Raw genomic sequence first — 72089 nt, 5'->3', positions numbered from 1 at the left:
AGATGACCATTGAATGATGCATAGTGGAGAGGTGTGATACCCTTATTTTCAGCCGTATTAGCTTGTGCTCCTTGATCAATGAGATACTTCACGACATCAAGATGACCATTGGATGATGCCCTGTGGAGAGGTGTGATACCCTTACCATCAGCCATATCAGATTTTGCTCCTTGATTAATGAGATATTTCACGACATCAAGATGTCCCTTGCCTGATGCACTGTGGAGAGGTGTGTTACCATTATTATCAGCCGTATTAGCTTGCGCTCCTTGATCAATGAGATACTTCACGATATCAAGATGACCATTCAATGATGCCCTGTGAAGAGGTGTGCCACCCGCATTATCAGCCGTATTAGCTTGTGCTCCTTGATCAATGAGATATTTCACGACATCAAGATGACCATTTAATGATGCCTCCTCGAGAGGTATGATACCCTTATTATCAGCCATATCAAATTGTGCTTCTAGATCAATGAGAGACCTCACCATATCAAGATGACCATTGCATAATACCAAGTGCAGAGGCGTGACGTGACCCCGCATAATCAGCCTTATTAGCTTGTGCTCCTGGATCAATGAGATATTTCACTATATCAAGATAGGATAGTGCCGCGTGTAGAGGTGTGGAACCTTTTTGTATAGTTTTAATACCAATAATAGCTCAATTCTTCAAGATATATTCAAATAAATCTTTAAATACTTTAGCCGCTGCGGCGTGAAGAGGTGTCCTGCCTTCCCCATTCCCCTCGTTCACATCATCTCCCATCTCTACTAGTTCTTTGACTAATTGGACATTGCCATTTTCTGCTGCAATCAAAAGAGGTGTATCTGGATCACCAGACCTACTTATGTTCTAATCTAAATCCTACAGTATGATGCGGATTTGTTTATTGTGTGTTTTCTCTTCTGGAGAAAATGTTCGATGTTCCTCGCTGAATTTTAAATCCTGCTTCAAATGGATGAAAATATCAAATTGCACCCTTCATTGTATCGTTTCGTTGCACTGTTCAAGAGAAATACGCGACACCAAAATATGCACAGTACAGTCAGTGATAACCCGTGGCATACTTGCGACTCAATTTCTAAGCCTACGTCCATTTGTATGAGTATGCACTTCACGCGATTTATCGTTGCTGATCTCTCGTTGTTGATCTCTGCATGAATTTTGTTCTGTAATTGTCTTTTTATAATCGGTTGGTGGTCCCCCACGTAGAAATCTTCTGGCACTAGCTTTTCATCGCTTATCCGGATATTGGGACGTGCTGAAACGCTAAACACTTTATAACAGACGAAACTTGCAATAAGTTGGCGGAATCGCGGGTAGATTTGCGGTTCGGGGATTCCCCTAAAATCATACCGTTTTCTGATAAGAATCATATGAAATCAACGACGCTAGTATCACTGCATTCTTTGTTCACGTAAACATAAAGAAGGACTGGTACTTCTCTTAGAATTATTTAAACGGAAGAGCGATATTTGTTGGTCTAGTTATATTTTATGGGGACTTTATTAATAGCGCAAGAAAATTATCACTAAACCTGACTACCCTTAAGTTCACATCACTCAAAAGGAACAATATGTATTGATATGGATGATTGCCTTTTCATATTTATTGATTTTATTCATCACTCAGGTATGTTTTGTGTTTCGGAAAGCTGGCTGAGAACGATGTTTACCTTGATAATGTCATAATGAATTTCGTGTTCCAACCGCTTGCTTTCTGTACTATTTATAGTACATTATTTCCTTAGCATTTCATTACTAATGGGAATACTACTGCTTTGACGATGATAATTGGTAACCTGTCAGCTTGGCGAACAATATAAACAGAAATAAAGTATAAAGTAATAAACAATAAGGAGTAAGAATATCATCAGTCTTAAAACTTCTTGTCTCATAATTTTTTTTTCAATTTCAAAACAGTCTGCTCTGAATTGACATTTGCTACACATGCTAGAAGTGCAGTACCCCAGCACATGATAATTCGGCTGTAATCAATGATGATGCCGATACAGACCCAGTCATACCGAGTTTTTTTTTTTTTTACTGCTAAGAAAGCACGAATGCATGCGAGCAAGCAACCAGGGGACAAACGGCTTAAGGTCCTCTCCGAGGGACCTAGTAATGAGGATAAATGCCTTACCAAAGGCATTTGGGAATTAAACCCGGGTCACCGGAATCCGAAACCCTCGCTCTACCGACTGAGCTATCGCACCATCGTTCATGCCAACTATCATGTTAGTTGATTTGTTTTACCTAAAAGCCTACATCACTCTCTAAGTACCTATCCCTTCTGCTATCAGAAAAAAAACCTTACATAATTACGCTAAAAAACAACCTTTATTCAGTGTCTCCAGGAATTTGTAATTAATTATGTGAACTTTAACCGTCCACAATTTAGAAAATATGTCTTGTTCATCGTTGTACCATGAAGCTATTGGTTTAACTGCCGGTACCATATACATCATGTAGCTAGTGTACGTATGCAGTGCGTATAAAAAACGGGACAGTTTAGACAAGTCTATCAAAATTGTTACAAATTATGATGTCTATATTTTGATGTTAATAGATGCTCTGACGTCTTATCTTTCAAATGCTTTTTAAAGAAATGAGTTCCGTTTATGCTTGAGCGAAAACAAGACGTCTTTGCAAGGGGTTAAAAAAGGCTTGCATGCCAGAAAATCATTGATTATCAGACTTCTTGCAAGTTTTTATTCAATTTGCTGCTATATATCTTTATTTCTACATCAATTATGTTCATACTTCGTGGGAGTAGGGGTGGAAGTGACCGTTTTAAGGAGCATTTAAAGTTTGGTCCTCTCAATTCTCGCTCCCTACGCAATAAGTCTACAACTTTCCAAGATTTTGTGTTAGATCATAACCCCGATCATAACCTAGATTTTGTCTGTATATGTGAGACATGGCCCTCACCCGATGATGATGCAGTAATAGCTGATCTTCGCCCAAGTTCTTATAGATTCGAACATTGTCCTAGAGCCTCCGGGCGCGGTGGCGGAGTGGCCTTCCTCTACAAGGATAATCTACAAGTCACCATTTAACCTACGTATAGGTACGACAGTTTTGAATGTATGTGTGGCACCATCTCCAGCGACTCCGGTTGCATCGACGTCGCGGTAATCTACAGGCCACCGAGCGGTCAGAGCTTTTCCAGATTTTTGAAAGAATTTTCAGACTTTCTTGATGGCAGCATGTATAGAACTACTCCATTGATTATTACTGGCGATTTAAACATACATCTCGACAATGCTTCTTCATCTTACACGCAGAGGTTTGACACTCTTCTCAGTAGTCACACCATGTCTCAGCTTGTCAGTTCTCCAACCCACGATAAAGGTCACCTACTTTATGTTGTAATAGTGCGGGACTCAGATGACCGATCTCTGTGTTCTAAACCGAAAATTGTTCCGGGCATCTCAGATCACTCTGCAGTTGTTTGGAGGATTGGTTTCAGCAAGCCCAGTCGGACTCGATCAACATTTATCTCCCGCAACATCCGAGACATAGATAGAGTAACTTTTGCCCAGAGTGTGGCTGATAGCAGCATTATCCTTTCTTCTACAGACAACGTCGATACCGCTGTTCTTCGCTACAACAGTGAGCTTGAGAAGCTTCTCAACATCCACGCTCTACCAACGTCTAGCACTGTCCGTGGTACAGCTCAGACATCACTTTACAGAAGCGTATTCGACGAAGCCTGGAAACGAAGTGGCGGAAAAGTGGACTACTGATTGACAGGGATCCTTTCTGATTTCAGCGCGACCTTGTTAACTCTCTTGTCAAGAGGTCGAAGCGATATTACCTCGTAGGTCTTGTTGAGGAGTGCAAAGATGACTCAAAACAACTCTTCTCTTTGGCTCACAGACTCCTCAATCGTCGTCAATCCTCACCTCTACCAAATAATACAGATAGCCACGAATTTGCCTGTAAATTCTCACATTTCTTAAAAACTAAAGTTCAAGGGATTTGCAACAGTCTAACTCCTGACCTCACACGTCTACATTCTTCCACCTCTTCTACTTTGGACATCTTACGCCCTACCTCTCCTGATGAGATTCTGTCTTTATTTCGAAAATCTCCTCCCAAGTCATGTCAATTGGACCCTATACCTGCTAAGTCACTAAAGGATTGTTCATCCACGTTCGCTCCTATTCTTTCTTACCTTGTTAACTTAGAGCAGTCGCATGTCCCGTCCTCTCTGAAATGCGCTCATGTTACACCACTGTTAAAGAAACCCTCTCTTGATCCCGATTCTCTCCAAAATTACCGACCGGTTTCTAACTTACCCTTCCTCTTCAAAGTCCTTGAAAGGGTTGCTTTCTCTCGTCTTACTGAATACTTTCACGACAATAATCTGTTCGACCCATTTCAATCTGCCTACAGACCACACCACAGTGTGGAAAACCTTCTTGTGAGCACCTCAAATCATATCCTCCAAGAGATGGACAGAGGGCGTGTGACTGCTTTACTCTTACTCGATCTATCCTCCGCCTTTGACACAGTAAACCATACTATTATGCTGAATACTTTAAGTTCGTTTGGTGTCAGAGGTGAAGCATTCAAGTGGTTTGAATCCTATCTTTCTTCCCATTCACATATTGTATGTATAAATGGCTTTCAATCAGCTGATTCACCTCTGACCCATGGCGTATCGCAGGGCTCTGTGGGCGGACCGACCCTTTTCTCAATTTACATGATTGGATTGCGGCAAGTGATGCTCGGTCACGGAATTGACTACCATATTTACGCGGATGACATTCAACTTATTATTTCTTTTGATTCAACTCAGCAAGCAGCTGATAATGCTATTCGTCGTCTTCAATCATGTATGATTGATGTTCACGACCGGATGCAAACCCATTCATTGAAACTAAACTTAGATAAGTGCGAATTTCTTTTGTTTGGCTCTAAAGTGCAGCTCAACAAAATTGATGTCAATTCCTTTTCATTTTCTGGCCACACAATTCATTTGTCTCAAACTTGCCGTAATGTTGGAGTAACTTTTGATTCACATATGGCAATGTCTTCCCAAATTTCAAATACCTGCAAATCAGTTCGGTATCATCTTCGCAATCTAGGATTTATCCGGAAATATTTATCTAAGTCTGCGACCGAAAAGATAGTACATGCCTTGATTTCCTCCCGCCTTGATTTTTGTAATGCCCTTTTGTTTAATTTACCGCAGGCTCAGTTACATAAGCTTCAGAAGCTTCAGAATGCAGCCGCTCGCATTGTCACCTTATCAAGTAAACACTCACATATTACCCCCATCTTGTATTCGCTGCACTGGCTCCCTATCAAAAACCGGATTATTTTTAAGATTTTGTTGCTTGCCTTCCATAGTATTCGTGGATCAGCACCACAATACAGTCTTTCATTTACTAATCACTACAGACCAGGCAGATCTTTGCGCCCATCCACCTCTGGCTTCCTTGTCATTCCGAAAGTTTCAAGAACTTGGGGGAAAGATCATTTGCTTTTGCATGCCCCACTTTGTGGAATAGCCTTCCTGAAGACATAACATTTTTTACCTCTGTCGAAACTTTTAAAAATCTTCTAAAAACTTTGCTATTTAACTCTTAGCTCTTTATGCGCCTTGAGCACTCTACAGAGTGGATTTGGCGCTTTACAAGTCTCATTATTATTATTATTATTATTATACTTGGCAAATATTATCACTGGATATAATCTGTCTATGAGGATGACGAGGTCGAAGGTCGTCTAGGGGTTAAAAAGTCAAATGATATGTGGTCCTGTCCATCCTTTTTTGAAGTTTTTGTTCAACTTGATCTGATTTCTTTATTTCTGCATCAATCATGTTCATACTTGGCACGTATGATCCTTGGGTAAAATAATACATGTGTATCAAGATGATGGTGTCAAAGGTTGTCTATGGGTCAAAAGATTATATTGCATATTTTAATTATCACGAAATCAGGAGAGACTTATGGCTCACAAACCTCCTTGTTTCATTTAAATATGTTATCTTTTAGCATTGAATATTCTTTAAGTAAGAAAAAATGTCATCCTAAGCAATGATATATTGTGAATATCATAATCATATGATAATTTGATAGTTAATCATTTTTGTCTGGAATTATTTTTTGGTACACTTTATTTGTGATTCATGCCAAAAATGCTAACATATTATGTTTATTATGTTTTGGAAAATGTTTCATACGAATGTTATGGATGCAGAAGAAAACAATAAATCAAATCCAATATTCATTATTAATGGAAGAGCTTGTAATGTATTCATATCCTTTTATTATGTGCAACAAAGGGTATGGTGCATTTGAAACACATGAATCATATTGTATAGGGGACATTGATTCCTTGAACAAGTCAAATTGTGTGCTTGACAGGACAATATTAATTCTAACAGAGGAATTCATGTCCTTCAAAGGCATCAAAACCTTTGCAGCCCACAATAAAAGGATTTGATCAAATAACAAGCTATCTCATATTACGAATCCCCTTACTTGGTGTGACGAAGCAATTGTCACAGTTGAATAATATTATTTCTACATCATAGGTGTGTACATGAAAAGATTAAAGTAGGCATCTGAAATTCCTGATAGTATATACAGTAACCCATTTCACATGCCAGGAATAACGTTCATATGGCTACAAGTCTATAATGCCATGGCTCAAATAGGCCAGGGTCTTTTCTCCTACTGTAGGAGTCTTTGTCCTTGATACAACGTCAAGGGAGGGATAAAAATTCATTACCCCTGTCTGGAAAAACACAGTTTATCTAAGAAAGCACTAAACTGTGATAGGTCAGAAAGAGTTTCTCTGTACAAAACTTGATATTGTTGTTATATTGTTTGTTATAAACAAATGGGATAAATGTTTGACTTCACAATCTGAAAGATGTGACAGACCTACACTGGTTGACATTATTTTGTAAAGCTAAGCACTCAGCCATGAAAATATTTTTTCGTGGATTGTACTATTTATTTCTGTACAAAGGGCCCTCGCTTTATTCCCTAGATTATTCGCGCATATTGTGCCGAGTGTGCAGTATCGTATAAATATTATAAATCGTCAGATCAAAGTCCAGAGGGTTTGAAAACAAATGTATGAATTTATTTATGCGGAATAATCTAAGCCTTTGGATTGAATCAGGATATCTACGCATTTCAGAAAATATTTGGAAAGGACCCAGACTGGTGACCTCAAACTATTCATCCTGATCAACCAGCATTGATACTAGTCTGCAAGCACAGACTCAGATTTGACACTTTAACCAATAACAGATCTAGAGTAAAGACTAGACTCCAAACAAAAGACTCTTTCCCGTATTCTGAAGTCGGGTTTAATTCAAACTCAGGTTTAAAATTGGAGTCTAGTCTTTACTCTAGATCTGTTTATTGTGGTTGAAGTATGGGCCAAAAAGCCAAAAGTATCAAAATATTTATTAAGTTGTGTGTTTCTTATGTTTACTGCGCCCTTTCCTGATTCGTCGATGGTGAAGACAATTATCTATGTATACTTCCTAGGCAATTACGAATGGTTGGAGAGCCAAATGAGCTGAAGTATGATATCTCTACTGTAAGTGATTTTTGTAACAATTGGCTATCTATACTTAAACCACAACTTTAAACCTGAGTTAAAGTTAAACCCGACATTAGAATACGGGCCATTGTGTCAGCCAGCTACAGTACATAGTGAATCTAGTCTCACTACTTCAGACCCTGCATTATGCACTATGCAAATTGCGAAAACCCAGGGTCTGTGCCTGCAGACTACATTGATGTCAAGGAGGAACATGGCTATTCCATCCGTTTGAAAGTTTCACATCAGTCATTGTCACGTGGGAAGTGACTTTTTTTAATTTATTTACCTACTGCTGCTTGACACCAAATAAGGAATACGTAAAACTGATTATTACAGTTATAAAAAGATTTAATCATATCTCTTCAATCTTTCTGATGTTCTCTTTTGATGGTTTTACAATAATTTGTACATGAAAATATACACAGATAACAAAATACAACTTAACTTAACGGTAATCGTTGACTCTAGCCCCCATCATCTCATCTGGCCTGACATGCCCCACTCGGCCCTGGTGGTCGGTCCAGTTCCTGGCCTCCGCAGCTAGCGATGTCTCTTCCACTCGGCCTCGGCCTCCGCAGACTGTGTTGCCCCTCGATGAGTAGCCCTCAGATCAAAGATGTGGCTTCAACGGATTATTGGACGAGATCGAGCCCCCAATGATGACATGAATTTTGACCAATCATGTCGGTGGAGAACCGGAGGCAGCTGGGGTCGTTATCTCGTCACCGACGTAGTCCCTCAGTTTTAAATTGGACTGCCTATAATATAATATGTAGTCTATTCTAGCTTAGGTGGTTCTCCTTGAATTACTGAAACTAACCTCCTAATATACCCTACCGTTACTAGGAATAACTGTAAAGTTTCTATAACGTAATTCAAAGAATTTCAATAGCAGATGAGTGCATAAAGCAACACATTCTTAATAAAAAAAGACTTCCTGTGCATCTGTACATCTACATTCTTCAATGCTTAAACACAGTATTAACTATTTATATGAAGATGCTTAGCTAGTACGAAATATTTTTAACACTTGAACAAAATATGGCATCCACCTGATACTCTAGGGGGGGGGTATCAAACGTTTCCAACGCTTGCTTTTGAAACATTCAAAACATATGTACATATACAATTGTCTATAGGCCTACCATAACCTGGACCAAGTAAATATTTTAAACACATGTTTGAGCTCTAACTGAAACACATTTATAATTAAATTTCTTTCCTGACAGTCATGTGTTAGGAATATCCTTAGATCTGAACTTTGATAGAGTATAAAAGCTCTGGACGAGAATCAGAGTGGAAATTCCAAAATAACCACATTTATAGGGGAAAATGACATGGGGACTGGAAATTCTGAACCAGTAAATATAATACTGACGACATATTCGCATTTTTTCGTGGATTGTACAATTTATTTCTGTAAAAAGGGCCCTCGCTTTATTCCCTAGATTATTCGCGCATATTGTGCCGAGTGTGCAGTATCGTATAAATATTATAAATCGTCAGATCAAAGTCCAGAGGGTTTGAAAATAAATGTATGAATTTATTTATGCGGAATAGTCTAAGCCTTTGGATTGAATCAGGATATCTACGCATTTCAGAAAATGTTTGAAAAGGACCCAGACTGGTGACCTCTAAAAGCAAACTCTTCATCCTGATCAACCAGCATTGATGCTAGTCTACAAGCACAGACTCATATTTGACACTTTAACCAATAACAGGTCTAGAGTAAAGACTAGACTCCAAACAAAAGACTTGGTGTCAGCCAGCCACAGTACACAGTGAATCTCGTCTCACTACGTCAGACCCTGCATTATGCACAATGCAAATTACGAGACCAAAGGGTTTGTGCCTGCAGACTACATTGATGTCAAGGAGGAACATGGCTATTCCAACCGTTTGAAGGTTTCACGTCAGTCATGTGTTAGGATTATCATTAGATCAGAACTTTGATGGAGTAAAAACTGAAGCTCTGGACGAGAATCAGAGTGGAAATCCCCTCCAAAATAGCCACATTTGTAGAAAAAAGACATGGGGACTGGAAATCATGAACCAGTAAATAAATACTGACGACATATTCCTTTTGCGAGCAGCACAACAAGAGGAGTCAAATTTTGTCATAAAAGTACATGAGCTCAAAGAAAAAAACAAATCATAGGGGCTGAAAACTCTGAACCAGCATACCGGCCAATGTCATAGTGTCTTTATCAACTTATTTAACAGTTCCAATTATTCTATCGGACAATAATCTTCACATATTTATTCATTACCAAAAGGGACTTACGAATCCAAACACTCAATTTGATTTTTTTTTAATTTGTTCAAAATACAGTACATTACAAAAGAAGTTGAAAAGATAGTGAACTTTACATTAAACTGTCTGAATTAAAACCATGTCGACCGGTATAATTTATTTGTTCGTAATTCTGTAGATAAAAAAGATAACAAGTTCGTTCTAAACGGTGCGTGCACATGTTAAACTCCCTAAATTATATTTTGCAGTTTTTCCCTTGATTATGCTTTAAGGACGTTCCACAGTTATGTTTGTGCGCATTATGATCTGCGCATAGTTTACACTCTGCGCGCTGACGTCACAATGGATGAACAGGTGATTAATTAGCTGCGGGTATGTGCTGATTTTTCTCATCTTCTGCACTTTAACTGCAGATCCGATGCGTTATTTCATGAAGCTAAAAAATGGAATTATTCCATGAACCATTCAAAGAAAGATTCTCGACAATTTCAAAATACTTTACCCTGCAGTGCTGCCAAGAATCACGAATATTACCCCGAGTTTGAATAAATGGTAGAGTGGTTTTGATTTTTTCTTCACATAGATACAAAGCATTCGGCGCATTTTTGGTGTTTTAAAAAGCACATTTGCTCTTATAAAAATACTGATAGTTTAAAAACAAGCACATGAACCCCTATTTTTTAATGTTTGTTCCTCTTAGGTATACCTTCCTCTACAACTCTACAAATTTTGGTGAAAATGACATGGATTTTGAATAAAGTGCAGCATTTATTGTACTTTTGTAGTTTGTTACTGAAATTTCACATTTTTTAGATTGGGATTTTGTTATCTTTTACGCCATTTTTAAGAACTGACAGTGCTGTTAAACTTAAAATTGCAAACAAATAGCACTATAAATATATTGTCCATTCTAACGATACAATTATTAACTCTCTTGCGAAATTTGATGACTTTTTCATGTATTTTGACTGAGTAACATAGGTTTAAACTCATTGTAGCAATCTTGGGCGGTCTAAAAATGCCAAATTCTATTGAATGCGCAATTCTTAAGAACATCAATTTGGGTGAACTTTGAAGTTCTATAGCAAAAAATCAAGCACATGGACCTATGTTAATTTTTGCATATTTCGAATATTAAGGTTCTAAGGTATCTATGTGCAAAGTTTGGTGAAAATGACATGGATTTCACTTTAACTGTGGAACGTCCTTAAATGATAGCTATTTTCCCAAATATCAGGGAAATCACATCCTACAAGATTTGCTTTTTAGTGGACACTCTCATACCCTTTCCTTTTGCATTTTTTACACCAAATTTTTTGGTGCAATTTACTTTCAAAATGGTCATGTATTATGCAACTCAGGGGCTGGAGGGATTGACCCCCCCCCCCCTCTCACACACACACACACACACACACACACTTATTTCAATAATAAAGGAAAATGCCCATCCGATTGTTTTTCTTTCTTTTTTGTCGGTCCCCATTCCCTCCTGCACTCCTGTAACTGTTATGTACCAAAATTTACATGGATTGGTTTTTTTTGTACATGGTGATGGAAATGGAATAAATGTCTTGATTCAATATTATAAAGAGCTAACATTTTTCATTGGAGATTATTAGAGGGTTTTTTAATCCATAGACGAGCACGGTGTCCACCATGTAATTACTGTGCCCCTACTTCCTTTTGGTTTTCCGTTTTTTTTTTTTTTTTTTTTGCACCCGGTGAACTTTGCCCCTGAGATATTCTAGGTTGTAGGGAAGAGATATCATTAAAATACTCCATATTGATTCTCCGTGGCGTTTGCTTCGTTGACAATTGCTGCGCTAAATTTTCCATTAACAAAAAAATGACACATTTTATGCGTTTTTTTTTACTACTATGGTTTCCTCCTTGTAGTGAAAAGAGGCACTTCTCATTATAAGGCGGAATCCATTTAAAAGAAAATGGCAAAGTGATGACTATGCTTTCTTAATTCTGCACGAAATCCAGGTAAGACAAATTAAAACTCTTAAAAAAGCACAAATAAATCTCTGAATGAGTGATATTTTTATTATTTACTTCTCTCTGTGACAAAAACCAAAACAGGATGGGAAAATGATCAGAAATACAAGATAACTGAGAGAAAACATACGTCTGGCAAGCAATATCTAGATAAATAATAATGAAATCAGTTAATACAAAAGAAAGTAATAAAAATGTAATTTTGAATGATAGTCCCAATGAGTGTCTTACAAAAACATTTTTTTTCTACCTGACAAATGAGTGGTTGATAAAATGAAATATCTAGAGTGGTAAGTGTGACAAAGATGAATTGTGCACAAAAAAATTTAAGAACATTTAAAGATAAATTCCAGTTTTGGTAACGATCTAAAAATGACTTTTTACAGAATCTAATATAATGACCACCCAAGTGTCTGTTTGTATGAATAAAAAATATGTGCCAAAGGATTCTGGAAGAAATTGTGTAATTGCTCAGAAATAAGCAAAATAAGCGCGGATTCGGTCACTTCCGTCGGGTCTTTATTTTAGCAATAATAATACACTGTCCCACGTGTGCCTATCTGTGTTGGTGATCTTCAGTGTGAACATTTTTCAGCGTAGATTTCAAGATTTCACAAAGTTCAGTTTATGTTTTAGAGACTTTCTCATGAAATCAGTGTTTACTGCAAATACTGGAATTTCTCTTTAAACCTACATGTTCAGTTTAGTTTCTAATCTACAATTTTTCCTATGGGTTAGTTCACATTTGCAGAGAAGTGTATTAACTTTCGTAACAATTACTGAAATAACTTATATAGCAAAGGAAATTATAAATTTAAAGTTCTAAAGAAGATGCCAATATTCAACATTTGTAGTATGAATTAGTTGAAATTCCAAAAGCATTAAATGTCGTATATAGTTATCGGGAAATTGTTTTCGTTGGCAATTTTCCCTCTTTTCAAAGTGATGTTGAAAATAGGTTGTGTAATAATAACAGGATGAATAGCTATGATTTTTATGGGTACCTAGGTGGAGGGTACCTTAAATGATTTATATCTGTATGATCCGGAGTGATTCAGTAAAGCACAAATTTGTAGCATATTCAAGAAAAAATGTTACGGAAGTTAATGCGTTACGGAAGTTAATGTCTTTATGCTTTATGGTCCAACGTGGTCCTTATTTAGGAGCACTACCTTTGAAAACTGTATTTATTATGAAAGGTGTCTCTTAGAGGATTAATCCGGGATTAACACCAATTAGTCACCAATCAACTACTGACCAATCACTATCCTCCTGCTTTCATATTGGTTCATCTTTAATTACCTCTCCGTTCCTGCTTTCCTATTGGCTCAACCTTAATCACTTCCTCATAACCAACTTGGTTATAAGCTTAAGTCTTTCAAGTGGATCTTCATTCCTGATGACGACCAGAACACGCTGGTTGAAACGTCGATAACAGTTCTTTTCAGAGCTAACATATATTCAAGAAAGAATAACAAACAGTCCTTTTCAGGACTACATACATGGTGTTTACCGTAAACCTTTCAATATTCTCTCCACCATGGAAACCTTCAAAGATCAAGTTTATTTCTATCTGGTGAAAATATTGATACATTGTGTTTCACTTTTAATACAGAACTTAAAAAAATTGATACTTGGTTTAAAGCAAATAAATTGAAATTAAATGCAGAAAAAAACTTCCTGTATGTTATTTCAGCCAAAAAATAAAAATATCGATACTTCTTGTATAAAAATATATATCAACCAAGAAATTATATCGATTGTAAATTCTACAAATTTTTTAGGAGTTAAAATTGACAATAAATTGACATGGAAAGACCATGTATCTTATGTATTATGTCAAATATCTAAAGCTATTGGTGCAATGAATAGAATAAAGAAAATTGTTCCTTTTTATATCCTTCTTAAATTGTATAATAGCATGATCTTGCCATATCTTAACTACTGTAATGTAGTATGGGGTGGCTGTGCAAAGACCTATCTTAATAGAATTTTCATTCTTCAAAAACGAGCAATACGAATTATGTTTAATTTACATCCTTACTCACACACTGCTCCTGTCTTTAACAAATTCAGTATATTAACAATTTTTGATATACATAAACAACAGATTGGCATATTTATGTTTTCGTAATCCAAAAATATACTTCCAAAGTTTTTAGAAAATTGTTTTGTATATAATGAAAATGTATGTAAATATGCGACCCGTCAATCAAATCTTTCTATCTACCAACGCTAAATTATAATTTCTCAAGAACTACCATTTCTTATGCAGGTCCTAAGTTTTGGAACAAATTACCACAAGAAATCAAAATATGCCTAACTTTGAATATGTTTAAAAGAAAAACTAAAAAAAAATACCTAGTTGAAAATGAATCCCAGAATAAAATTACAAAATATTGCCTTGGGGGGGTGGGGTCCAGGATGTCTGGTTGTCTTTTGTTATTTCGTTTACACTTATATTTTTGAATTCTATGTGTGTCTATTTCTTTTTTTATTGTTTTGTGTTATATTTTGTATATATTGAAGAAACATCTTATGTAAATTTTTATTACCTTTGGTAATAACCTTGATAGGCCTTTGGCCTTTGTCAATTCCCACCACATTATGATTCCGAGCTGAATATGTTTCATTTTAATGTTTTTTTTTTATTGTATATATCTATTTGCATATGAATTTTTACTTGTGTTTTTAATCAGATGTGGAAATAAAATTGAATTGAATTGAATTGAATTGAATTGATAAGAAAGTGGGTTTTCAAACAAATCGAGTACATATTGAGTGAGGAAAAACTTACTGAATTAGGGCTTAGATATAGATCATTACAGTCCATCGAATCGATATTGCATTTAATGTGGATTATTGGTGGATCACTGGCAATTGATTCCTTGGGTCAGATCACCTCTCCAGCAGAAACCATTTCGCATGCGTTGATATGTACAAAGCATACGCAATAGGCCATAATACGTCTGAGCAACATCCGTATTTTCGGGGTTTTTTTTCTTTTGCCTGCTCCTCCTACACAAACGATATGCCTCTAGCACCAGGCGCGACCATGGAGTTTCGAATAGCACCCTAAACAAGGGGAGCAAGTCTTTTCCAGATTATGAAAATGCATCTCTTTACAAGTACTTGGCTTGTGAAAACCTACAAGTATTAGAAATGAGTATTTTTCAATATTTTAATCATCGTTTTTTACACCCTTATAACGTTACATAGGCCTATACGTAACGAACTTGCCCACTCTTTCCCTTTTTACGCGTGGTCGCGCCTGGTATCCACTCGTTAATGGAAGTGGGCTCCCCGGGCGGCCTCTCGGGCTCTGGGAGGAACCAAATGTGGCTCTGGAATGTCGTCCTAAATTGGATATATCGCTGTTACCATAGCAGCAATCCGAATTTTGCGCACGAAACGCAGATGGAATGTTTACGTTCCAGATGCGAAACGAAAAAAAAATCTCATTTCACACAATTTGCATTGCAGGACAAAGTTTTACCCGGAAGATTCTATGACTGGAGTTCCAACAGGCAACAAATTTATTCAAGCAGCTGTTCATTTCTGAAGAAGCACAAAAGAAATAGAACGGCAGTAAAGACCTTTTTGATGTCCGCCTTCGAAGCCGCCAGTCTCAGAAAAGAAATCCGAGGAGTGAAACTTTACGAATATCCATTTGTATCAATTTTCCATCTTTGATATCAATAAACAAACTGAAATTTAAATGCATGACAAGACATCAATAACGAAGCACTATTACCAGGATTACACTGAGATATTTGCCCAGATTATATCAATTTACCTTTAATTAATGAAAAAGGTAAGATTTTGACCTTTTACTGAAACCATATTTTAGCACTTTTCCGATCGTTTGCGGCAAATGAAAAATGTGGTCGATAGAATACTACTATTCATTATTGGATATGCCGGATGAGTGCCCGCGCATGCCCAGTTGAGTAAATTTGAGTCATATTTCAGGACATATTGCATAGTTTATTTTCGCATGCCTCCAAATTATGTACTACACATATAACCAGACCAGATGCGGCGAAAAAGTAATTATCATCACAATAGCGTATTTCCCTTTATATATGACCTATAGCTGACGAGTCAGGCAGGAATCATTTGTCTACACAATTGCAAGAAATGTTGAGCAAAGTGCAAGCCTGACATACTATCTGCCAGCGGTTTTTATCCTTGTTCAAAGGGATTTTATTTGCTCTTACTCCATCTCATTTGAAACCTCCTTGGTTTTACGACTATGATGACGGGCCCAAAAGTCTCTTCCAAAATCAGTATACCGTCGTAAATAAGCAGTGGCGGATCCAGGGGGCACAGGGGGCGCATGCCCCCCTAATATTAAAAAAATAAAAGAAAGAAAAGGCGCCGCTTAAAAAAATGAAAATAAAGGAAAGAAAAGAAAAGAAAAGGCACCACTTAAAAAAAAATTATACACTGATATAATATTAGCAACAGTAAAGGAAAGACTATCCCCCAGCAATTCACAATCATATCATCTTTCTTATCTTTTCTTTTAACTACCCTTTTCCCAACAACTTCACAATCATATCATCTTTCTTATCTTTTCTTTTAAATACCCTTTTCCCAACAACTTCGCCGGTTAAAAATAATCAGCAGTGCGCTGCCTGCATATAACTGGCGCCGATCAAGAATAATCAGCGCCACCTAAATCTAAATCGGCGCCGGACAAGAATAATCAGCGCCATTTGGTTATAAATCGGCGCCAGTCAAGAAAAATCGGCACTGCCAGATCTCTAAACCTGCGCCGATCAAGGATAATCAGCGCCACCTAAATCTAAATCGGGGCCGGACAAGAATAATCAGCGCCTGCCTGAGTTCTTAACCGGCGCCGATCAAGAATAATCAGCACCACCTAAATCTAAATCGGCGCCGGACAAGAATAATCAGCACCACCTGGTTAAAAATCGGCGCCAGTCAAGAATAATCGGCGTCTCCTGGTTCTAAATCGGCGCCAGTCGATTATGAATTGCCGCTGACTGAATCTTACGTGACGTCGGTAAAAATAATCAGCACTACTTGTTCTAAATCGGCGCCAGTCAAGACAAATCGGCGCTGCCTTTTTCTTAACCGGCGCCGATCAAGAATAACCAGCGCCACCTAAATTTAAATCGGCGCCGGTCAAGAATAATCAGTGTCCCCTATTGCCAACCAATAGGTCAAGAATGATCAGCGGCACCTGTTTATATATTTTATTGTTGAATGGTCATACTCATAACGAATTACAAAGCTTATCGCATGCCCTTTACAGAGTGGACTGGGGCGGGGCAGTTGCCCACAGATGTCATGTCTTTAACTTGTTATTTAAAAAATCCCAGAATCATACAAAAGTGTTGAGCAAATCCTTTAATTAGGTGATCTGTCAATCGACAGATCAACTATTAATTTCGTACGAATTTTCTTTATTTATTTCTTAAATTTTATTTTTCCACCCTTTTCTTGTTGCCGTAAAATCTCAAAATCTACATCTTCAATTTTCTTCAAAGTATCATCAGTTATGGGGACTTACCATGTCATCTGGATGAAACAAGTTCAAGGTCAAAACGTCATCATGACGTCATCTAGACGCCATTTTGTAAAATCACATAATCCATCATATCTTCATTATTAATTATCAAAAATTAACCATATTTACATCACATTAACTTCAGGTCAAGGGTCAACTGTCCATGTCATCAAAGGTCATGTAAATGTCACGACGTGCGCATACGCGCGCGTCAAAATTTTAAAATGCTCAAAATCACGTTTTGACCAAAGTAGAGTATGAATCAGGTCATTTTAAGCATTCTAAAAATTTGCGCGCGCGCACGGTTATGCGCGCGTTCTCGCGCGTAACTGCACTATGCAACATAGGATCGCCATTTTTTTCATATCAATGCACCGAAAATATAATTCTGAACAATTTGATACCTTGATCAACCTTCTACGACAAGTAATAACGGAATTAGCTTCCATCAAAGTTTACAGCACGTGCGCGCGCGCGCACTAACCATAGACAATATATGTGCAAAAACATGCCTATACAAAATTCATTATAGCTCTTCAGGAAGTCCGTTGACCCCCAATTTTTTTTTCATATTCGAATAGAGTATGGATGGGAGATATGATTTCATGTCACATTTGACCCAAAATTTTATCATGACGTCATCAAAATGGCGTCGGAACACAAAATTCCCATTTTGCTACTTATGACGTCATCATAATTATGCATATTTGACTCTAACTCCATAAATATTTGCCAATTTTTGCTCAGTTTTCAATATGTTGTAGCTGAGGACATACTCTTTCTAATTTGATGGCTTTATTTACATTTAAAGGAACGAATCATCCTGAAAAATTGCAAGTTATAGAGACATGTCATTTTCACTCATTTTGTGTGCAATCTCTATGGGAAATGAATTTTTCTCAAAACTGGATAATGAACTGGGTAATAAACGCTTTAAGAAGTTACCATCGGTTATGTATTGCAATGATTCAAAGTTAAATTCATCAAAGGATATAGTAGAACACTTTAATTCAAGTCACGCCTTCTAAAGCCATATATCCTACAGAAAAAATCAATCCGGTTAATTGCAAAGTCTCATATGCAAAGTGCTAGTAAACCCCTTTTCAAAAATATGAATATTTTACCTCTCCATGAACTTATTACTTTAAATACTCTAATCTCTATGTACTCAGTTAAAAATCACATTTTTCCATTGAAGTATTGTAATATGTTTTCACTCAATTCAAATGTTCATTCTTATGCTACTAGACAAAAAGATAATTTCCATGTTCCAAAAGTGAGACTTACTTCTTCTTTAAATTCACTAGCTTTAGTCGGTATAAAAAAATGGAATCAACTCCCAATTTCACTAAAAAATTGTTCAACTCTATCCTGTTTCAAAAAAATGCGTAGGGCGTACTTAATGGAAAATCTAAAAAATTACCAGGGTTTGTGTGTGTGTGTGTGTGTGTGTGTGTGTGTGAGGGTGTGTGTGTATGTGTGTATGTTTATACATTTATATATCTTAGTTTTCTGTTTCTGATTGTGAATTATGTCAATGCTATTGTTTTGGGGGCCATTTTCTACAAGCAGTTTGCTTTTTTATGGTCCTAGCCATATTTTTACCATTTGTTACATAACTATGTACACTGTTTGATTTGTATATACACATTTTTATGGTTGAATAAAATTGAATTGAATTGAATTGGATTTTACATTCCTCTATTTCGTGAGCCATATCTCCATTTCTTTTTGTCGGTTTTCTCTGAGCTTGGAGTATGTTGTAGCTGAGATTGTAAGCTATCGGGAGTGTGGTCTCCATTTTCCAATCAGATGCCGGGATCATGCCCGTATTTCTCTTGCAAAATTGGATTTGAGATCCTCTTAATTTGCTTATGTGTAAAGTCTATGGGAAATAGTGCTTATGTGTAAAGTCTATGGGAAATAGTGTAGCTCAGTTGATAAGGCATCAGACTTGCGTGCTTAGGGTCCAGGGTTCGAGCCCAGGGGTGAACATGATAATTTTTTTCTTTTTAACATATCACAAATGGTCCTTTATGACCATTACAATGTATATAAAATAAAACATTGGACAATAAAAGATATTAAAATCCCTGTTAATGTACAATGTTCCTGTTTAACATGTGTATGACCTACACTTTTTCACACAACTTTTTCATTTCCCTCTTTTTCAAGAGTATTCAACACGTTCTTTTCGTAAGAGAAATTCAGTTTTCATCATGATGATCATATAGATCTCAATAAACATGCTGATTGTCTTCCTGATCATGAAATCAGAGACAGATCACCTAATTCGTCCTCATGACGAATTAAAATTCTAGTTTTGATCTTATTTTCCAATGCTTTAATAAAAAAAGGTCAGACGGTTGCTAATACCAGGAGTGCATAATTACGCAACCAGACGAATATTCGTTACACCTTAAACCACTAAATATCATTTTCAATGTATAAATACAGTTTGTCAATACCTTTTTTTTTACGTTTAAATGTTGACGCCACAAAATTTGATTTATTTCATCTTCCATTAAGTTAAATATTATTCATCTGATCACTCAGGAAGAAGTTTAAAACAAAGATAACGATACCTATAAAACTGGAGAACTATTTCCAAAGCTCTGTCTTGAAGGATCTCTTTCTGAATTCAGGTCATAAGCATTATATCCAGTTTCATCAAAGTAATTAGATAAAAATTACCCATCATTACAAATTGCATTAGATTTAGTGAAAAGCATCACAATACATATATATATATATATATATATATAAATACCAAATTCTGTATATAGGCCTATACATCATGTACACGAAAATTGAATGATGATATATAAACCTGTATTGGTGATGTATTTCAAATGATTCATGATGTAGTATCATTGTATATATATAGTAAAAAAAAATTGTATCTCAATTAATATACAAAAGTAGCAAGGGGGAAGGGGGGGGGAAATTCCCGATCAGCTGTTGTGAAAACACATTTTTTGTCCTTAATATTTCATTAAAACTATGAAAAATGTGAGATGTGTACCAAATACTTTTATTACACTTGTAAAAAAAAATAATCGCACCATTGAGCAGCTCGGTCCGTTTACTCTATCGTTTTAATTTTTATTTTTTCAAAAATATGTTCGAGTCTTGCCCCCCCCCCCCCCCCCCCGGAAATATTATCTGCGTGTGGTCATGCAAAATGGCATTACTGGAAATCCTCCATTTTGAAAAGAGCATTTGACAGGGTCAGACTTAACCCCTTTTTCAATATTTTCTTTTATGGCGCCGGTGAAGTGCAAAAATATGTGCGCCGCTCGGCAGTACACCCCCCCCCCCCCCCTTTCGCCAAAAGCTGGATCCGCCTATGATAAGCGTTTGCGTTCTCCAGCGAAAGGTCGCCGGGGTTAGCGTAACAGAACGCTAACAGTAGGGCCAGTCACACCTTTTTCGCGCGACCACCGCTAGACGCATTGTTTTCACTAACAGAGCACTAAACTTTTCAAAGCACAACGGGTTTTACAGCCATTTCATGATCATCATAATAAGACTGTCATCATCCTCCTCCTCATCATCATTACCCTCTACCGGTATCGATAAACTCACAGAAGCTTAGCCGAATTCCTAATAATCTATCAATAAAAGGCCCAGCAGAAGCTAGTGGCGCAAATGTTAATAGAAATGACTAACAGTGATAAGGGCACCATAGTGAATAATTTCTCTCTTTTAAACTTGTCTCCCTATCTTATACCAGGTAATTTAAAATAGACCTCGACCGAATTAAAGTGGTATTCCGCGCCCACACAATAATATATGAATAAATGGAGTAAAATTAGATGGGCAAATTGCTGAAAATGTCATCAAAATCTGAAAAAAATTACAAAATTTTAATATTAAAAAATTTAACGCTGTATTTTGCAAATGATATTACTGAGCAGCATGTGGCCATGAATATACAATAAATGGAACGATGATGCCATATCCTTCTAGCTCTTTACCGTTTTTCTGATTATATTGTAAACCAAATTTTATATGATACAACAGACCCTCATTTAAATTTCATTTAATATTCCTGAAGACATGAATAAAAATTTCACCGAAAATAGGGCCTAATGCAATTTTTTTTGTATTCATTTCCAATTTTTATCAATTTGTCAGTGTTTTGTTTGTCTCACTTCAGGGGCCGCGGAAGCGAGGGGGCTGGGAGCTTCAGCCCCCCCACTTTTTTTTCCAAAACTGTGTACAAAAACGTAAAAGTGACCGTACGATTGTGATTTTTTGCATGGTCAGCTCCCCCCCCCCCAACTTTACTGTTCAAATCGTATTATTTTCTTCAGCCTTAGCGGGGGATGTTGATAGGTGCCAAGATAATGATCCTTTTCATCAATTTGTTTTTCTTCCAAGATATATAATTTTTTAAGTGTTTGAAGAGAGTTTTAAGAATAGAGCCAACATTAGAAAGAAGAACAATAGCTGATGAAATTTATCGCATGATGATCATCATTGGCAAATACTTTATTATCATGAACATGATGAGTGAAGTATGTGAAGAGCATTTTCAAACAAAAGAAACTGAGGAAAAGAGGGATTGCATTTTTTTGGTACAGAATCTCCATCGTAATATCATAATTTTCTGAATCTTTTAAAAGCTTATTCGATATATTTTACATTAAATTAGTAAATATATATTTACTACTTGCTGTCGTTTTATGTTTAAAATATAATAATAAAGAATTTTTTGAAGGCCTAACTCAAATCCCCAACACTCGCGCCTAACGGCGCTTTAACAGTGCTTTCTGTGCCATTCTACCCATTTTGTTAGTAGCTGATTTGTTAATGAATAGTGATATACAGATTGTGATGTCAAGCGTTGATCCCAGATATAAATAATGCATTACTTTGACATTAGTCATCGCGGCCGGTTGTAAAAGTTTGTTAGCGCAGTGTTGGCGAAATGTTACGCTATCAGCGTTTCTGTGCAGCCGATACTGGTTGACACTCTTGTAACGCAATCAGCCATGAAACCATTCGCCATATTTTCATGGATTGTTCTAGGATTCACGTACAAAGGGCTCTCGTTTTATTGTTCTCGCATATTATGGTGTGTGTGAGATATCGAATAAATGTTGATAATAGTCAGATCAAAGTCTGAGAGTTTGAAATTCGATGTATGCGTTTTGCTTGTGGAACAATATAAAATGTTTAAGCCTCTGATTTGGATCAGGAAATGAATCTACATATGCATTTTAAGAAATCTTTGAAAATGTCCCAGTTTCTTACTGAAACTTAAGATAGCAAACTCGTTATCATGACCAACCCGAATTGATGCTAGTCTGCAAGCACAGACTCTATTTTGACACTTCAATAACAGGTCTACAGTATAGCTTATATAATATAAAATACATAGTGAATCTAGTCTCACTACTTCAGACCCTGCATTATGCACTTTGCAAAATGCGAAAACCCAGGATCTGTGCCTGCAGACTACATTGATGTCAAGGAGGAACATGGCTATTCCATCTGTTTGAAGGTTTCACATCAGTCATGTGCTAGGACTATCCTTAGATCTGAACTTTGATGGAGTAAAAAAGCTCTGGACGAGAATCAGAGTGGAAATTCCCTCCAAAATAACCACATTTATAGACAAAAAAAAAACCAAGACACGGGGACTGGAAATTCTGAACCAGTAAACAGGTATGCTGATGACACATCCTTTTGCGAGCAGCGCAACTAGAAGAGTGTCAGACTGCATTTTGTCTTAAAACTGAATTAGTTCAAAGAAAAACAAAATCCTGGGGGCTAAAAACTCTGAACCAGAATACCGGCCAGTGTAATAGTGTCTTTATCAACTTAATAAACAGTTGCCATGATTCTATCGGTCAATAATCTTAACATATTTATTCATTACTAAAAGGGACTTATGTATCCAAACACTCAATTTGAATTTTTTAAAATTTGTTCAAAATACAGTACATTACAAAAGAAGTTGAAAAGATAGTGAACTTTACATTAAACTGTCTGAATTATAACCATGTCGGACCGGTATAATTTATTTGTTCGTAATACTTCATTCTGTAGATAAAAAAGATAACAAGTTTGTTCTAAATGGTGCGTGCACATGTTAAACTCCCTAAATTTTATCTTGCAGTTTTTCCCTTGATTATGCTTTAAATGATAGCTATTTTCCCAAATATCAGGGAAATCACGTCCTACAAGATTTTCTTTTTAGTGGACACTCTCATACCCTTTCCTTTTGCATTTTTTTTACACCAAATCTTTCGGTGCAATTTACTTTCAAAATGATCATGTATTATGCAACTCAGGGGCTGGAGGGATTGACCTCCCCCCCCCCCCCTCACACACACACATACACACACTTTTGTTCAATAATAAAGGAAAATTACCATCCGATTGTTTTTCTATCTTTTTTTGTCGGTCCCCATTCCCTCCTGCACTCCTGTAACTGTTATGTACCAAAATTTACATGGATTGTTTTTTTTGTACATGGTGATGGAAATGGAATAAATGTCTTGATTCAATATTATAAAGAGCTAACCTTCCTCATTGGAGATTATTAGAGTCCTGTTTTTTATCCATGGACGAGCACGGTGTCCACCATGTAATTACTGTGCCCCTACTTCCTTTTGGTTTTCCGTTTTCTTTTTTTTGGCACCCGGTGAACTTTGCCCCTGAGATATTCTAGGTTGTAGGGAAGAGCTATCATTAAAATACTCCCTATTGATTCTCCGTGGCGTTTGCTTCGTTGACAATTGCTGCGCTAAAATTTCCATTAACAAAACAAATGACACATTTTATGCGGGTTTTTTTTACTACTATGGTTTCCTCCTTGTAGTGAAAAGAGGCACTTCTCATTATGGGGCGGAATCCATTTTAAACAAATGGTAAAGTGATGACTATGCTTTCTTAATTCTGCACAAAATCCATGTAAGACAAATTAAAACTCTTAAAAAAGCACAAATAAATCTCTGAATGAGTGACATTTTTATTATTTACTTCTCTCTGTGACAAAAAAAACACAAAAAAGGATGGGAAAATGATCAGAAATACATGAGAATTGAGAGAAAAATACTTCTGGCAAGCGATATCAAGATAATCGATAATAAAAACAATTATTACAAAAGAAAGTAATAAAAATGTCAATTTAAATGATATTCCCAATGAGTGTCTTACAAAAACATATTTTTTTCTACCTGAAAAAATAAGTGGTTGATAAAATGAAATATCTAGAGCGGTGTGACAAAGGTGAATTGTGCACAAAAAATAAAAGAACATTTAAACCTACATGTTCAGTTTAGTTTTCTAATCTACCATTTTTTCCTAATGAAATGTATTAATTCCATGCCCCTGCACGGGTTAGTTCACATTATACAATATTCCCTGAGAATTTACAATATTAGAAGTTACCAACTAAATATAGCATTAACCAAATACCATTTCCTTCTTTTTACTGATCAAGCATATGAAGTCTTTTGTACAATACATCCGATTACTTAGTAACTGGTGGTAAACCTGTATGCACTTATCATGGGGTTTCTCATCATCAAGGCCCCCGCACACCTTCCGATTGGTCTGCGCCCCGATTTGGAAAATAAAATTTGATGTGAATATCGAGACATGGAACCTCTTTTAATAATCATAATACTGTGACTTATAAAGCGCCAAATCCACTCTGTAGAGTGCTCAAGGCGCACAAAGAGCTAAAGTTGATTAAAAAAGTTTATTGTGCAAAGTTCTAAATTAGCATACAAATGCCATGTTCAAGTCTGTGACTATGCGACCATACTTTTATCAGAATAAAAAACAAATTGAATTTCAAGTCGTAATGACATCTTAGCAATTGTACGATTGGCTTCGATTTGAAACTAATTCAGCCTATACTCTAAAATACAGACTTGCAATCATACAAAATTGTATAGAATTCTTACACTTAATTTGAACCACAAATAAAAAGATACTTTTCATTTAAACCTTTAGAAAATAAGCAAAATGCGATTAGTTCCAGAATCGGATCATGAATTAGCAGAGGTATGCGGGGGTGGGAGGGGGGGGGGAGGGTTTAAAGCAAAATGAACGCTCCCAACTGCATGTGACACAATTGCCTGGGGGGAATTAGAAAATTAAGAAACCACATAGACAGATATAGCACTCCATAACATGACCTCCAGATGGTGAGGTTTTTCATCATGATAAATCTTTAATCAACAATATCTACATTAAGAGCAAGATCAAAAGAGAGAACTTGACCTTTTTAATTATTATTTTACACACAAAAGAATGTTAAAGCAATGCCTGAGTAATGAAAAAATAAATCCAGATCCCCTGAGTAAGTAAGATGGGGAGAGAAAATATTCCAAGAGCAATGTTTCATTTCTTTGCAGTAAAAATATTCTAAACAAGAGCTAGAACCATGGTCAGTTTATCCTAACTGGCCTCGTTTTAGATTCACACCATCTTTGACTTTCTTTTTAATTTTGAGGTAATTTTGACACTCTGGATATAACAATATCTTATCAGACAGAACTACACCAATGGACTAACACCATCAATATAACAATAGTGTCACATGTTTGGTGCTGACCTATCACAACATTGTCTGGTGTCGTTATAACACCACTATTTCTTCAGTGTACAGGTGTTTCAAATGGGAAAATAATGTTGACAAAGTCCTACCTTTATCTGAAAGGTTAAATCCATGACAGTGGTGCTGACTTATAACTTACCCATCGACGACTAAATTTGGTAATTCCCATAGGTTTTGGACAGGGACCACCTTACTTTAGTATATGATGGGTTAAGGCAATGTCATTTGCTTTCTTTAAACATATAAAAGAACAGGAATTTTTACATCTGTGATCACATTTCAATCGGCATATTTTCTCCTTCCGATCTAAATTTTAACAACTGGACATTTTCTAATACAACAGGCATCCCTCGAACACTTTCCCTATCTTGTTATAAAATCATTTCCGTGCATAAGTTATTACTTCCATATACGCAATATCATATATGTTGCTCAGACAACATAATTGTAGATCTACACAAAAACATTTAGCGATAAGACAAACAGAATAAAAGATTAATAAAATTGCTTATTTGAAGTCTGTTTTAAAAAAGATAAAATCCACCAAGCATTTTTCAAATGCCTTTATATCCACGTCAAATGTACACTTTTACGACATCAAGAACATTAAACATCAAGAACATTCGGATACATCTTATACAATCACACATTTTTTTATACATCGCCTTGAAAAGAATCACATAATTATTTTCTGATTATTTTTTTTCCACTCACAATCTCCTAATAAACATATTCATCATTTCTCAAAAGCCATGAGAAGCAAATAATTTGAATTATTGAAAATATATAATGTCTGATAAAGAAATAACGTAAACCGGATACAGTTCTACATATCAGATCCATACTCTCCACTCTGGCTCGATTTAACGAAAAAGTATAAGTATATAACAAACATAATTAATGGTGAAAATGCTACAGGCTACCTATCTGTACAGAAGAAAAGAGTTGTTTACAACCAATCATATACATGTACATTCCATAAGATGATAAGCGACATTTTTAATGCCATGTTCATAACATAAAATTACAACTTTCTCTAGTGTCAAGGACACGTTAGCCTTAATTCTTCACTTAGAACATTCCAATAATCAATAACGCAACCCTGCCCGAAAGATGTGGCTCATGAATATTCATGATGCCCCAAGGTATTCAACACACATACTCATTGCATATTCATCAGGGATCTACCATTTGACTTAAGGTGAGTTGTCCCTAGAACAAAGAACAAAAGATTGCCAGAGAAAGAGACACAAACGGCTTCATGGTATTTTGACATGCTGATGACACACAAAAAATGAAGTTTGATTGCGTGCTATAAACCCTGCACATATAAAAAAAAATTAACTTGTACTTTCAGTCACCATAAAACACAAAAGGCCCGTATTCTGAAGTCAGGTTTAACTTAGACCATGGTCTAAACTCTGTGCTAAAATTATGGGAAGTCATAAGTGTCAAAATTCTTATTAAGTTGTATGTTTCTAATGTTTACTGTGCTCTTTCCTGATTCTTCAATGGTGAAGATAATCATCTATGTATACTTCTTAGACAATTATGAATGATTTGAGAGCCAAATGAGCTGAAACATGATATCTCTACTGTTAAATCACAACTTTAAAACTGAGTTTAAGTTAAACCCGACTTCAGAATACGTGCCTATAGGATTACATAATACAAAATAAAGGAAAATAAAAGCCACAATTATAGTATAGCCAACAGCAGTATATATCAATGATATATATATATATATATCATACATAATCAAACATTATATAATGTCCCATGGTTGTGTGAGGTATATACAAATGAAGATCTTAACAAGGTGTTTTTTTTAATAATAAATTTCCGCATCAAATTTTTATATTGATGACTCCAACACGAGGTATTACACAACTGATTGAAACTAGATTAAATGAAGGTAAGGGTTCAACAGTTGGTGAAATTCACTAAGTCACAAGTTGTCAATATCATTTTCATTTCATCTAATTAAAAGCGCATACTTCAGGTGTATATAGCATTGTTTCGGTCAAGTTCAATCAAAGTATAATGGATAGTATTATTCAACTTAAAGGGGCAATCCACCCTCACATCAAATTGGTTTGAATAAAAGTTTATAACCAAAATAATAGACATGATAGAGAAAGGGTATTCATGAAGAATTGATGAAAATCAAAGAAATGATTTAGAATTTGTGAAATTACATCCGACAGATGCCCCATTATCTCCTGGTTGTTTGAAACACTGTCGGTCATGATTATTGACTTTAAAGATATAATTGATCACAATTTTCTGAGAAAATTGCATTTTTTTTTAATTTTGTATCTCGTGGCCTGTGGAGGAGCTGCTCACATATGGCATCAGACAAACATAAATTACCAAATTGAAAACTATTATTCTAAGACAGGGCTTAACCAAACTTTCTTTTATCTGTTTCTTCCTTTACTTTCATGCTTTTATCAAAACTGACTTCATATTAAGGTGAAGTTCCCATTTATGAGTAGAGTGTACATTCACAGTATTTGGGTCTACATGAAAAAAAAGAACATTAGCAAGTTGCCTGAAACTTGGTAATCCTTGGACAAGCCTTTGGGAATTTTAAAATTCAGAAATCAATGGCTTAAGAATAATCATATCTCTTCATTAGCTAGCGTTAGGTCTTCTTCAAGTTGTATAAAAATTGCAAAGTAAAAGAAACTCTCCAATACAGCACTGAAGATTGACAGCACAAAAACTAACAATTGAAGAGCGCCACCTTTAGGCGAGATTGAGAAATGAATTGCCAACTTGTGTACCAAATAAATGGTGGTATTAAGCATCATTAATTATAGAAAATGTGCATATATAAGTTGTCTAATTTGCATCAGTCTTGAGATAAATGCATAATAAAAACATTGAAATTGAACGATTATTTCCCAATAATAGCCAAATTTAAAGGTATACCGAATCCCTGTATAAGATATGTTTCATTATCATTCAATGATAGTGCGTAACTATATAGTAATAACAAGCATTAACCATGTTAACAAATAACCCTTTGCTATGGAAGACACCAAATAATTGAAATCAATGGTCGATCTTTTACATATGTTATGGTTAATCCATAATAATTATGGTTTCCAAATGGAGAAAGATTGGTGTTAAGGTGATTTTTTTAAATGCAATGAGTATTATTAAACAATAAAGTGGAACCCATAGACATCGTCTTTAGACATATGAGCCATATCAGGAAGAATTTTAATTATTGCAAGGTTTTACGTTTTTAAGCATTTATTAGTACCTCTATGATTTCCACACATCAATAATTTCACTATAAGACCTTTAACCATTAGTTGCTACAGAAAACATGCTACTTAGCATCTGGTACTTCGCATGGGCGTGATTAATGTATTAATGCTTTAATAGATGTGGCTCATAGACATTATGATCGTGAAAAAAATACCCTATAAGAATTGGTTAATGTGGAAAAAGGTTACCTAGCAACCGTTACTATGGTAATCATTGGGTCTATATGAAAACATTCATCGCATGAGGAATCTACTCTGATCTATTCTGAGTAAATTATATTGATAATTTTGATTTGTTGCTATGGAAACGAGTCCCTAGCAACCGTTGCTATGAATAAATGGATAAAAAATGTTGTGATACGAAGGAACAGGCTTTAGATTAAAATTTATGTGAAACATAACTCGTGAAAATGTTACTCAAGCCCAAATATGCTCAGTTACATAGGGAAATATGTTACCTAGCAACCGTTGCTATATTTGCTAAACTCTCGTTGGCACCCCCTGCTAATTTTTTTTAGAATAACCTGCTCTAACTTTGTGCCAATTGTCATGCTTGTACCATTTTCTGAACATTTTTTTTCACCGATCACCTAGACTACTAGTTTTGGGGGCAAGACATGACATAAAGGGCAAAATAAATTTTAAATCAAGTGATAGAGGAAAGCAAGTGAGCCAAAAATATATTTTTAGTATATAAATCAATTTGTTATGACGGATTTTGTCATGATGTTTGAAACATCTGTCAAAATCAGTTGCAAAAATTATATTTGTCTATTCAAAAGGCTATTTTTGGTTCGGTCGCTTCCCTCGCTCACAACATTTTGAAAATATTTTAGCACTTTATTTCATGTTTTGCCCCGAAAACTTTAGTCTCATTGCGCCACTGACCTACACCCAAACTAAAAGAATAATAAAATAAAAGCTATCAAAAAAAATTTTAAAAATAAAAAAGATCCCTCACAAGAGAACTAAACAGCCCCCAACAATGAATACAGATCGACATCCATAGCTTGCCAGTACATATGCTAGAACGGAGGTTTACTTTGAATTCTATCAAGATAATTGTGAAATATGGCGCTTTAAACATTTTGTTGACGTAGATGACGCTCTTTAATATTAATGAACGAAAAGCAAATCAGAACTCAGAGAGCCGACGGCAATTTTGATGTTTGCTGTGCGATTGTCCGAATACAGAATCACGGAGCGGAAAGCGTGTTGTGATGTTGTTTTTGATATATAAAATCACAAAGCTAGAATGAGAAATCAGAAAAAGCCCAAAAGTATTTTTGATTTCAATAGTCTGTTTTTGATATACAAAAACGAAATCACAACACGTTTTTCTCGTTGTGATTTCGTTTTTGTGTTTTCACGAACCAAACCACGAGGCTTCTTCATGAACAGAACGGAAAAACAAATTATCCATTAGTACCTTGATTGTGGGAGAGGTGTTAGGTGAGAGTGAGTGGATGTAGAATCGTATGTGTGAGGATCTGTGGATGGAGGGGTAGGTTTCTTTCTACCTGCACACTAGTTATAATTTTGTTCACACTTGGTTTCATTCTTTGTCCTGCAACTTTGTGCAACATAGATTTTATGACCTTCTGTAGATTGTCTCGTCATCAGTTATGTATGCACAGATCCGTATGACATTGTCACCAAAACAGGCGGGAGGATAACTCCATCAATACAACTTTATAATAAGTCAATGATTGAGTAAATAAATATATAAAAGGCCCAAGTCCATAGGAGATAATTTCGAGAAATCGAACAAAACTGGATATTTTTTTTTCAATTTGTGCAATTAAAGTATATTTACCCAAAATACATCAGAGATCATCATGAAACAAATTTAAGTGTACATTTTTATGAACATTAATATTCACGTTACTTGTGGGCGGGGTCTTTTGTGTGATGGACTTGGGTTGTTTTTAGAATCATATGGACTTGGGTCGTTCTTACATTCATATGCATGGTAGACTTGTGTAGTAGGTAGTAAAAGTAAGTCCTGGAGGTGGGCTTTTCTTACGCTCATAACAGATTTTCCTCCTTTGTATAAGGCATTCATGAGATGATTTCAGATTTATCATTTATACACAAGATGGGTTATTGTATAAAGAACAATTTCCCATATTTACCTCAATTTCGCCAAAAATTGAGTCTTTTATTTTCAGATACTCAATTAAATGTTCATACTTCAGTCAAGAAACGTTAAACGAATTGGACATTTTTTTCATAAACATAGTCGAATAAAATGGCATGAAAATGACTGAAACAGACAAAATTCGAAATGCGCGTGGAAGAATTTTAATGAATAAGATACAGAATACAATGTGATATGCAACAAACTATGAACATTGAATGAGAATATGCCAAAACGCCCTTTACCAAAACAAAATAGAAACGAAAGAGATGTGAGTATCCTATTTGGAAAAAATATGCAAGAGTTAAAAAGCCATTGATCGATTATCTTACATCCTATTTTAAAGTAAATTTTAACGATATGTTTGTTTGGCGTTTTCATATTCCTACAAGTCAACTTTGTTGTTAAAATAGACTTCGAGATGAACGAAATGTAAGAAACGAAATTGTATTTCGCGCAGATGATCGTGATAAATACAACCGAACAAAAAAGGCCGATCCTATCACCCTAAAATCGAAACAACATGTTTCGAAATTATCGAGAAAAGTACTACGTATTATTCATGAATCCCAATGTCAAGGAAGTATTGGAAATGTCTATTTATTATCCCTCTACATTGAAAAAATAGAGGATCTCAGGCCTGCTTTCGTTGCCAATAATGTTCAGGATGAAATTCATATCTCAATATATAAATACACATGATATAAGAACATCTCAAGCTCATATCGTTGCTACATTGTTTTTAATTAGTTATATTGTCGCTTGTGTACTAGCCAATCTTGTGTCTAATTCATACTAAGGATTTCCATCAAGCAGTGCACACAATTAACAAAAAGCTGGCTAAGTCCCTCATTCGACATAGATGTATTCAGGAATCTTTCCGATTTGGTCCAAATAAACTAGCTTGGACTTGGTCGTCCTTTTTTTATTCAGTAGACTCAACTGTCCCTTCATGGTTTCATGACAACAGTAGCTCGGTATGATTTCGAGTGAATGAATTTACAAGGAATATAAAAGAACAGGAAAATAAACTACAAAACCAATCACCATGTTCTCAATTAACATTAAAATATAATAATGTAGAATGTTACAAATACAAAAAGCAAGGTAGTTCGCTTGTAAACCACTGACCATATGCAAACAACACGGGTTGACTTTAAAATTCACTTTTAAACACCCTTACTAATGATTCGCATTATAACTGTTGAATTCATATCAATTTTCAAGTTAATGTTAATGAAAAGGGGATTGCAGATATGTTTACTAACTCACTGCTCATGTAGGATTAATACATAATTGGCATACCGCTTCATTCAGTTCAGCCATGCCTTACTTTGGCAGAAATCAAACTTTACATCACTGCAATACCTCCTGACCAGACATACCACATAAATATGACATACATTTTTTGAGAGATCATATTCTTTCCAGCCATATTCAATAATTATGCGTTCATGACATATTTTTCCTTTAAATTTGGGATCCGTGATGTGTCAATGTTTTTACTCACTTGGTATAAAGTGATAAAATGCGTAAAACAATAAGAAGAGGGTAAGATTATACAGACAAATAATTAAGATGAATCGCATATACTTATACTCGGCAAATTTTACTTAACTTAATTCAATCAATAACTTGTAATATTGAATTAATAAAATACTTGGCTAATCACAGCACCGTGTATCTTACCTGGGTAAATGGTTAATCCACTTGTGTAACATAATGCAAGAAATACATTTCTTATAATGATTCAATGTGAAGATTAAGCTAATGAAAATCCAATAATCTAAATTCCAGAAAACAAATAATGGTATACGTAAATATAATGAAGTCAATACTAACGAAACTACATGAGAGAATATTAAAAACATTATATTCGGAGAACATAGAAATTAACTATCCAAATACTAATGAAAATATCTACACTTCTCCTCTATCAGAAGAATCAACTGAAACATTGTATTTTGTTCATGAAACTACAGCTGTAATGTTATATTTGAAAAAAAAATCGGCTGCAAGTTTAAATACACGTTCTTAAATATTTCAATTATCATATTAATAATCTTAAAAGTAAAATGTCCATAGGCTATTTATGCTTATGTGAATGACTATTAAGGGTGTTCTTTAGTACAAAACCGAGTCGAGGTGTGGAACGGATCATATTAAAAATAACAATGAGTATCAGACAACTTAACTTTCCATTTGTCATAGAATCAGAGATGGAGTCAAGGCCACCTGGGCCGGCGCGGTTCTAGACTAAAAAGTTTGAGGGTTTTTCTGGGCTTAAGAAATTGTCGACTTAAGAACTAAGGTAAGTCATACTTCATCAGTCATCCCAGTCCTATGTACATATTCATCTTTCATACAGTTGTAAAAACTAATTTTTCACATTTAAGTAAATTGTTTTAAACTCCAATCTGGGAATCATTCAGACTACATTTTTCCTTAAATTGGGGATCCGTGATGTGTCAATGTTTTTACTCACTCGGTATTAAGTAATAAAATGCGTAAAACAATCAGAACAGTGTTAGATTATACAGACAAGTAATTCAGATGAATCGCATATTTCCTTATATTCAGCAAATTTTACTTAACTTAATTCAATCAATGATTTTTAATATTGAATTAATAAAATGCATGGCTAAACACAACGCCATGTATCATTACTTGGTAAATGTTTAATCCACTTGTGTAACATAATGCAAGAAGTACATTTCTACAATATACATACAATATAATAATGTAAAATGTTACGAATATATCAAAATTTACATGACTGCAATACCTCCTGACCATACATACCACATAAATATGGCATAAATTTTTTTGAGAGATCTTATTCTTTCCAGCCATATTTAATAATTATGCGTTCATGACATATTTTTCCTTAAATTGGGGATCCGTGATGTGTCAATGTTTTTCCTCACTCGGTATAAAATAATACAATGCTAAAACAATAAGAACAGTGTAAGATAATACAGACAAATAATTCAGATACATCACATATTTCCTTATATTCAGCAAATTTTACTTAACTTAACTCAATAAATGATTTTTAATATTGAATTAATAAAATGCATTGCTAATCACAACACCGTGTATCATACCCGGGTAAATGGTTAATCCACTTGTGTAACATAATGCAAGAAATACATTTCTTATAATGATTCAATGTGAAGATTAAGCTAATGAAAATCCAATAATCTAAATTCCAGAAAACAAATAATGGTATACGAAAATATAATGAAGTCAATACTAACGAAACTACATGAGAGAATATTAAAAACATTATATTCAGAGAATAGTCAAACATAGAAATTAACTATCCAAATACTAATGACAATATCTACACTTCTCCTCTATCAGAAGTATCAACTGAAACATTGTATTTTGTTGATGAAACTACAGCTGTAATGTTATATCTGAAAAAAATTGGTTGCAAGTTTAAATAAACGTGCTTAAATTTTTCAATTATCATATCAATAATCTTAAAAGTAAAATGTCCACAGGTTATTTATGCTTATGTGAATGACTATTAAGGATGTTCTTTTGTACAAAGCCGAGTCGACATATGGAACGGATAATATTAAAAATAACAATGAATATCAAACAACTTAAATTTCCATTTGTTATAGAATCAGAGATGGAGTCAAGGCCACCTGGGCCGGCGCGGTTCTAGACTAAAAAGATTGAGGGGGGTTTTCGGGGCTTAAGAAATTTTTGATTTAAGAACTACGGTAAATCATATTTCATTAGTCATCCAAGTCATATGTACATAGTCATGTTTCACACAGTTGTTGTAAAAACTTATTCTCCCTTGTAAGTAAAGTGTTTTAACTCCAATCTGGGAATTATTCAGACTACATTTTTCCTTAAATTGGGGATCCGTGAGGTGTCCATGTTTTTACTGACTTAGTATAAAGTAATAAAATGCGTAAAACAATAAGAACAGTGTAAGATTATACAGACAAGTGATTCAGATAAATCACATATTTCCTGATATTCGGCAAATTTTACTTAACTTAATTCAATCAATGATTATTAATATTGAATTAATAAAATGCATGGCTAAACGCAACACCATGTTTCATTACTGGGTAAATGTTTAATCCACTTGTGTAACATAACGCAAGATATAATTTTTTTTATAATGATTCAATGTGAAGAATAAGCTTATGAAATTGAATTGGATCCACTTGTGTAACATAATGCAAGAAATACATTTCTACAATATACATACAATATAATAATGTAAAATGTTACGAATATATACAAATTTACGTCACTGCAAAACCTCCTGACCAGGCATACCACATAAATATGACATACAATCATTTGAGAGATCATATTCTTTCCAGCCATATTTAACAATTATTCGTTCATGACATATTTTTCCTTAAATTTGGGATCCAGGAGGTGTCAATGTTTTTACTCACTCGGTATAAAATAATACAATGCTAAAACAAAAAAAAAACAGTGTAAGATAATACAGACAAATAATTAAGATGAATCGCATATGCTTATATTCAGCAAATTTTACTTTACTTAATTCAATCGATAACTTGTAATATTGAATTAATAAAATACATGGCTAATCACAACACTATGTATCATTACTGGGTAAATGTTTGATCCACTTGTGGAACATAATGCAAAAAATACATTTCTACAATATACATACAATATAATAATGTAAAATGTTACGAATATATCAAAATTTACATCACTGCAATACCTCCTGACCAGACATACCACATAATTATGGTATAAATTTATTTGAGAGATCATATTCTTTCCAGCCATATTTAATAATTATTCATTCATGACATATTTTCCTTAAATTGGGGATCCAGGAGGTGTCAATTTTTTTACTCACTCGGTATAAAATAATACAATGCTAAAACAAAACAAACAGTGTAAGATAATACAGACAAATAATTAAGATGAATCGCATATGCTTATATTCAGCAAATTTTACTTTACTTAATTCAATCGATAACTTGTAATATTGAATTAATAAAATACATGGCTAATCACAACACTATGTATCATTACTGGGTAAATGTTTGATCCACTTGTGGAACATAATGCAAGAAATACATTTCTACAATATACATACAATATAATAATGTAAAATGTTACGAATATATCAAAATTTACATCACTGTAATACCTCCTGACCAGACATACCACATAATTATGGTATAAATTTATTTGAGAGATCATATTCTTTCCAGCCATATTTAATAATTATTCATTCATGACATATTTTCCTTAAATTGGGGATCCAGGAGGTGTCAATGTTTTTACTCACTCGGTATAAAATAATACAATGCTAAAAAAAAAAACAGTGTAAGATAATACAGACAAATAATTAAGATGAATCGCATATGCTTATATTCAGCAAATTTTACTTAACTTAATTCATCAATAACTTGTAATATTGAATTATTAAATACATGGCTAATCACAACATTATGTATCATTACTGGGTAAATGTTTGATCCACTTGTGGAACATAATGCAATAAATACATTTCTACAATATACATACAATATAATAATGTAAAATGTTACGAATATATCAAAATTTACATCACTGCAATACCTCCTGACCAGACATACCACATAAATATGGCATAATTATTTGAGAGATCATATTCTTTCCAGCCATATTTAATAATTATTCATTCATGACATATTTTTCCTTAAATTTGGGATCCAGGAGGTGTCAATGTTTTTACTCACTCGGTATAAAATAATACAATGCTAAAACAAAAAAAAACAGTGTAAGATAATACAGACAAATAATTAAGATGAATCGCATATGCTTATATTCGGCAAATTTTACTTAACTTAATTCAATCAATAACTTGTAATATTGAATTAATAAAATACATGGATAATCACAACACCGTGTATCATACCTGGGTAAATGGTTAATCCACTTGTGTAACATAATGCAAGAAATGCATTTCTTATAATGATTCAATGTGAAAAATGAGCTCATGGAAATCCAATAATCTAAATTCCAGAAAACAAATAATGGTATACGTAAATATAATAAATTCAATACTAACGAAACTACATAGGAGAATATTAAAAAATATTATTTTCAGATAATAGTCAAACATAGAAATTAGATATCCAAATACTCCTGAAAATATCTACACTTCTCCTCTTCAAAAAAATCAGCAGAAACATGTATTTTGTTGATGAAAGTGCAGCTGTAATATTATATAAAAAATAATCGATTCCAAGTTTAAATACACGTGCTTAAATATTTCAATTATCATACCAATAATCTTAAAAGCAAAATGTCCATAGGCTATTTATGCTTATGTGAATGACTATTAAGGATGTTCTTTAGTACAAAACCGAGTCGAGATATGGAACGGATCATATTGAAAATAACAATGAGTATCAGATAACTTAACTTTCCATTTGTCATAGAATCAGACATGGAGTCAAGGCCACCTGGGCCGGCGCGGTTCTAGACTTAAAAGATTGAGGGGGGTTTTCGGGGCTTGAGAAATTTTCGATATAAGAACTATACGGTAAATCATGTTTTATCAAAGTCCTATATACATATTCATGTTTCACACAGTTATTGCAAAAACTAATTTCTCACATGTAAGTAAATTGTTTTAACTCCAATCTGGGAATCATTCAGACTACATATTTAAAAATGAGGTTTCGACTATTGTCACTCTACTTTTAAACTACAAAAACTGCAAAAACTCCGGTGTTGATTTAACGCCAGCCCGGAAACTATATATGTCCACACCAGAGAAGTGTTAAACAACATCGGTTTCGGTATTAATCTAACACCAGATTGGTATTTATACAACACCAATCAGTATTAAAACAGTGTCGGTTTGATTCCAAACTGGTGTTGTTTCAATACTTCTCTGGTGTGGACATAATTATATACATTCCGGGCTGGTGTTAAATCAACACCGGAGTATTTCCAGTGTATCAAAACTACATGTACGTTAATATCATTCTTCCTTAGTCCTATGTATTATATAATACACACCATTAATCCATTAATATAGAAACTACATCGTATTGATAGGATATTGAAATAGATTCAGTTGAAGTTTTTGTAATAAGATACATAGCAAGTAACATCATAAATGAATGACATCAATCATTCAACCAACATGTTATAAATGAAGATTCAAATTTGCACCCTATAAATGAATCACCGGTTGGACCTTACTTTGAAAAATAAGGGTCCACAATTATACACCTCGATTATGATTTTCACCCAGAAATGTTCGTTTCTACTCTGGAATTTACAACTATGCACCTCTTAGGGTGCATGTTATCCAACGTTTAAAAGGTTCATCCCTGCACCATTTCGGATGCTGAATGTAGCTAAATGCACCCTCAAAGGTAAACAAATGTGCAAATTTGCACTCATTACAGTGCTGCTTTTCCACCAACCATTGGTGTTCTAATTGGAACCCCTGTTCCATGTATTCCTTAGTGTGAAGGATTATTTTTTTCCTTATTTTTTGTAACTCGATATCAATTTGATTCCCGCCATTTCCAAAAGATCGTCAATATCCTTGGTGCTCTTACCGTCTTTCCATGTGTTGAGTATTACCTGATAGGAGGCCGAGTAATCAGAATGATTCTCTTCTAAGATATCTTGACCTAGCTTGGGATCGAAGCCAATAACTTCGCAAATCGGTTCGAAGTGATTGATGCCGAGAAGACCAGACAGATTCTTGATATGATCATCCGTCACCTTTTCATAATCTGGACATGGAGAAAATGGTTGGGTTGTTAAGTTCTTTATTTTTTCTTTCGTTCGAGAGAGGGGTAGCTTTGTTTTAGGGTATTTTCGTGAATATTTCAAAAGGGTGTTCGATAATATGAAATTGTGATCTCCCATTACAGAAATTGATTTTTGTTTGTTTGATCTGATAAAAAACATAATAATTTCAGGATGGCGCTGCGATTGTGTTAGGGAATGTTCCACTGAAGTAACCTTGGAAATATCTTCACTGGATCAAATTATAATTATATATATGATAATTATAATTTCATGAAAAATATATTTTGGCTCATTTTCGAGCTACAATTTGGATGAATGTATAAAGGTCGGTCCTGGTACCCGTTCTTGGGTGATTGATATATTTTTTATTTTTTTTGAAATGTTACATGTATATTTAATAATATATGGTGTTCATGTGTAATTCATGTTCAATTCAGTTTTGGACTGCAAGACGTGATCTTTTAATAAAATCTATCTAAACAGGCGCTCAAACTTTCAATCAATTTCTTCTTACCGGGTACCCATTCACCTTACCTGGGTTGAGTACAGCACAACGTGGGTACATTTCTTGCGGACGGAAAACACACCAGAGCTTGGAATGTAACATGACATCCCTTATAATTACCGTGTTTACACGCTGCATCGGCTCGCGGTTCAGAACAGCGAGCCGATGCAGAATCGGCTTTTTTGTTGCGTGTAAACGCGATTTTGCACTACCAAGGTAGTAGGTTCAGAACCGAGAGCCGATGCAGAATAGGCCTTTATTACCCTTAAACAGAAAGCCGATTCTCCATCGGCAGTTAGCGCGCATTTCATTTACTTTACTATTATGACGTACTTGTAAGTGCAGAGATCTAGCATTGCCTTTATTGTGACGTATATTGTTGGTGCGCGGATCATTTCAGGTTTTTGCCACGCGAGCCGGTGTACCGGCGGATCCTGCGCCTGGCAGATACTGTTCTAGGCACCAAATCCGCCGGCGGATCGTGTTCTACTCCGGCGGATTCAGTATCACTCTCTTCGGAAGATATCGTTCTTGCGCTATCGCGATATCCTTCACTCACATACGTGGAGGTGCCGTGGCCGAGTGGTCTATGCCCGTGAGCCTGGAGGCATTTAATCTGCAACGCTCTTTTATCTTGCTTTCAAATAAATGGAAATGCTATATGCATTAGTGGTAACTATATAGGTATGCACTGTTTAAAAAAATACGTCTTGTAATCAAATAACATGCATTTATCTTTCTTATCACAATTTTAGGGATAAATTGGATACAATAGCATCAATTATGATTGATACAGAGTATTAAATAAAGGCAAACAATGGCAGGATTTTGTAATAAGTTTTCTAAAGGGAAGTATATGTAATGATCACTGCATATGAAATTCTTGATTTGCGAAACTTTCCTATTATTTCCTTCACATTTTCTCGAATATTTTTTTTCTCCCTTCCCTCCTCTTTATATTTCTCCCTTTTTGGTGTTATATCACCCACGCGTATACGCCCCAGATATATTCATAATGTGCCAGAAATGTTAGCTAACTGGAGAAGAGGCAAAAGGGGCGAAATGAGCAGGGACAGAAAGAAAGGCAACAAATAAAGAGATGAAAACCAGAAGGGGGTATAGTAATAGAAACAAAAGATATATAGGAAAAATTATATTTCACTAAAGATCCCATATATTGATCTTAAAATAAGATGACTGATACGAGAGGTAAATTAGGGAGCACCAAACGATACGTGGCGTATCTAACTTTTGTCAGGGTGAACTTCCGGTCCCCAAGTTCAGATTCCTTAACAAAAATATTGAAGAAAAAAAAAGAATAATTAAAAAAATACATGATAAATTAAAAATAAGCCTACAATAAACGTGGATGGAACAGATGTGTCGGGCAATGCAAATATTGCTGAAGCATTTAATGAATTTTTCATTTCAAATGCTACTAATATCACTAAAGACCTGCGAAGGGATACGTCTAAACAGAGAGTTCAAGTAGAAGATGATACAAATGTTGGTTAAATTCACTCTCAATTTGAGCTAGAGATGATTACTAGAGATTTTGTTTTGAAACAGATTGATAATTTGAGTATAGATAAATCAACTGGGGAAGATCATGTCAGCTTCAAACTTTTAAAGATGACAAAAAATGTTATCGCAGAGCCCCTTTGTGATATTATTAACAAATCCCTTACTACTGGAGTTGTTCCTCGTGAATGGAAAAAGGCTCGGGTAGTACCAATATTTAAATCTGGTGATATGTCTTCGTTGAATAATTACCGCCCAATTTCTATATTACCAATCGTGAGTAAAATTTTTGAAAGGGCTGTTCATCAACAGCTAAGTGAATTCTTGGACGCGAATGATTTATTACACCCAAATCAATCTGGTTTTCGGCCTATGCATTCAACAACTACTGCCCTTGCAAAACTTGTAAATCAGTGGTCGTTACACATTGTAGTGTGGTACGTTATGTCACTGACGCAGCACCCGTAGGACTAGCGTGCCAAAATTGATTTTTGTTGTTGTTTTGGCTTCAATAGGGTCCCCTTAGACCAAAAACGATGGGGTTCAAATTTTCAGACCCCTCCTTCCCTTTGTGGGGGTCCTTTTTGGCGCCATATTGGCCTGTACAAAGCCCAATAGTATAATCCATTGTTTTCATCCTTATTTCTCACTTTTCTTAGCCAATTTTATTGTTTAAGTTGTCTGAGGTGTATGAGAATGAATATTTGATGATGTTTTGATGTCAATGTTTTTTAAATTTTACCATATGGGGGCGGATTTTACGAAAAATGCCCCAAAATTGTAAAATATTACCCCCAAAATATTATTTTTCCCTTTTTTGCACTCGAATTAGGACAAAAGGATTATAAAATGAAATGAATATGTCTTGTTATACAATCCAATAACAGAGGAATGTGTCACATGTAATTTATATCATTATTTTTGGTCAATTGATAAAAAATAATCCCCATTTCAGGATTTTATGCAGTGTAAACCTTATTACAACACTAGAGGGCGCCATAGCTTATGATAAGCACTTCCTTTAAAAAATCAAATTCTTGGCACTAACTGCATCAATGAATTTGAAAGCTGACACATTTCAAGAGCAACTATTTCCATTGCCAATTTATAGTATGGGCATCTAATTTGTTTATATTCTACCCCCCCCCCCCCCCGGGAGGGGCCAAAATGGCTGCCTTAGGCTAAAAATCCTAAGTAGAGATTCATTTTTTTCCCCTTACTTAAGTGGCCTTAATTTGGTTTCTATTTAAAGGTTTTTAAGGGTGAAAAAATACATCGGGAAAAGTTACAAGGACAGCAAGTGGTCTAGTGCCCAGAAAATCCAAGATGACTCCAAAAGTGGAGTTTAAAATGGCTGTTGATACTTTAAATGGACATAGCACATTTTATATCAACCTGAGATAGATGGAATCGGTGTCTAGACCATGGTTTCAATGATCAAAATCGGGACAAGAATACTGTTTCCTTTTTTTGTTTAATTTTTGGAAGCCATCTTGGATTTTTCAACATATCGGGACAGTCTATGGTCCTATATCTTGAAAAATCCAAGATGGCTTCCAAAAATGGAGTTTGAAATGGCTGTTGCTGCTTGAAAAACCGATATATTTTGTTCAATATCCGGGAATATGAATTTGTGTGTCTACCCTGGTAAAATGGGTCAAATAATACATTAGAACAAGTTACAAGGAGAGTCGTTGGTCAAGAATGTTAAACAATGGAGTATATAATAGCCACTGGTATTTACAAATGGACATGTAATTTTCATCAAGGATATGGTTTTGATGTCTAAACCATGATTTTTAAAGTCAGAAAATTAGTTACAAGCGTTCGAGCGTTGTGGCCCATTGGATTAGTCCTTTGACTTTGAAAGGGTCGTGGGTTCGAATCCGAGCCATGGCATAATTTCATTCTGCAAGAAATTTATCCACATTGTGCTGCACTCAACCCAGGTGAGGTAAATGGGAAGAAATTCCTTTAATGCTTGAGCGCCTAGGCAGCCCATTTAAAGCAGGGGTAATAATAAGGTCAGTCATTGGTCTATGTCCAAAAATCCAAGATGGCGTCAAGAAATTGAGTCTAAAGTGACTGCTGTTACTTAAAAATGGACATACATGTAGTTCGTTTGAAATTCACCAAGGACACACAAGGACTCAATTGTTTCATGATTAAAAATGATACTTTCGACTGGTTACAAAGATATGCACTTGTCCATTTTTCCTAAAAATTAAAGAAAGTTTTCAAAATGGCATCTAAAATAATTCCTAAAACTCATTAATAATGGTCAGTTTATACAATATTAATCTGCGATGAATAATTTTGGTGTCTACATGGTGGTATAAAGGGTCAGATAATACATTCGAAAAATAGCAAGGATAGTTTTCGATTTTGTCCAAAATCCATGGTAGATTAAAACATTTAATCAAATGGGTGCTATTACAAACTCATGAATCAATATGATAACTTATCCCATACATTTAAGAGTAGGCACCAAAATATTTCTCACAGGTTGATATTGTATGAATGATGCATCCACTTTTAAGTAACAATAGTCATTTTTGGAACCCATTTTTGAAAGCCAACTTGGATTTCAAGGCAACTTGGATAACTGCGTAATCATTGTAACCAGACTTTGATAAGTATTTTTAAATCTTGAAATACTAGTGCAGACACCAGAATAATATCCCCATGTGTATGTTTAATGTTCTATATCCACTTTTAAGAAACAGCAGTCATTTAGGCAATCTTGGATTTTTGACACACTTGGCATCCGACTGTTCTTTCAACTTGAAACAGTACTTGATCCTTTAAACTCTAGCGTAGACACCAAAATGGAATCCACAATGTGCATTTCTAATGAACTATGTCTACTTTTAAGAACCATATTCAATTTAGACCCTGCATTTTGGAGGCCATATCGCATTTTTTGACATACCAGACCACTGATTGACCCTATTAACTTGACTGTCCTAATGTCTTATTTGACCCTTGAAACTATTGGTTCAGACACCAAAATGATATCTCCCAGGCCGATATGAAATTAACTATGTCCGCTTTAAGTATCAGTAGCCATTTTAAGATCAATTTTTGGAATTCATCTTTGAGTTATGGACATACCAGACCACTGACTGTCCTTGTAACGTATCATTATATATTACTTGACCCAAACCCGGGGGGCGCGTTTCCGTTTTACACCCTGGCGAAGGCATTTTCCGCAAAAATAGCCACAAAGCGACTAGTAAGAGTCTACACACGTCGCTGGTTGCAGCGTGCGAAACTGGCAAGTCCCACACCACCGCATGTAATCTGCACAGCCGCTGCACATAGAGTTCATCGGCACTTCATGTACAGAGAGCAGTCATATGAGTGAAATCCGAACATGCTTTTGCAGTTAAGTTTTTTTTTCTAAATATAAATTATTAACTAAATGAATAGAATGACAGACAAAATAAAAATAAACAATTATAATAGAAAAAAATTAAAGTTTGATGGATTGATACACTTAGATGCCGAAAGATAGATATAAGAGACTGATAAATAGATAGAGACATAGATAGATAGATAGATAGATAGATAGATAGATAGAAGTAAAGAGAGAGAGAGAAAGACAGGGAGATGGATAGATAGATAGATATGTGGACGGATAAAGAGAAATAGAGAGAAAAAAAGACAGACAGATGGATAGATAGAGATAGAAAGAGAGATAGAGAGGGGGGGGGAGATAGAGAATCTGAGAGAGATAGATGTTAGATAGATATATAAAGAATGAGAGAGACAGAGAAGACAAATTTACAGATAGATAGATACTGTAGTTACATCAGATATATAGATAAATAGATAGATAGAAGATAGATAGATAGAGAGAGAGAAAGACAGAAAGGTGGATAGATGGATAGAGGGGGAGAGAGAGATAGAGAATTTGAGAGATAGATAGATGTTAGATAGATAAAGAATGAGAGAAACAGAGAAGAGCGACAAATTAACAGACAGATAAATACTGCAGTTACATATAGATAGATAGATAGATAGATAGATAGATAGATAGATAGATAGATAGAAGATAGATAGATAGATTGATAGAGAGAGAGAGAACTAGAGAAAGACAGATGGATAGATAGAGAGAGGGAGATATATAGATAGATGTTAGATAGATAAAGAATGAAAGAGACAGAGAAGACTAACAGATAGATAGATACTGTAGTTACATAGATAGATAGATAGATATTGATATAATTTGAGAGATAGATATATAGACGGATAGAGAGAAAAAGACAGACAGATGGATAGATAGATAGAGAGAAAATTTGAGAGACAGACAGACAGATGGATAGAGAATTCGAGAGATAGATAGACGGATAGAGAGAAACAGAGAGAGAAAAAGACAGACAGATGGATAGATAGAGAGAAATTGATATATATATATATATATATATATATATATATATATATATATATATATATATATATATATTGGATTTTATTGCAATAAAAACAAAATACAATCACAAGCAGTCAAAGACTGAAATAAGTGAATGCTTATATACAAAAAGAATCATAACAAAATAAAAGTAAACATTATAAATAAATATCAAATACAATACAAATTCATACAGATGAAAAAGAAATGTAAAATCATAAATAAATACAAAAGGCCAAAAGTACTACAAAGCGTCACAGAAGAAGAAAAAAGCGGAATGAGAGATTAAGAAGAAAGAGGAGAGAGAAGAGGAAAGAGGTGAGAGAGAAGGGAAAGAAATTGGGATAAGACAAAGAGAAGGGAAAGCAAGAGGTGGAATTTGACAGAGAATAGGAGGCAACCTTCAGAAAAAACTCATTATGCAATACAAGACATTTAACAATGGTAACAAGCATGCAAGTAAATAAAGTAGTAATTGAATCGAATCGAGCACAAAAAGGGAAAAGTAGTGCTGAGGAAATAGACTCCCGAAGGAAGTCGAAGCAGTGTTGATATTGCACATGAGTAGATTAATAGATGGATAGAGAGAAATAAAAGAGAGACAGATGGATAGATAGAGAATTTGAGAGATATGATAGATATAAGGATAGATATAATATGAAAAAAAGTAATTATGTGTTTTATTTTTCAATATTTTAGCTATTATTCGTTTTCATTCATATAAACGATCATGTGCGATAAAGTAAAAAAAAATATCATAAAGCCAACGTCAGCGGAACAACCAAAATACAGAGACAGAAGCTTTTGGTCTACAAGCTCAGCTGCATTTGCACAATTGCACGTATGTTCTGCGGATACTAATACCGCGCGCCCAGCTGATTATGTAAACAAACGTAGACGTAGACTCTTCACTAGTCGCTTTGTGGCTATTTTTCCGGAAAATGCCTTCGCCAGGGTGTAAAACGGAAACGCGCACCCGGGGGGGGGGGGGCACTTCCATTGACGAGTTGATACCATGCGTGACCATGGGGTCTCAAAAAGCACCCTAAACACGTATTTTCCATATTCTGAAAATGCACTCCTTAACAAGTATTGGCTTGTGAAACCCTACCCTTAACAAGTATTGGAAACAAAACTATACTCTTGGCAAGTATTCCCTGAATTGACCCCCTAACAACATTTTTATTCTTATGTCTGTCAGTCGTCGGTTTTGCCTTTTACCTGATTGGGTTTAGTACAGCCCCACCTTCCACATCTCATTTAGTCTTTAATGTTTAGACCCTCGAAAATTTGACCCTAAACACGTAGCTTTCTTGCAAAATAGATACCCCTTTTTTCATTATTTTAATGTTTTTGACACCCTTCTTACGTTACGTACGTAACGTGCCCTATCTTAAAAAGGACATCCTTTTTACTTTTTTTGGTCGCGCATGGTATCCACTCATCAATGTAACTGGCCCCCGGGGACCCAAACCAGTGGTTTAAAGTAAAACATCGAAATCACATTTCCCTGGACGATATAAAATCAGCCATGTCTGCTTTAAGTTTAGCAGCCATTACAGAATAAATTTTTTGAAGCCATCATGGATTTTTGAACCCACCAGAGCACTCACTGTCCTTGCAACTTTTTCCAGTTTACTATTTCACCCTTGAAATCATTGAATCGAAACCAAATTGTGGATTTTTAGCACACTGTAGCCATTTTTGATGCCCTCTTGGATTTTATAGGTATCCTGGGGTCCTTATATTCACTTTATCCCGTGTCAACAAATCATTTTACCTCCTAGACCATAGAGTATGAAACCAATTAGGATTCTCAGGTGGATAATGAGTGAGTCGTATTCATTAATTTAAAGTGAATGGTGGCCATCTTGGATACTATCTTGAAAATAACAACTTTCCCTGATGCGGATTTTGGTAGATTTTTAGTATATTATTCCGGAGGTCAATTAGTACTAAAAACTGTTGAAAAACAATTTATTGCAATTTTTCCGAGTAAGGGTATTTTTGGTTGTACATGGAATAGTATGTAGGCCCTACCTTAGAAATTGAGGCGCAATGCAGGTCTGTAAGTTCGGAAGATCTCTAAATCTTGTGAAGGTCAATTAATAAAACATCACATATTTCAATGATGATTATGTGCATGTGTGTGCGTGTATGAGGGGGCGGGGGCTATAAAAATATACTTTATGTGTTTCTTTCTGTCTATAAGTAATTGGAAATTAGCCGAGAAGTATATAATTGACAATTCGAATAGAAGTCCTTTAATCGTAAACTGTACTCTAGAACGAGTGACCGAATGGTGAATGTTGTATGCCAGTCAGGTGGGGGGGGGGGGGGTATATGGTTGATAGGATGCATGTCTAACTGGAAGTCTTCATAATAGCATGCTAGCTGTCTAAGAATCATAAAATACCATAAAACAATTCATTTTTTAACCAGGCGCAAAATTGCTAATACACCTGATTTTAGGGGGTCTTGATAAAGGTGACCTCCCCCCCTCAGGCAGTGGGTGAGGGTGGGGAAAATTGGAACCCTATCTCTTCCTGACATTGGACCCAAGTGAATCCAAAACGAAAAAAACTAAACAATTTTGGCGCAAAAGACCTACAGGAGCTGTGTCATGATATACCGTACCACAATAATATCATCATGATAAGTTATGGCGCCCTCTAGTGTTGTAGTAAGGTTTTCACTGCATAAAATCCTGAAATGGGGTTGACTTTTACATCAATTGACCAAGAATAATCATATAAATTATATGTGATGTATTCCTCTGTTATTGGAATGTATAACAAGACATATATGCATTTCATTTTGTAATCTTTTTGTCCTAATTCGAGTGCCAAAACAGGGGAAAATTACATTTTTTGGGTAATATTTCACAATTTTGGGGGGATTTTTCGCAAAATCCGCCCCCATATGGTAAAAGTGACCAATATTTGGCATCACATCATCATCAAATATTCATTCTTGTACATCTCAGACAACTTAAAAATAAAATTGGCAAAGAAAAGTGAGAAATAATGTTGAAAACAATGGATTATCCTATTGGGCTTTGTACAGGCCAATATGGCGCAAAAAAGGACCCCCCACGAAGGGAAGGAGGGGGCTGAAAATTTGAACCCCATCATTTTTGGTCTAAAGGGGCCCTACTGAAGGCAAAACAACCAAAAAAATCAATTTTGGCAAAGAAATCCTACGGGATAACACACCATACCGCACTATTGATAACAATCTAATTTCTGGAGTTGCGTTCATAGATCTTCGGAAGGCCTTTGATACCGTGGACCATGAGCTGCTTTTAAAGAAATTAACTTGCATTGGTTGTAGTAAGAGGACTATCACTTGGTTCAAATCATATTTATTTGATCGACAACAAGTGACACAATTCAAAGGAACCAAATCGCACCCTTCATTCGTCAAATTAGGCGTGCCACAAGGGTCAATTCTAGGTCCCCTTTTATTTTCAATATATGTTAATAATTTACCTGAATGTATTCATGAAGGTATTATAGATATGTACGCTGACGACACGACACTTACCGTCAGTGCGAATGATGCGACAGTTTTGGAAGAAAAATTAACTGTTGCATTAAACAAGGTCATGGCATGGATTAAAGATAATCAGCTCGTCCTCAACACTGAAAAAACGATTTCGTTAAACGGTGATTTGATAAATAGAGTTCAATTCACCAATTGCTTAGGAGTTTTGATAGATGAAGAACTGAAATGGTCAAAACAAATTGAAAATGTATGTAAACTTACTCAGAAAAGCATTGGCATAATAAAGAGAGCGAAAAGTTCTTTGCCTGTGCAGTCCTTAAAGTTGCTTTATAACAGTTTAGTGTTGCCAAGATTTGATTACTGTTCTGTTGTATGGTCGAATAGATTTCAATCGCATACAATTAAGCTGCAAAAAATTCAGAAGAGGGCTGCAAGAATTATATTGAACAAGACATTCGACACACCGTCGGCTGATTTGTTCTCAAGTCTTAAATGGATGACACTAGACAAACGATTTGAGCTCAGTCGCGTTTTGATGATATATAAATGTGTTCATAATTTAGCACCTTCTTACCTTCAGGTAAACTTAACCAATCCAAATGATGTATATGAACATCATACCAGACAGAGAGACAGTGGATATTTACGCGTTCCCAAGTTTCGCACTGATTGTTATAAGTGTAGTCCAGTCGTATCATCAATATTTGAATGGAATAAGCTTGATAATTCAATTAGAACAGCTCCTTCTGTCATTTCATTTAAGAGAAGGTTTAAAAGAACTTGTAATTTATAAATAACTTGCGGAACATCCACTGTTGTGCTTATTTTGTGTTAGCATGACCTTGATTATTTGGTTTATATTATCAGTATTTTCAAGATGTCCTTCTTAGTTAATTTGATTTATTGATATTTTATTTTACGTCAAACGAGTGACCGTCTGCGTTTTTGTTTGCTGCTAAGTTTGTTAATGTTTCGTTTTACATTCAAATCCTAATGTGAATGTTAATGCTGTAACATTCTGTACATACGTTATGCATTTTGTAAATATGTTTATTGTTATTCAGGGCCCCATGGAAGACCACTACTTATTGGTGAATGGGCTACCCTGTCAAAATATCAGAAATAAATAAATAAATAAATAAATGCAGTGCAAGATAAACCAAAAGCCGATGTACGTTTAAACACGGTAAAGAAAGACGAATGTACACGATAGACAAACGCAAAAAAAAAATATTATAAAACAAACGTCTATGACACGTTTGATCAATAAGTATCTTTTTAACCCATCCCGTAACATTCGATCAAGCAAACAATCACTTCTTCAAATTCGCAAACCCCACACATGCTTTATAGATCATTTGCTGTAGCTGGACCAACCCTTGGGAACAAGCTACCATGGCCCTGGGAAGCGGAGGTTCTGAAGTCCAAAACTATCCTTGGGTGTGCTGCGTGTGTTATTTTCTTTAGGCAGCACCCCCTGGAAGTCTGGTAGGTATGAACAATGACAGAAATGTAATGAAAATGAACGTTTTGCAGGACCCACCCCCCCCCCTCCCTTCAGAAATTTCCTACACAGTGCTTGAAATAGTGCTTAAAATTACTCTTCAGATTGCAACATCACATACTTTCATATCGCGCTTTGCAATAGCATTATTCATTTATTCTTAATCTTAACACGCGCATGCATGTTTATTCAGATACGCAGCTTTTACTTTTTTAAATTCAAAACATGGTTAAATTCTAAAGTTTCAGATCAGAACATAAAAATAATTGTGCACGATTTTCGAGCTCATATTAATTGCCAATGTAGCAAGATACCCACTTACCCATCATTTTTCTGATTTAATGAACAGGAATAGAGTGTCCCGTTTTAGGTCTGAAATCTCAATTTTGTTTCCGCTCGCGCTTTGCGCTTTCATCAATTTTATAGTTATACACCTATCATGTTCATGATTACAAAAATAGTATATAGAAACTTTCTGGTTATATATATATAAGTGATGTATTATTATTATCATTATTATTATTATTACCATTATTATTATTATTATTCCTATCATTAGTAGTATTATTATGAATAATAGTAGTAGTAGTAGTATAAGCTCTACAGAGTATATATACATGTACAGGGGTTGGATTCTTCTTGATATGGAGCACAATTTCCAGAAATCAAGCAAATGAAAAGTCAAAACACAACTGATGTTGAAAAAACATTTTTCAAACAGTGAAATCGCTAGTGAAAAGACAATTGATTAGATCGTACCTTCTTGATGAATGATTTTATCAGCGTCGATGTCCAAACTAATTGATGCTATCGCCGAGGAAGCTTCTGATACATCTCCAGCCCCTGTAGGTAGAGAGAAGGACGAAGAATACCTAATCATATTTTTGAATGACGACAGGATAAAGTTCATGCTTTCAGGGGAATGCAGCCTTGGTCATAAAATGTGTTGGAAAAGAGAACAAAATAAATAAAATAGAATAATAATAATAATTCAATATTTATATAGGTCCTATCAAAATTTCTCTCAGCGCTTTACATCACAAAAACTAACTACTTAACTTAATAAACCAAACTCACGTATCAACTTAACTACCTTACAAAACTAAACATCCAACGTAACTACCTTTCATATCTAAAATACCAACTAAACTACGGACATATTAACTATAAAAATCATACTATTTACGGAAAAGATGTCTTAAGTAGTATTTTACCATGTTTACAGGAATTTAGAGAAGAATGGGATCTTAGGCTAAGAGGAAGTGAGTTCCACATATGACATCACATATCCAACCAATTTGAAATCTCCACGGATATAGTGCTTACCAATATTTGCAACTTTTAAAAAATCTTATCTTTTTATTTAAGGTATGATACTGTTCACACCTTCAACTATCAGCTTGCCTGAATTTTCTTTTTCCTCTTAAATGTTTTTATTTGGGATGGATTCCCTTTGATTAGGAAAGATCAATGATGAACACCAATCCACACCCATGACCTCACCTCTCCTCCACTCGCACTCACATACACGTTGTCTTCATTTCTAATTTTCCTCCTTCATCCATTGATGATTTGTGAAGCCATAATTTGTCGTATAGACCTAAGTAATCTATTGAAATATGAATTTCATTATATCTGCTCGATTATAAATTGTCACATGGTACCTATTGTATTTTAAGCAATATTATGCTTGTAAATTTATTTAATAATAATAATAATAAAAATAATACATAAGATTTGTATAGCGCACTTTCCATCCTGATTAGATGCTCAAGGCGCTTTATAGCAGAACAAAACTATTTACATACAATACATGTCTGAACAATTAGTCAATGTCAATAAAAAAAAAATAAAAAAAATTATGTGTATTGATTCATTTTTTTGTATCTTATTATACGATGTAAATCCTATCAATGACTCAGCTAGTTTGGGCTTCCATGTAGTTTCAAATAAGTAGGCCTATATTTTGGGTGATCCAAAATAGTGAAATTCCCAATAAATAGGCAATATACATGTACATGATATAGGGGGGGGGGGGGTGTGACTTAGACATTAAAATCTCAGCCAAATGACCGACTTATCCCCTATAAATAGTACCAAATGGTAGGACATTTAATTCGCTTTCATATGACACTAATTTCATGGCAATTGAATGCTTTGTCAAAATCTATGTACGAATATTCAAATTTTATGAAAATTCGGCAGCCATTTTGAAAAAAAAGTTCCCTCACAGGTTAATTTTCAGGATACAGCCTGTTTACCTCATATATTCATATTCAGCGTAAAAAACTGGTCTAGAGGCACTATATGAAAATTTCTCCTCCAAGTGGCACCTTGCTGAATTATCATGATTATAACCCGGACTAAAAGAAAAATAAGGTCAAATGTTGAAGTTAATTTTCAAGACCCTTATATGACAAATATTTTGGCCCTGTTGCTCCTTTCTCAACCAAATTGTACCATGGTACTTGTAAGGCAAGTTTATGTCGAAGCGTTAAAGTGTTAAAATGGTTGGGGTGGGGGAGGGGTGAAGCAATAGATCATCGCCCGAACAATAGGTTCACCGCTCGTATTTATGCCAGTGCCCTTTTTAATGAAAATTTTGCCATGAATGCATTATAGGGCTATCGGAGTTCATAAGGTCAAAGTCATTTGAAATCAAACATTCAAGTTTATCTGCAATTCTTTCTCATAAAACCAAACTTGGTTAGGGGTGAACTTTGAAAATATTCATGTCAGATCATATCGATTTTTTTTATTTTACTTTGCGGAAACTCTCTAAATAGCGTTGATTCATTTTAGAATGCAATTAAAAATCACAATGGAGAGCTGAGGCTTTTATCGAAAGTTAGTGGACTGGGACAGCAGATCTTAAGGTCTGGTCACACCGGCCGAGCGTTGTTGGAGCGGTCGTGGAGCGGAGAGAAAAAAATCATCACCGCTCGCTACCGTTCACCATTTTCGATTTCGATTTTATTTTTTTTCGATCCCCCCAATTTTGTGAGCGAAATTCGACCCTCTCTCCCTGCCGCTCCACGACCGCTCCAACAACGCTCGGGCTGTGTGACCAGGCATTTAAGAAAATTTCCAGCGGAAGAACAATTGCAAATGTGTCGTTGTCCAGAGTCAAGAGATTCCGATGCAGTTCTGATCCTCGAACTTTCAAAGAAGAAACGAAGAGCTACGAAGCGCTAATTTAGCTCTTAAAGAGCGTGTATATCGACTGCATTTTGGAGTGCTGATTTTTCTCGTTCAAATTTGGCTTTTTTCGGTATGACGAGAACGTACCTGTGATTAATTGTACAAATAAGAGTCGATTTAAGTTCCACGTATGCCTTGGATTACCAAATCTTTGTTAAACTCAATTAATAAGAAAAATAAGATGTATTACCAATATAAAAAAAAAAGTCAGCATTTTTGTAAAGGAAATATTCAGCTTATATAAATACTTTAACTGCTATATTGCGTAATGCAAAAAAGCAATATTACCGTGCTCAATTCCAAGCGACTTTTAATAATATTAAGGATACCTGGAAAGTGATCAGAAATGTTTTTAAAGCACCACTTAAGGTTTCAAAGATAAAACAGGTAATCATAAATGATCAAGTTGTGAATGATAACAGTGTTATTGTAGAAGAGTTCAACAATTTTTTTTGTAATATTGGTCCAAATTTACAGGCGGCTATTCCACCCTGTCAAAAAAACATGTGTTGACTTCTTGTCTGAGCCTACTTTGGAAAGTCTATTTTTTGGCCTACAAATGAGGAAGAGTTGACTGATGTGGTTGGATCTCTAAAAAGTAAAAAGAGCTGTGATAATATTAAAAACGAACTTATTAAACATGTTATTATAGGAATCTTGACACCTCTTACTCACATCTTTACTCTTTCAATGTCAAATGGCATTGTGCCTAGAAGCATGGAAATTGCAAAAGTTGTGTCAATTGTTAAGAAAGGCAACCCCGAATCGTTCACCAATTATCGTCCATTTTTTTTGTTGACATCTTTTTTCAAGAATCCCTGAAAACTCATATATGCAAGGGTCATACATTTCTTTTAAAAGTCAAATATCTTTTCAAATTTTCAATTTGGGTTACGCGAGAAGCATACAACTACATATGCCATTTTGCATTTGTTGATAAGGTTGCCACTGCCTTGGATAATTACTTGAGCACAATTGGTATATTCTTAGATTTTTCCAAGGCTTTTGATACAGTTGATCATGAAATTTTGCTAAATAAGTTATCCCATTATGGAGTGAGAGGTGTTGCCCTTGAGTGGTTTAGGAGTTATCTCACTGACAGGAGACAATTTATATCTTTGAATAGAATTAATTCCAGTTTGCAAACTGTTACATGTGGTGTACCTCAGGGGTCTCTTCTAGAAGCTCTCTTATTCATACTGTAAATAAATTATTTTCAAAATTCATCAAACAAATTATCCTTTATTTTCTTTGCTGATGATTCTAGTGTATTTTTTCCTTATAGAAACAGTGAATCGTTAATTGAAGAATGTTATCTTGTGTGTTCAAGCCAATAAATTATCACTTAATTTTCAAAAGACAAATTATATGCTTTTTAGCAATTCCTTAAAAATGTTGCCTGGCAATGTAATGTTTAATGATGTCTGTCTTGAAAGAGTAACCTGAACTAAATTTCTCGGGTTATTTATTGATGAGAAATTGAACTGGAAACTTTATCTAAATTATCTCTGCAAACTGTTGTCAAAAAATATTGGTGTTATATACAAGTTGGGGTCAGTTTTCCCTAAAGAAATTTTATTGATATTATATTCCTCATTAATTGTTCCTTACTTAAACTACGGTGTGCTTGCCTGGGACAACTCACTTAAAACGCTATTGCAACAATTATTCATTGTTCAGAAGAGAGCTATTAGAAGTATATGTAATGTCAGTTATCGTGCCCATACAAATGTTTTATTTCATGACAATCACTTATTGAAAGTGGAAGATATTTACTTTATGCAGCTAGGATCTCTTACGTATGATTTTGATTCAGGAAGTCTCCCTACAGCCCTGGCACTGATATTTAAGAAAAATAGTCAAATACACAATTACAATACTAGACAATCTTCCACTCTCCATATATCTCGTGCAAGAACAAAGTTCACTTTGGCCACTATAGTATGCACTGGACCCAGGTTTTGGAATGCACTTGACCCTGAAATTACACATGCTGTCAGTTCTACAGTGTTTAAACGAAAATTGAAATCTCATTTACTGAGTAACTATGGAAGTGATTCGTAAAGCCTATTTTTGTGTGTTTTTTATTAGTTAATGCTAAAAAATCAATATGTTTCATCCCCCCTTTCCCGGGCCTGGCTGGTCTCTGTCCTCATGTCCCCTTTTTTTATCACTTTTGTACATAAATGTGTCCCTCTTCTCTCCCCGCCCCTCTCTTTAGTTATCATATCAAATTATTGCCATTTCTGTGTTGTTTATCTAATGTTCTTTGAATTCGTAATGAGGAACCTTAATTTACAAGCATTGCTTCACCTAGGTCTCCTCGTCTTTCTTTAAAATTATTTCTTTTCTGTCTTAAGCTGTACAATGTATTTAAAAAACAATGTTTTCTGCATACTCTGTTTTATGTATACTTGTATGTTTTATCATGTATTCTGCTTATTGTTTCCTACACACTTGTATGTTTGTCATGTATACAAACTCAAAGTTGGAAGACAAATAAAATGAACTTATAAACTTAATTTGAACCACATAAATCAACACTCTGAAGTGCAGTCACTATACACGCTCTTTAAGAGCTAAATTAACTCCTCGTTTTTTAGAGTGTACATATATCAACGCATGCTTTGTAATATGAATGTTAGCTTACGAGAAGCTTAAAAAAACTTATGAATCGATAATTCAAAATTTGAAGCCCACCCCCCCCCCCGGACCCCACCCCCCCCCCCCCCCTACACACACACACACTCATCGTTCAATCATGAAATTGTTTCGAGGGTTTTTTCCCCTCGAAAATAATGTAGTCGGCTTAATTTGATTATGTGTTTACCTTTTAATGCGGACCCTAATCTTGCTTGTTCACTCTTCAGATACCGACCAACGTTGCTGTGACCGCCCCGAGATGCTGGGTGGAGAGCTGTTTCGCCATCCGCATTATCAGCCGTGTCAGCTTGTGCTCCTTGATCAATGAGATATTTCACTATATCGTGATGACAATTCAGTAATGCCGCGTGGAGAGGTGTTAAGCCACGTTTATTGGCCTTGTCAATCTCTGCTCCTCCTAATCCAATGAGACACTTTATGACATCAAGATGACCATTCACTGATGCCCTGTAAAGAGGTGTGACACCCGCATTATCAGCCGTATTAGTTTGTGCTCCTTGATCAATGAGATATTTCACGACATCAAGATGACCATTCAATGATGCCCTGTGAAGAGGTGTGCCCCCCGCATTATTAGCCGTATTAGCTTTTGCTCCTTGATCAATGAGATATTTCACGACATCAAGATGCCCCCTGTCTGATGCCGCGTGGAGAGGTGTGTACCCATCATTATCAGCCGCATTAGTTTGTGCTCCTTGATCAATGAGATATTTCACGACATCAAGATGACCCTCGAATGATGCCCTGTGAAGAGGTGTGTACCCAATATTATCAGCCGTATTAATTTGTGCTCCTTGATCAATGAGATATTTCACGACATCAAGATGGCCCCTGTCTGATGCCGTGTGGAGAGGTGTGTACCCAATATTATCAGCCGTATTAGTTTGTACTCCTTGATCAATGAGATATTTCACGACATCAAGATGACCATTCCATGATGCCCTGTGAAGAGGTGTGGCCCCCGCATTATTAGCCGTATTAGCTTGTGCTCCTTGATCAATGAGATATTTCACTACATGAAGATATCCCCTGTCTGATGCCACGTAGAGAGGTGTGCGACCCGCATTATCAGCCGTATTAGCTTGTGCTCCTTGATCGATGAGATCTTTGACTAATTGGAGATTGCCATTTTTTGCTGCAATCAAAATGGGCGTATCTGTATCACAAGACATCTTTATTTTATAATCTAAACCCTACAGTATGATGCGGATTTGATTATCGAGTGTTTATATCCGTGTTTTCTCTTCTGGAGAATTCTTTCTATGTTCCTCGCTGAATTTTAAATCCTGCTTCAAATGGATGAAAATATCAAACTGCACCCTTCATTGTATCGTGTTGATGCACTGTTCAAGCGAAATACGCGACACCAAAATATACTCAATCAGTATCCGATGACCTACATACATGTATGTAAAACTGGCGACTCAATTTATAAGCCTACGTCCATTTGTATTAGTTATGCTCTTCACGCGATTTACCGTTGTTAATCTCTCGTTGTTGATCTCTATATAAAATATGAATTTGTTCTGTAATTGCCTTAAAAATCGGTTGGTAATCTTCACGTAGAAACCTTCAGGCACTAGCTCTTCGTCGCTAATTCGGATATTAGGTATGTGCTGAAACGCTAGACTTTTTTAAGAGACGAAACGTGTAATAAGTTGGCGAATTCGCGGATAGATATGCGGTTCGGAGATTCCCCCAAATTCATAATGTTTTCTGATAAGAAACATATGAAATCAGCATAGATTTCCCTGCATTCTTTGTTCACGTAAATAATAAAGGACTGGTACTTCTCTTAGAATTGTTTAAACGGGAGAGCGATAGTAGTTGGTCTACTCATATTTTATGGGAACTTTATCAATAGCGCAAGAAATTTATCACTACTCCTGACTAACCTTGGGTTCACATTACTCAAAAGGAACAATATGTATTGACATGGATGATCGCCTTTTCATATGTATTCATGGCACTCAGTTATGTTTTGTGTTTCGGAAAGCTGGCTGAGAACTAAGTTCACCTTCTTAATGTCATAATGAATTTCGCGTTCCACGGCTTGCTTTCTGTACTATATATAGTACACTATTTCCTTAGCATTTCATTACTATGAGGCATACTATTGCTTTGAAGATGATAATTGGTAACCTGTCAGCTAGGCGAACAATATTAACAGTAATAAAGTATAAAGTAATAAATAATAAGGAATAAGAATATCTTAAAACTTCATGTCTCATAAGGTGTCTTTTTATCAATTTCAAAACAGTCCGCTTTGAATCGACATTTGCTACACATGCGAGAAGTGCAGTACCCCATCAGCACTTGATAATTCGGCTGTAATTAATGATGCTGCCGATACAGACCCAGTCATACCGAGTTTTCTTTTCTTCATTTTTTACCTAACTGCTAAGAAAGCACGAATGCCTGTGAGCAAGCAACCAGGGGACCAACGGCTTAAGGTCATCTCCGAGGGACCTGGTAAAGAGGATAAATGCCTTACCAAAGGGCACTAGCGCACGCACCATTTGGGAATTTGAACCCGGGTCACCGGAATCCGAAACCCCCGCTCTACCGACTGAGCTATCGCGCCATTGTTCATGCCAACTCTCATGTTAGTTGATTTGTTTTACCTAAATGCCTACATCAAGTACCTATCCCTTCTGCTATCCAAAAAAAATACATAATTACGCTAAAAACCTTTATTCAGTGTCCCTAAAAACTTAATTATGTGAATTTTAACCATCCACAATTTAGAAAGTATGTCGTTCATCGTTTCACCATCTGACCATGAAGCTATTGGTTTAACTGCCTGTACTGTTGACATCATGTAGCTAGTGTACGTATACAGTGCGTATAAAAAAGGGACAGTTTAGAAAAGCCTATCAAAATGTTGTTACAAATTATGATATCTATATTTTGATGTTAATAGATGCTCTGACGTCTTCTCTTTCAAATGCTTTTTAAAGAAATGAGTTCCGTTTATGCTTGAGCGAAAACAAGACGTTTTTGCAAGGGGTAAAAAAAAGCTTGCGCCAAATGCCAGAAAATCATTGATTATCAGACTTCTTGCAAGTTTTTATTTAATTTGCTGCTATATATCTTTATTTCTACATCAATTATGTTCATACTTGGCAAATATTATCATTGGATATAATCTGTCTATTGGGATGACGAGTTCGAAGGTCGTCTAGGGGTTAAAAAGTCAAATGATATGTGGTCCTGACCATCCTTTTTTGAGATTTTTGTTCAACTTTATCTGATTTCTTTATTTCTGCATCGATCATGTTCATACTTGGCACGTATGATCCTTGGGTAATATTACATGTGTATTCTTGAGGATGATGGTGTCAAAAGTTGTCTATGGTCAAAAGATTATATTGTATATTTTAATTATCGCGAAATCAGGAGAGACTTATGGTTCACGAATCACCTTTTTTTCATTTAAATATGTTACCTTATACTAATAGCATTGATTTTTGTTTTCATAAGTAAGAAAAAAATGTCAACCTAAGCAAGGAGAAATTAAAGAAACGAATTTGAACTGGTTTCATAGCTACCATTCAGACAGAAAAATTGTAACATGTATTCATAACTGCAACTCTGAAGAATTACCAATCAGCCAAGGGGTTCCTCAAGGATCGATACTAAGCCCGATGCTTTTTATATTTTTTATTAATGATTTACCTACTATTTTCAAGTCATGCAACATCCATGTCTATGCAGATGACACTGTGATTTACTTTTCTCATAAAGATCCCAACGTACTTCAATCAAAGTTAAATAGATAGTTGCTCATTCTTGATAGATGGATGGACTCGAATAGACTCAATATTAATTATGACAAAACAATGTGCATGCTTTTTGGAAATAAACACAATGGACTAGATTTAGGAATTGATGGTCATACCATCAAACAAGTATCTTCGCTGAAATACTTGGGTGTGTATATTGATTCAGAACTTAAATGGGATGTTCATGTTAACCACTTAATAAAGTTAAAAGGTGGATCGTATGATTTCGTTCCTCCGTAGATTAAGTAAATTAATCAATAGGAATAATTTGAAAATTATCTATCAGAGCGTTATACTACCCAACTTGGATTGTGCTGATGTAATATGGCAATCTTCCTGTGACAAATATACAGATCAGCTACAAAAGTTGCAAAATAGAGCTGGTGGGATTATCCTTAATATTAATAATCGATCAAATGTTTCTACTGACTCAATTCATGAAATAATGGAATGGCAAACCCTGAAGTCTAGTGTTATGACAGAGAATTATCTCTACTTCAAACTCACAAAAAATTACACTAAAGCAATCATAAAGTTTAATTAAGAATGAAATCGTCCTGCTTTGGACCTTTAATCAAAACTTTGCATCTCGTAAGCAAAGTGAAAACAACAAAAGTTTCTTCCGATTCTCAACAACATGCTTCAATTATAATTTCAGCAGGTTCGATAAAATTGTAAATAGAACATTGTTTCACAATTTGTATGACCGTCACTCAAATCCCAATGCATCATATAGTGAGTGTTTAACAGTAGTACAACAATAGCTGATAATACATGTATACAGTCTTGTTATGAAATAAATCATTTACAGTACCAAAAGCAAAACCATAGTTATAATTTATGTAGAGAACGAGAGATAAAGATTCAAACTTGTATCTCACAAACCGATGAAAAATCTTTCCGACATTAGTCGAAAAGATTAAGAAAATTTGACCAACATTTTTTAAAAGACACATGCTTCATATTTTCACATGAAATAGCTTTTTCGTACAAAAAATAATTCTTTAACTCGTTGAGGATTTTCTGTGGCATAAGACGAATTCCAGCTAATTTGATTTTATATATCATCCATTTTATCCAAATAATCAGTGTATTTAAAGCTCTATTATACTTAATGGGAGTAATTCCAAAAAGGACATTTTCCATGGTTAATTTTAATACCAATTTGCATCTTTCAAACAGTCTCTTTTCAAAGTATTCCCATACTTTTCTAACTAAGTGGCATTCAAAGAACAAATGTTCAATGGTTTCAACATGGGAAGTACAGAAAGTACAAGTACTACTTGATTTAGCTTGGATTTTGCACAAGTACAAATTCGTTGGAATAATACAGTTAATTAAGCAGTATTGAAACCACCTGATTGAAACATCCTGCATTACTTGAAACAGTATAGAACTAAAACAACGCCATTTCTCTAGTGAGACTTGTTTTCCGATTCTCTCTTTACATTTTTCTTTTCTTTGAAAGTTATTTGATACCTTTTCTTTCACCAACGGAACATAAATATTTTTACAGCCTTTATTTTGCTTCATCAATATACTAGTGACATTTGCTCTAAATGGAGTGGTTAATTTCACAAAATCGGGTTGCGAAAAACTCTCCAACTTTTCACTGATCTCTTGTTTTATAATGAAATGTGTAAGGTAATCAATGGAAACATTGTACACTTCAATAATTCTTTGTCTACTTAAGACCTAACCATCTGTTCCTATTAAGTCGTTGACAAATCTTAAACCCTTTTGACTCCAGTGTCTAAAGTTAACTAGATTTCCGTTATAACTATGTCTTCATTATGACATAGGAGTTCAGAAAGGAATTCTCTACTACTTGAACATCTATTTGCTTTCCGAAAAATACACCATGAGGAGAGTACAACTTTCCAAAAAGGATTTGTTATTATATCAACAAACTTTTCTAAATAGCCATGACTATAAAGTAAAAAATTTGAGTCTGAAAAAGGGATGGAATGCAAAAAAGAATTTAAGCATATATTATCCATGAATCCATTATGCATTCTTCGTATCCAGGTTAATTTCAACGAAGTGAAGGAACATTCAATATTTACCATTTTCACACCACCTTCAATATAGGAATTACAAATCTGAATTCTTTTGATTTGATCAGGTTTTTTATTCCACAAAAAACTGAACAGAACCATTTCCAGCTCTTTTATAAACAGAGGTTACAGATTTGATAAAGACAAAATTAAATAATTAAATTGTGAAAGAAAAAGGGTTTAAACAAGAGTTACTTTACCCAGTGGGGTTATGTTTCTATTTGACCAAACTTGAATTAGGCGCTTCATCTTGTTTAGGGCAGGTATGTAATTTAGAGATACAATGTTATCTAAATTTAAAGAAAAGTTTATACCTAAACAAGTGAAACAGCCATCATCAACCCACGAGAGTTTCATTTTTGTTTTAATTATGTATGGGCTATATTTTTTCGATCCAATCCAAACAATTTTAGTTTTACCTTCATTAATTTTCAATCCTGAAAGTGAATAAAAAATCTCAACAGAAAGGGCAATGTTCAGAGACTCATTTGAACTATCTGCATACTGAGTAATTTTCCGAATATTTCCTTTAATATCAATTTCTTTATTACAATCATTTTGACGAAGCATAACTGCTATGAGGAAAGGGGATCACCATGCCTACAGCCTCTATTTATAGATAAACGTTCTGACAAATAACCATTTATTTATACTGAAGACATATTTTCATTATGAACCGTTTGAATCCACTGATGAATGGAAGGCCCTAAATTAAATGTTTTTAAGACTTTGTATAAAAAATCATGCGAAACTGAAACAAAAGCTTTCTCTAAGTGAAATAATAACATCCCAGGAGTATCTAATTCTTCAGTTTCATGAAGAGTATCATAAATTAAACGAATATTTTCTCCAATTTATCTATTCTTGACGAACCCTTTTTGATCTTGATGGATAATTTCGTGCAATATATTTTTAATTCTATTGGCTATAGCAGAAGATGCAATTTTATATGACGTGTTTAAAAGAGTTATAGGTCTCCAGTTTTGTAAATATTGTCTAGGTTTCTCTCCTTTGGGTATCAAAGAAATAATTCCCCTATCCTTTCATGAAAATCAGGATTATCTTTGTTTGGTCCGTACAATGATATCAATGTAAATTTCAGTGAACCCATTACCAAATCCAAATTCCCCAGTTTCCTTCAGGATCTATTTTTGTTTTATTTACTGTAAAATCAAGTTTAGGATTGAATAAAATGGCGGTTCCCCTTGATTGTGTATTTCCAAAACTGAAAAATCCTTATCCATTCCATTCTTGTTTGATTATGTCAGATAAACCTGCATCAAAATGAGTATCTTGTAAACAATAGATTGAGCCATTTTTACGGCATAAATAGTCAAACACATCCTTCCTTTTATTCGTATCACCTAGTCCTCTACAGTTTACTGTTATTATCCTGACATCAGCCATAATAAAACAACGTTCTTGTTTCCTTATACAAAACACTCGATAGCTTAACATAAAATGTTTTCTGCAAGAAAACATTTTGATCTTTTAACTTTCTTAACATGTTTCAATCGTTTTTTCTTTTTGTTTTTTTTAATCAGTGTTTTGAATTCATTTCATTATGTATGTATATGTTACTTCTTGTATCTCTTGTATATACATTGTAATGTGTTTTTTACGGAAATAAAACAAACAATTCATTATTAATGGAAGAGCTTGTAATGTATTCATATCCTTTTATTATGTGCAACAAAGGTTGGTGCATTTGAAAGATATGAATCATATTGTCAAGGGGACATTGATTCCTTGAACAAGTCAAATTGTGTGCTTGACAGGACAATATTAATTCTAACAGAGGAATTCATGTCCTTCAAAGGCATCAAAACCTTTGCAGCCCACAATAAAAGGATTTGATCAAATAACAAGCTTTCTCATAATATGAATCCCCTTACTTGGTGTGACGAAGCAATTGTCACAGTTGAATAATATTATTTCTACATCATAGGTGTGTACATGAAAAGATTAAAGTAGGCATGTGAAATTCCTGATAGTATATACATAAACCCATTTCACATGCCAGGAATTACGTTCATATGGCTACAAGTCTATAATGCCATGGCTCAAATAGGCCAGGGTCTTTTCTCCTACTGTAGGAGTCTTTGTCCTTGATACAACGTCAAGGGAGAGATAAAAATTCATTACCCCTGTCTGGAAAAACACAGTTTATCTAAGAAAGCACTAAACTGTGATTGGTCAGAAAGAGTTTCTCTGTACAAAACTTGATATTGTTGTTATATTGTTTGTTATAAACAAATGGGATAAATGTTTGACTTCACAATCTGAAAGATGTAACAGACCTACACTGGTTGACATTATTTTGTAAAGCTAAGCACTCAGCCATGAAAATATTTTTTCGTAGATTGTACTATTCATTTCTGTACAAAGGGCCCTCGCTTTATTCCCTAGATTATTCGCGCATATTGTGCCGAGTGTGCAGTATCGTATAAATATTATAAATAGTCAGATCAAAGTCCGAGAGAGGATTTGAAAATAAATGTCTGAATTTATTCATGCGGAATAATCTAAGCCTTTGGATTGAATTAGGGTATCTACGCATTTCGGAAAATGTTTGAAAAGGACCCAGACTGATGACCTCTGAAAGCAAACTCTTCATCCTGATCAACCAGCATTGACGCTAGTCTACAAGCACAGACTCATATTTGACACTTAAACCAATAACAGGTCTAGAGTAAAGACTAGACTCTAAATGAAAGACTTGGTGTCAGCCAGCCACAGTACACAGTGAATCTAGTCTCACTACGTCAGACCCTGCATTATGCACTATGCAAATTACGAAACCAAAGGGTTTGTGCCTGCAGACTACATTGATGTCAAGGAGGAACATGGCTATTCCATCCGTTTGAAGGTTTCACGTCAGTCATGTGTTAGGATTATCCTTAGATCAGAACTTTGATGGAGTAAAAACTGAAGCTCTGGACGAGAATCAGAGTGGAAATCCCCTCCAAAATAGCCACATTTGTAGAAAAAAGACATGGGGACTGGAAATTATGAACCAGTAAATAAATACTGACGACATATTCCTTTTGCGAGCAGCACAACAAGAGGAGTCAAATTTTGTCATAAAAGTACATGAGCTCAAAGAAAAAAACAAATCATAGGGGCTGAAAACTCTGAACCAGCATACCGGCCAATGTCATAGTGTCTTTATCAACTTATTTAACAGTTCCAATTATTCTATCGGACAATAATCTTCACATATTTATTCATTACCAAAAGGGACTTACGAATCCAAACACTCAATTTGATTTTTTTTTAATTTGTTCAAAATACAGTACATTACAAAAGAAGTTGAAAAGATAGTGAACTTTACATTAAACTGTCTGAATTAAAACCATGTCGACCGGTATAATTTATTTGTTCGTAATTCTGTAGATAAAAAAGATAACAAGTTCGTTCTAAACGGTGCGTGCACATGTTAAACTCCCTAAATTATATTTTGCAGTTTTTCCCTTGATTATGCTTTAAATGATAGCTATTTTCCCAAATATCAGGGAAATCACGTCCTACAAGATTTGCTTTTTAGTGGACACTCTCATACCCTTTCCTTTTGCATTTTTTACACCAAATTTTTTGGTGCAATTTACTTTCAAAATGGTCATGTATTATGCAACTCAGGGGCTGGAGGGATTGACCCCCCCCCCCTCTCACACACACACACACACACACACACACTTATTTCAATAATAAAGGAAAATGCCCATCCGATTGTTTTTCTTTCTTTTTTGTCGGTCCCCATTCCCTCCTGCACTCCTGTAACTGTTATGTACCAAAATTTACATGGATTGGTTTTTTTTGTACATGGTGATGGAAATGGAATAAATGTCTTGATTCAATATTATAAAGAGCTAACATTTTTCATTGGAGATTATTAGAGGGTTTTTTAATCCATAGACGAGCACGGTGTCCACCATGTAATTACTGTGCCCCTACTTCCTTTTGGTTTTCCGTTTTTTTTTTTTTTTTTTTTGCACCCGGTGAACTTTGCCCCTGAGATATTCTAGGTTGTAGGGAAGAGATATCATTAAAATACTCCATATTGATTCTCCGTGGCGTTTGCTTCGTTGACAATTGCTGCGCTAAATTTTCCATTAACAAAACAAATGACACATTTTATGCGTTTTTTTTTACTACTATGGTTTCCTCCTTGTAGTGAAAAGAGGCACTTCTCATTATAAGGCGGAATCCATTTAAAAGAAAATGGCAAAGTGATGACTATGCTTTCTTAATTCTGCACGAAATCCAGGTAAGACAAATTAAAACTCTTAAAAAAGCACAAATAAATCTCTGAATGAGTGATATTTTTATTATTTACTTCTCTCTGTGACAAAAACCAAAACAGGATGGGAAAATGATCAGAAATACAAGATAACTGAGAGAAAACATACGTCTGGCAAGCAATATCTAGATAAATAATAATGAAATCAGTTAATACAAAAGAAAGTAATAAAAATGTAATTTTGAATGATAGTCCCAATGAGTGTCTTACAAAAACATTTTTTTTCTACCTGACAAATGAGTGGTTGATAAAATGAAATATCTAGAGTGGTAAGTGTGACAAAGATGAATTGTGCACAAAAAAATTTAAGAACATTTAAAGATAAATTCCAGTTTTGGTAACGATCTAAAAATGACTTTTTACAGAATCTAATATAATGACCACCCAAGTGTCTGTTTGTATGAATAAAAAATATGTGCCAAAGGATTCTGGAAGAAATTGTGTAATTGCTCAGAAATAAGCAAAATAAGCGCGGATTCGGTCACTTCCGTCGGGTCTTTATTTTAGCAATAATAATACACTGTCCCACGTGTGCCTATCTGTGTTGGTGATCTTCAGTGTGAACATTTTTCAGCGTAGATTTCAAGATTTCACAAAGTTCAGTTTATGTTTTAGAGACTTTCTCATGAAATCAGTGTTTACTGCAAATACTGGAATTTCTCTTTAAACCTACATGTTCAGTTTAGTTTCTAATCTACAATTTTTCCTATGGGTTAGTTCACATTTGCAGAGAAGTGTATTAACTTTCGTAACAATTACTGAAAGAACTTATATAGCAAAGGAAATTATAAATTTAAAGTTCTAAAGAAGATGCCAATATTCAACATTTGTAGTATGAATTAGTTGAAATTCCAAAAGCATTAAATGTCGTATATAGTTATCGGGAAATTGTTTTCGTTGGCAATTTTCCCTCTTTTCAAAGTGATGTTGAAAATAGGTTGTGTAATAATAACAGGATGAATAGCTATGATTTTTATGGGTACCTAGGTGGAGGGTACCTTAAATGATTTATATCTGTATGATCCGGAGTGATTCAGTAAAGCACAAATTTGTAGCATATTCAAGAAAAAATGTTACGGAAGTTAATGCGTTACGGAAGTTAATGTCTTTATGCTTTATGGTCCAACGTGGTCCTTATTTAGGAGCACTACCTTTGAAAACTGTATTTATTATGAAAGGTGTCTCTTAGAGGATTAATCCGGGATTAACACCAATTAGTCACCAATCAACTACTGACCAATCACTATCCTCCTGCTTTCCTATTGGTTCATCTTTAATTACCTCTCCGTTCCTGCTTTCCTATTGGCTCAACCTTAATCACTTCCTCATAACCAACTTGGTTATAAGCTTAAGTCTTTCAAGTGGATCTTCATTCCTGATGACGACCAGAACACGCTGGTTGAAACGTCGATAACAGTTCTTTTCAGAGCTAACATATATTCAAGAAAGAATAACAAACAGTCCTTTTCAGGACTACATACATGGTGTTTACCGTAAACCTTTCAATATTCTCTCCACCATGGAAACCTTCAAAGATCAAGTTTATTTCTATCTGGTGAAAATATTGATACATTGTGTTTCACTTTTAATACAGAACTTAAAAAAATTGATACTTGGTTTAAAGCAAATAAATTGAAATTAAATGCAGAAAAAACTTCCTGTATGTTATTTCAGCCAAAAAATAAAAATATCGATACTTCTTGTATAAAAATATATATCAACCAAGAAATTATATCGATTGTAAATTCTACAAATTTTTTAGGAGTTAAAATTGACAATAAATTGACATGGAAAGACCATGTATCTTATGTATTATGTCAAATATCTAAAGCTATTGGTGCAATGAATAGAATAAAGAAAATTGTTCCTTTTTATATCCTTCTTAAATTGTATAATAGCATGATCTTGCCATATCTTAACTACTGTAATGTAGTATGGGGTGGCTGTGCAAAGACCTATCTTAATAGAATTTTCATTCTTCAAAAACGAGCAATACGAATTATGTTTAATTTACATCCTTACTCACACACTGCTCCTGTCTTTAACAAATTCAGTATATTAACAATTTTTGATATACATAAACAACAGATTGGCATATTTATGTTTTCGTAATCCAAAAATATACTTCCAAAGTTTTTAGAAAATTGTTTTGTATATAATGAAAATGTATGTAAATATGCGACCCGTCAATCAAATCTTTCTATCTACCAACGCTAAATTATAATTTCTCAAGAACTACCATTTCTTATGCAGGTCCTAAGTTTTGGAACAAATTACCACAAGAAATCAAAATATGCCTAACTTTGAATATGTTTAAAAGAAAACTAAAAAAAAATACCTAGTTGAAAATGAATCCCAGAATAAAATTACAAAATATTGCCTTGGGGGGGTGGGGTCCAGGATGTCTGGTTGTCTTTTGTTATTTCGTTTACACTTATATTTTTGAATTCTATGTGTGTCTATTTCTCTTTTTATTGTTTTGTGTTATATTTTGTATATATTGAAGAAACATCTTATGTAAATTTTTATTACCTTTGGGAATAACCTTGATAGGCCTTTGGCCTTTGTCAATTCCCACCACATTATGATTCCGAGCTGAATATGTTTCATTTTAATGTTTTTTTTTATTGTATATATCTATTTGCATATGAATTTTTACTTGTGTTTTTAATCAGATGTGGAAATAAAATTGAATTGAATTGAATTGAATTGAATTGATAAGAAAGTGGGTTTTCAAACAAATCGAGTACATATTGAGTGAGGAAAAACTTACTGAATTAGGGCTTAGATATAGATCATTACAGTCCATCGAATCGATATTGCATTTAATGTGGATTATTGGTGGATCACTGGCAATTGATTCCTTGGGTCAGATCACCTCTCCAGCAGAAACCATTTCGCATGCGTTGATATGTACAAAGCATACGCAATAGGCCATAATACGTCTGAGCAACATCCGTATTTTCGGGTTTTTTTTTCTTTTGCCTGCTCCTCCTACACAAACGATATGCCTCTAGCACCAGGCGCGACCATGGAGTTTCGAATAGCACCCTAAACAAGGGGAGCAAGTCTTTTCCAGATTATGAAAATGCATCTCTTTACAAGTACTTGGCTTGTGAAAACCTACAAGTATTAGAAATGAGTATTTTTCAATATTTTAATCATCGTTTTTTACACCCTTATAACGTTACATAGGCCTATACGTAACGAACTTGCCCACTCTTTCCCTTTTTACGCGTGGTCGCGCCTGGTATCCACTCGTTAATGGAAGTGGGCTCCCCGGGCGGCCTCTCGGGCTCTGGGAGGAACCAAATGTGGCTCTGGAATGTCGTCCTAAATTGGATATATCGCTGTTACCATAGCAGCAATCCGAATTTTGCGCACGAAACGCAGATGGAATGTTTACGTTCCAGATGCGAAACGAAAAAAAAATCTCATTTCACACAATTTGCATTGCAGGACAAAGTTTTACCCGGAAGATTCTATGACTGGAGTTCCAACAGGCAACAAATTTATTCAAGCAGCTGTTCATTTCTGAAGAAGCACAAAAGAAATAGAACGGCAGTAAAGACCTTTTTGATGTCCGCCTTCGAAGCCGCCAGTCTCAGAAAAGAAATCCGAGGAGTGAAACTTTACGAATATCCATTTGTATCAATTTTCCATCTTTGATATCAATAAACAAACTGAAATTTAAATGCATGACAAGACATCAATAACGAAGCACTATTACCAGGATTACACTGAGATATTTGCCCAGATTATATCAATTTACCTTTAATTAATGAAAAAGGTAAGATTTTGACCTTTTACTGAAACCATATTTTAGCACTTTTCCGATCGTTTGCGGCAAATGAAAAATGTGGTCGATAGAATACTACTATTCATTATTGGATATGCCGGATGAGTGCCCGCGCATGCCCAGTTGAGTAAATTTGAGTCATATTTCAGGACATATTGCATAGTTTATTTTCGCATGCCTCCAAATTATGTACTACACATATAACCAGACCAGATGCGGCGAAAAAGTAATTATCATCACAATAGCGTATTTCCCTTTATATATGACCTATAGCTGACGAGTCAGGCAGGAATCATTTGTCTACACAATTGCAAGAAATGTTGAGCAAAGTGCAAGCCTGACATACTATCTGCCAGCGGTTTTTATCCTTGTTCAAAGGGATTTTATTTGCTCTTACTCCATCTCATTTGAAACCTCCTTGGTTTTACGACTATGATGACGGGCCCAAAAGTCTCTTCCAAAATCAGTATACCGTCGTAAATAAGCAGTGGCGGATCCAGGGGGCACAGGGGGCGCATGCCCCCCTAATATTAAAAAAATAAAAGAAAGAAAAGGCGCCGCTTAAAAAAATGAAAATAAAGGAAAGAAAAGAAAAGAAAAGGCACCACTTAAAAAAAAAATTATACACTGATATAATATTAGCAACAGTAAAGGAAAGACTATCCCCCAGCAATTCACAATCATATCATCTTTCTTATCTTTTCTTTTAACTACCCTTTTCCCAACAACTTCACAATCATATCATCTTTCTTATCTTTTCTTTTAAATACCCTTTTCCCAACAACTTCGCCGGTTAAAAATAATCAGCAGTGCGCTGCCTGCATATAACTGGCGCCGATCAAGAATAATCAGCGCCACCTAAATCTAAATCGGCGCCGGACAAGAATAATCAGCGCCATTTGGTTATAAATCGGCGCCAGTCAAGAAAAATCGGCACTGCCAGATCTCTAAACCTGCGCCGATCAAGGATAATCAGCGCCACCTAAATCTAAATCGGGGCCGGACAAGAATAATCAGCGCCTGCCTGAGTTCTTAACCGGCGCCGATCAAGAATAATCAGCACCACCTAAATCTAAATCGGCGCCGGACAAGAATAATCAGCACCACCTGGTTAAAAATCGGCGCCAGTCAAGAATAATCGGCGCCTCCTGGTTCTAAATCGGCGCCAGTCGATTATGAATTGCCGCTGACTGAATCTTACGTGACGTCGGTAAAAATAATCAGCACTACTTGTTCTAAATCGGCGCCAGTCAAGACAAATCGGCGCTGCCTTTTTCTTAACCGGCGCCGATCAAGAATAACCAGCGCCACCTAAATTTAAATCGGCGCCGGTCAAGAATAATCAGTGTCCCCTATTGCCAACCAATAGGTCAAGAATGATCAGCGGCACCTGTTTATATATTTTATTGTTGAATGGTCATACTCATAACGAATTACAAAGCTTATCGCATGCCCTTTACAGAGTGGACTGGGGCGGGGCAGTTGCCCACAGATGTCATGTCTTTAACTTGTTATTTAAAAAATCCCAGAATCATACAAAAGTGTTGAGCAAATCCTTTAATTAGGTGATCTGTCAATCGACAGATCAACTATTAATTTCGTACGAATTTTCTTTATTTATTTCTTAAATTTTATTTTTCCACCCTTTTCTTGTTGCCGTAA

The 72089-nt window shown here is 35.0% G+C and overlaps 2 protein-coding genes across 2 annotated transcripts in view; both read right to left on the bottom strand.

The window, feature by feature from the left end:
• LOC135155395 (ankyrin repeat, PH and SEC7 domain containing protein secG-like) overlaps positions 1 to 1314 on the bottom strand; it is a 3965-nt gene extending 2651 nt beyond the window's left edge. The window contains exon 1 of the mRNA XM_064104292.1: positions 1 to 1314. This exon is cut by the window's left edge and continues 2651 nt beyond it. Within this exon, the coding sequence (XP_063960362.1) occupies positions 1 to 545 (545 nt within the window). The 5' untranslated portion in view covers positions 546 to 1314.
• Positions 1315 to 38897: 37583 nt separating this feature from the next.
• Positions 38898 to 58694, bottom strand: LOC129267946 (ankyrin repeat, PH and SEC7 domain containing protein secG-like). Its single transcript, XM_064105035.1, has 3 exons — positions 56653 to 58694; positions 51381 to 51464; positions 38898 to 39151 (listed from the first exon to the last, which is right to left on the bottom strand). The coding sequence occupies exons 1-3, from the start codon at positions 57656 to 57658 to the stop codon at positions 38898 to 38900; spliced, it is 1344 nt and encodes a 447-aa protein (XP_063961105.1). The 5' UTR covers positions 57659 to 58694.
• Positions 58695 to 72089: the final 13395 nt, after the last annotated feature.

This window comes from Lytechinus pictus, chromosome 9 (assembly GCF_037042905.1).
Source record: "Lytechinus pictus isolate F3 Inbred chromosome 9, Lp3.0, whole genome shotgun sequence".
NCBI lineage: Eukaryota > Metazoa > Echinodermata > Echinoidea > Temnopleuroida > Toxopneustidae > Lytechinus > Lytechinus pictus.
The sequence above is the reverse complement of the archived record's forward strand: the minus strand, read 5'-3'. Positions and strand labels throughout refer to the sequence as shown.

What these genes read in the sequence shown, in the direction of transcription:
- LOC129267946 (XM_064105035.1), bottom strand. Translation starts at nt 57,658, where the DNA reads ATGTCTTGTGATACAGATACGCCCATTTTGATTGCAGCAAAAAATGGC. An exon ending in ATTAGGGTCCGCATTAAAAG is followed by an intron (nt 51,465 to 56,652) that starts GTAAACACATAA and finishes CTCTACCTACAG; the next exon opens with GGGCTGGAGATGTATCAGAA. An exon ending in TAAAATCATTCATCAAGAAG is followed by an intron (nt 39,152 to 51,380) that starts GTACGATCTAAT and finishes CTCCATGTCCAG; the next exon opens with ATTATGAAAAGGTGACGGAT.